Below are 72089 nucleotides of genomic sequence, written 5' to 3'. Positions count from 1 at the left end.
ACTCGAAGTCCACTAGCATGTTCTTCACCTCGCACAAAAAAAAGACTGATGACAAAGAGGATAATGGTAACTTGCAACATCGTCGATACGTTCGGTGTCTCGCGCGAGTGCTCACTAGATACTTCACTTTGAGGTAGTACTTCTTTAGGATCACTTCAAAACTCCTCCACTACGTGATGGGTAGGAAGAGCTGACTATCGCTGGGCTCAAAGTCGTGCGGGTACTACTTGCGATAGGTGGTACAATCGAACACCTTGACATTAATCTGTGACCAACCATCATACTGCAATACAAGAGAGAATTCATCTTAGAGGTCGAGGGCGTGGGTGAAGTGCTTCCATCCCTGGTGGAGATACAAGTGACTGCCATCGGGGAACACCTCCACCTTCCACCGGGCTAGGCTCTCCTCGTCATCCAGATAAAGCTCAAATTTTTGGTGACCTCCAACGGTCTAGGCCATTACAGACGGTAGTTTCTGCATGCACAACAATCAACATAGCCATATAAAGGGACAGGTTCATTGCCAAAGGAAAACCCCAGCAGATCAGATTTAGCACACAGAAAATGGGCACTTACCAATGTTTCTGCATACAATCCAGGAAGAAGGATCTTCATGCACTCTAGGTCACTCTGGATCGGTCCTGCCATGTCTTCTTGTAGCCCCACCATGCCAACTAGGGAACTTGACAATCTTGAGGAATCCTTGCTGGTATGTCTCAGTTCTCATTCTTCTCTCGTGGTGGTGGTGGGGGGCTTTCTTTTCTGTGTTTCTGGTGTTGTCACAAACACAATGAGTGCACACACTATTGGGCATTAGTGGAGGAGCTAACATGTAGTAAAAATCCACACCAAGACTAACGTTGTCCCATCGGCATAAATTGAGGAGATGTGCTCTATTTTCATCAGTGCACGCTTGGGAACATCAATACTCCTACATCTCTAGTTGAACACGCCTTCTATGGTACGACTGGTTGAGGTTCCCGAGGGAGTGCGATAGCACCTAAGGCGAAGCACACCGGTTGGGAAAAAATCCTTATCTTGCCTTGTCCTAGAGACCCTATGATGGTCCAAGCATTGTAAATCTGACCGAGCTGGACACGCCTTTAGTCTACCCCTCGACTGCTATGACTGCTTGGATTGGAATCAAATAAGTATAGAAAGGACCTATCCCAACTGCACCAGGCATTCAAGTCTCAAGCGTGTCAAAATCTTCTTTTCTTGAATCACTTCTTATGTCCAACTTTCCAGACACATTCGCTTCACTCCCATATTTTACTGCGCTTGCAAGAAAGTCCGAATACGGCACATTTGATCTCGTTGGGCACTATACAGTATAGAGTTGTGAGTAAAACTATTGCCTACAAAGTGCACTCGGTCACAACATTTGTATCAGTAGTAGTTGTAGTCATGAGTGGCTTTAAGCTGTGTTGAACCCAACTCATCTTATTTTTGTGTATTTGATAAGATTTGTTGAACTTGCAAGAACCATGCATCAATGGTTATATTTATTCATAAACTTTATACTTTATAGGATCACACAAGGTTTGGCCGTCTGAAATCTTGACTACCTAGATGACGTGCTCCTGCATTCCCATGCAGGTGCGCATGTGGGTGGCGTCCGCAGCTTGTTGCAGTAGGGGACATCGCCTCCTAGCCTGTCGCATTGACGTGATGGGGCGAAGCCCCTCCACCCACCCACACAAATGTCTCAGTCATGGGGTGATCGATGGCCCCCAAACTATAATAGCAGATACAAGGGGCGAGAGGGAAGGTTATATCTGCTGCCTTCTCTCTCTAGAGCTCCTGAGTCCATCCCAAAGCTTTTGCCTTTCACCCTACTACACCGTTGAGCCCATATGTCCCCACACAACCCTCTGGTTCTGAAGTGAGAGAATTGTCAAAAGAGCGTGAACACTCAGACGACATAGAGTACCATCAATTATTGAAGGATTACTGCAAGGTCCAAGCAGATTTGTCATTGACCAGGCTGAACTCTAAAACGCTATGCGGTGAGCTAGACATCGCGCGCGATGCACTTCAAGCTTCCAAGAATCTAGCCTACCAGGCATGAGCCAACTTGGCGATCACCCAATAGCAGGCCCAACACATGATGAACCTTGTTGTGGTACTAAGCACATGGGTCAACACCCTATAGATGTCCGTGCTAGCCACCTATAATGCGGCCTTCCCTGTTGGAAGAGTGGATAATCTGTTGGTCGCAAAGGAGCACCTCCGAGCCCTGCCAGCCTGAATTCAAGCCATGGTGACCGAAGCCATTTGTCAGGGGGCTGCCATGGCACTGGCTGCTACCCAGCTTCATATTGGCACAGTGGTGAACCTCAAAGTGGCCGAGCAAGGTTTTTCGCCGCGTTCGACAGACGATGATATCGCTGATCTGATCAAGAGTTTTGAGCTGGCTACCAACGCCATCTTACCAAAGGTGGATGTGGATGAGATCCTACATGCCAACCTTGACCCTTGATCTATGGGACATATCAGTAGTATTAGTAGTCATGAAAAAGTTTGGTCTGTGGGGCGTCCTTGCAAAATATGTGAACTCGTATTTGCATGTTGGTGTTACCTTTTGTTGAACTTTGTATTAGGCCTTGTTTGGATGCATGTGTATCCACATCAATCCACATGTGTTGGAGTGGAATAGAATGGAATTTAGTTTAGTTCCACTCCAAACCACTTCAATACATGTGGATCAAGATGAATATATGCGCATCAAAACAAGGCCTTTGGTGGGTTAAACTCTGTTGAGCGTGGTGTAGCTCAGGTCCTTTGGTTATTTTGTAGCTAGTTTGTAGCCCCTATTGGTTGCTTTTTGCTATAGATTTCTTTCTTGTTGTCTTTGATCTGATCTATAATATGCTAAACATTCATGAGTGCCTTTGATCTCTGTTGAAGCCAACACATGTCTTTGATAAAATTTGTTGAACTTGGAAGAACCATGCAGCGAGGAGTTCATCTATACAAGTCTAGAATATTGTTTTAGCTTTGCTTTTCTATTGTTTTGTTTCAATTTTAATTGTTTCCTTTAGGGATTCAACAAAAGTACTAGTACAAAATAGGTTTCCTTGTATAACGTGAGATGTTTCTAGCCCGGTTAGATTTACAATGCTGGGACTTTCTTGCATGTGCAGTAAATTTGAATATCTACGTGGCTCCCTAAAGGAAACAAATCTGAAGAAGGTACATGTGACAATCATTACAATTTCAGCACTAGGAGCAAGTCTCGCACTTACAATCTGTTGAGCGTGGTGTAGCTCAGGTCATTTGGTTTCTGTTTGTTTTTTGTTGCCTCGGTATCTTTATCAATCTTTGTTGAACTTGCAAGAACCTTGCAGTGAGGAGCAAGTCTCGCCTCAGTGTAATACAAAGCAGAGGAACCATTGGTGTTGAAATGTTATTACACATGTAAGAAAGTCTGACCGCAAGTCTCGCCTCAGTCTAATCCAGAGCAGAGGAGCCATTGGTGTTGAAATGTTATTGCACACATAAGAAAGTCCGATCTATGTACATTTGAACGTGTCTGACAGTATCCTCCATAGTTTTTCTCGTCTTCCTATGATGCTTGTTACTGTGTCATTTATGATTTTAAGTTTGGCTAACTTAATAGTAGCATAGCCTAGTAGTACAATATGGTGGGTGCATTGTAGTGCTTTTAAAGTGTCATTTTTTTGTATTTTGGAGTGCCCTCATCAGCATACCCCATGTACCCATGATATTAGAAATCAATATAAGTATTGTACTATAGCTAAATTAATGGATGAAATGGCAACGGGAGCTGTAACACCATCGTAACACATGTGTGCACCAAACAAATAATTCCATTTGCAAATAGAACAAAGATGGCACACTAGTTTAGCTAAAACAATAACAACATCCATCATTGAGGAAATTAACATGTCCAAAGACAAGCAAACAACATTGGTCCATTTAAAATGCATGACAGAGAGATACATCAAATGCATCTTTATTTACTACTCTGCTAATGAATCCAAGAACAAGGAAACATAAGGAAGATAGTATGGTCTGCAGATGAACTCTTTTTTAATGGTATGTCTACCATATCGAAAGACATGGACAGGGATGACATGAACTTTTTTGCGGTCCATGTTATATGCGATGATTGTTCCATCCTCCCTAGCAAAGAAAATTAAATTCCATTCTAGGTGAATTGTGATCACTATGTCCTCGTCATCAAAATCTGGGTAACCAAATCTAATATTAATCCTTCTAAATAGGATTCGTGTGGTGACCGTATGCTTCAATGTCCAATTATCAGTACCATAGTCTTCAAGGATCCAGATTAAAAGCTCGGAATCATTGGGACTATCAATAGTACATAAACACAAGTGACCCTAAGCTTGATGCATGGAGTAGTAAAGACCATTGTTGATGGTAGTTAACAACCATTATAAACCATCAATATAACATGTATAGCATAAATATAATCACCAACAAAGGACTAGGGGTTTAAACTAACAAATTCCATGAGTTTTGGTGAAACTATATTTTGGACAGGGTTTATTCATAAAACCATCAAGGTGGATCTATATGTCAGATTTAATAGCGCTTATCCACAGTGAAACGGACACCAGAAGACTCTAGAAGACTCGAGAGGACTACGCGCCGAGGCAGAGGGGCAAAGGCTGCCAGGTGGGGCCGGTCGGCCCCATATGCAGGCCACCCGACCCCCTAGGCCCACATGTCAGCCCCTCCTTCAAATGTTGGTTCTCCACCACCTCCTAGGTTGCATCTATGCCATCCATAAAGTTGGTTTGATCCAAGGGCTCACGTTGGATGCTCCGGACTATATATACCAGACCCTGCCATCCCTAGGAAGAATAATAACTCCAGTCATCAAGTCATTTGTGAAGACAAAAACCCTAATCATCCTCAAAGCTCCACCATATTCTAGGGCATAGCTAGTTAGGCTAGATCTAGAGGGAGGCAAGCAGGCTTCACTTGGATTCCTAATCTTGTCAAGAGCGTGGTTTGGTATAATCTTTGTACCCCCTCTCTTTTGTAGCTTCATTATTTTTATATGCTAGATACAATTGTTATGGCAATATTAGTATTCACTTTATTCATGTTCTTTGTTATAATGTTCATCGTCTCCTTTGATTATATGCTTAGTATAGTTAGATTATCATCATGTTCATGCATAAGTTCATATAGCGCTCACTCTAAGGTACCATGGGTGAGTGGTCGACATTGTGTAAGCGTGGTGCTTATACGTTGTTTACCTGCGGATACACCCTATATTCTAGGTCATGTGGTAGATCATGGATGTGACACTCCCATTGAGTCCTTTATAGTCCACTCCCCGAATATACGCGCATGTTGGATTTGGTTACGAAGGAAGAACAAGCTCTGTTCTTAATCTTCCTTAGTAATATCCCTTATGTGTAGATATGAAGATGATCTTAGCAATGACAACTAGGCATAATTGCACTAATCAATGTATGCTTTGACTTGTAATTAAGAATGACTTAGGAATTATTCCTCTAATATTCTACCTAACCATGCTAATGCCATAGAAAGGAGTACTCTGAGTGATTTATCATTATTATTGATCAATACTTATCATATATCTTATCATGACTTACCCCTGTTATGAGTAGAACATTGGTTATGGTTTATTTCTCCTTCAATAGTATAAGTTATCAATACATGTCCATGCTAGACCTTCCCTATGGTAAAAATATAAATAACGATACCTGGAATACTCTCGGGTAAAATACTACAATGGTATATTATCTATGCGCTTGCGGATCCTTTTCATTCATATATTTATTTATTCTTCCTAGTCATATAATTAATAAAGAACTTCTTAGTATTATTCTAATAGTAATGTTATGTAGTACAAACAAGTATCTCTGATATTATCACTAGGGATGACAACCTAGTAAAATTAGGAGATATAGGTTTATAATAGGTGGCTATTTAAAAACAAGTGACACCTTAATAAATACCAACAAGCATTTCTAGCGCTGTTGCTAGGGACTAGATTTAAAACTCTGTTCTTAGTAGCGACGCTAAGAAATGTCAACAACCATCTGGCCTATCAATTTTCCTCCATGTGTTTCCCTCCATATCGACAGCAAATATCATAGAGTACCTCCTAGAGTGTCCCATAATGTGCAGACAGCCGTTAAGAAACACACTTGGTTGTCTATAAAATATCACATTAGTATGCTCACCCCATTCAGATTCATTATAGATCCATGCTGCAGTTTGAGATGAGTAGATCTCCACACCTATGCACACAACATTGACATCCACATATTCAATCATATGGAAGTGCAAGGAGGCTATCAGATTGAATGCCAAGTGAGCCACACCAACAGCATGGCCAACATCATGGGTGCTAGGCAGTAGAATTTTAAACTTCTAGGTTATTGGATTGTAGATGACATAGAAGTATCCATCAACCCCAAGGCACCAGCATAGGGTGGGATTGTTGAAGCAATCTAAGAGAGCTACATTGTCAATGTTGAAGGGCAAGAATTCCAAGAAGCAGGGGCATACACCATGGACGATGTTGGTGAAGTTTCGATTGCCGTTCTCACTGTCATAGAAGAAGCCGGCCGTAGTCTAGGACAGCTTCTTATGGTTGTTGGGGTCTGAGATGAGGTCTTTCCAAGAGCGATAGACACATTTGTAACAGAACAAGGAGCGCCCGGGGAGGCGGCAGAGTAATGAGATCCTCCGTAAGGCTAGCCAGCACGTTCCTCTTGTTGAGGGCCTCCTCCATTTCGATAGTGTGAAGTACGATGAGAGCTTCCTCACTAATGAGACCACTAAAGAGAAAAATAATCCAACAAAGATTCATCAGTGAAGTCCACAACTCACACCAAAGTGCAACTATTAACAATTTTCATGGCACGGCCTCATGTAAATTTAGAGTAGCACTACATAGATATGTAACTCAAACTAGAGTAGCAGTTAATAGAGTTGTAACCATTGCAATTTTAGCAGTTAATTGAGCATCCTCAGTTTTCACAAGTAGAATATCAGTGAACAAGAGGTAGTGATCATCATTGGCATCAGTAGCCACATGTGCAGCTTAAACATTATTGGCCTCAGTGATGTGAATGATGGACACAAAGCATTGATTTGCTTTCGATGCCTTCCTCTTGTTTGGAACCAAATGGATAACTTGGTTGTCAACAAGGAGAAGACACAGAAAGGAAACATATGAGCTTCATCCTAATACATCCAATAGACATGTAGACATCATTGGCACAGAAATATGGCCTCAGATAAGTTACATGTTCAAAATACCATAAGCACTCACTGGTGGCACTGGAGCATATGAAATAGAAATATAGAATCAACCAAGTGCAGGACAGAAAAAATAGTTTAAGCCAGAAGCGAAGAGCCTATATGTCTGCCTAGACAGATAGGTAGAATCAAGCAAGCACTCAACAATTAACAGGCCTAGTTCCACACATGCATTTACAGTAAGAGCACTGAACATATGCAGAAAACCAAGACACCGACAGAAAATCAGCCAGTGCCACCTCCTAGTTCTTTTCATCAGCATTGGCCTAACTAGATCTACAATGCTACAATGTTTCTTGTATACCTCATGTTCAAGCAAGGACCAAAATAGTGAAGCGAATAGGAAAAGGCGAGAAAGGAGACCTGTAGATCGGATATGTTGCCTCTGTCGTGGCACACCATAGACATTGACGCCAATGCCACTCGCTCCACCAGGAAGACATGCTGCCTAGCCTCCAAAAGGATGCCTAAGCCACCACAGCACACCAAGGATCTGCTGCCACTGCAAGTCCAATGGGCATAGATTTGTTTCCACTTGAAGGGGATATACATTCAATATAGAAGTTAACATGTCCACATAGAGAACATATACTACTATTAGGACTACAAAGACATGTCAACATAACTAGGTGGCTAGCGCAATGGTGAAGGCGATCTATTCCTTGATCTGGGTATCGAGTTCGACTCCTAGGTCTCATGGTTTTTTTTAGTTTGAATTTATTAAATCCCAACGGCAATAAGTGACACGCAAGCCGTCGGGTCCCATAGGTCAGATGGAGATGGAGAAAGGTCCCAAGGGTACACATGATACATGAGCTGTCGAGTCCCACAGGTCAGATGGTCCCACATGTACATGTGACATGCAAGCCATCAGGTCCCATAGGTTAGGTGGAGATAGAGAATGGTCCCACAGGTACACATGACACGTAAGCCATCGGGTCCCATAGGTCGAATGCCGAAGGGTCCCGCAATTACACGTCGAACAGAGAAAGGACCGAGCGGAGACTTTTATGATGAATTGCAAGCGTCACAGATAAGTAACTGCAGGTCCCATAGGTACACATCGGATGGAGAAGGGTTCCATAGGTACACGTCACGTGGAGATATGATCGTGCAAAGACTTTTATGATGAATTGCAAGCGTCATGGATGAGTAACTGTAGGTCCCATAGGTCAGATGAAGAAAGTACTATGTGGAGATCTATGGCAAAGCTATTATTCATTATAGATCAAATATTGTTCGTTATAGATGTGTAATTAGTTCAATGATGAAGCCTTATTCATCATAGTTTTAAAGGAGATCATCATAGATGAGTTACGTGAGTGATCTGTGACGAGACCCTATGCTCTTCTATGACATTTTTTGTGACGATGCCTAATTTTGTCATAGAAAGGGAGGGTTGCAGGATCATCACCATTGATCTATGACAAAATGGAAATATTCATCATAAAAAGCAATCTTCTATGACGATTGTGGATTCATCATTAAGATTTTTATCATAGAAGTGGATATTTCTAGTAGTGCTAGTATCTGAGTAATTAAGATTTTAGTTGGGTCAGACCTTCTGTCATTCGTTGAACTATACAGTGCAGTCCTATCCAAGCAGTCATTGGCTCACAGTAGTCGAGGGGTAGTAGCTAGCAAGAGATGGTTACATTACATGGTTTCATAGGTTCTGATCGTCTGCACTCCCTCGGCTATGTTTGAAGCTACTGCTTCATGATTCATGCTTGCAAGGACAGACGGTGCAGCTCCTATTTGTAGCATAGCCAATCAGGCAAAAATTCTACTCATAGTTGTACGAGAGTTACATATCTGGCCTGTTCAAATTTATGTTGCTCAGATTATCAGGTGAGCATACGGTTTATAAGAAATAGGTAAATGTCATTTCATCTAATATACTAGAGTGACATGATCAAGGAAAAGTTATGGTCGATAGTTGTAGAGTACACATCCCTGGTATAGTAACTAGTTGTCATCTGTAAGCATGATTTTGGTTAGAATAAATGTCAATCAAGATCCTCAAACCAGCATGAAACACAACAATAAGTTCATATAAATAGTATGGTTTGATATGAAGCACGTTACCTTTATCCAGATCCTCAAACTAGCATGGAACGTGGTTGGGAAAATGCAAACAGGTGAGGAAAAGGGGGAGCCAGATGGTAGGCGATTGATGCAATGCATGCTATCAGATGAGGGAAGGGGGGACGCTCCTTTCATATAGACCTTACATGGCTGACGAGAGTGAAGCGAATGCGGTAGGAAAGTTGGACACAAGAAGTGAACAGAGAAAAGGAGCTTTTGACCACCATGACATGCTTGAATCTTGAATGCATGGTGCAGTTGTGATAGGTCTTTTCTATACTTATTTCACTACAATCTAAGTAGTCACAGCAGTCGAGGGGCAGACTGATTGCTATGACACTTTATACTATCCTACGAGATCAAATACATAGCGGGCGGACTTTCTTGCGTTCGTAGTAAAAGTCAACAGTTATGGCTCATCCGTTCTACATTAGATCGAGGCGAGATTTGTTCAGATGAACTCCTCGCTGCATGGTTCTTTCAAGTTCAACAAATTTATCAAAGAAAATTTCAACATCTATACACCCACGTCCTCTGATCAGAAAGGGCGAACAACATTAGTATATTATGGATCAAAAAGAGAACCTAAAAAAAATTTGCAAGCAAAACAAACCAACAGGGGCTAGAAACAAGTTACCAAATAACCAAAGGAATTGAGCTATACCATACTCAATAGAGTTTAACATACCTAATATGGACTTCAACAAAAGTTAACACAGACATGCATGCAAATAATTAAGACTTCACATACAGTAGTTCCATAGACCAAACCTAGTCATGACTTGTACTACTAATACGTCCCATAGATCAATGGTCAAGGCAGTCATGCAAGATCTCATCCACGTTCACCTTTGCTAAGATGGCATTGGTGCGGGCTCAATGCGCTTGACCAAATCTTCAATATAATCTTTGTCTTCCAATGCTCATGGAAAAGCCTGCTGCACCACCCGGACTTTCACCATTGCGCCAAACTCAAGCTAGGTAGCGACCAGTGCCGTGGCAGCCCCTTGATGGATGGCTTCGGATGCCATGGCCTGAATGTGGGCCGGTAGGGCTCAGAGGCGCTCCTCTGGTGCAGTGACCGGATCATCCGCTATCTACACCGGGAAGGCGGTGTCACAAGCGGCAGTAGCATCGACAAGCAGGTTCTGGACCTCTACCTCAGCGTTTGCCTTCTCATCTTGCGCTTGGGCGACTTCTTGTTGGGCGACGCCCAGTGTGGCACGCATGGCCTTCAGCTCATCACGCAGCTTATCGACGTCCAGACTAGCCGCTAAGTACAAGTCTGCGACCTTGAGGTAAGCCTCCTTTAACTTAAAGTATTCTTCATGGTCTGACGATGCATCACCAGAAGACTGTCCATGTCAAATGGGACTTCATGGTCTGATGATGCATCACTAGAAGACTATCTAGGGTTAGACAGGATCGGCGACGGCGTGCAGCAACAGGATGTCTCTCTACACAATGCAAACCAAGTTTAAGCCCTTAGGATAAGGGGGAGAGTGATCTAATTGAGAAGGCAAATGACTCACCTGACTGTCAGGAGCAGCATGGGACAAAATCGTTGCTGGTAGCTGCCCTCACTAGGGATAGTTCCTAAGGCCGCTTTTCGAGCGTGACCATGGATGAAGAACCCGGCTCCAGGGCTAATGATCCTCAAGACGTCATCACGCCCATGTCCACCTATTGAGAAAGTAGGTAATTTCCAAATAGTAGTCAAATTAAGCAACATGAACACAAATACTAGCATGAGCATTGCATGCATACTCTAGTTAATTTAACGAAGAGAAACAACATGAACAGAGGTACACAAAAAAATCACCTCGTCAGGAGGAACTGGCGGTAGGTGTGAGACCACACCGATGAGAGGTCCATCTGTCAATAGAGGATGGCCAACGCTGAAGGTCATCAGGGACTCTGCCCTACCATGATGCATCATGTACTCTCCCATAACCTTCATCACCCATTGCTCTAGGTCATCCTCATGGATGGTGACCCTCGACTCGACTATAGGGTCCGTTGGGCCTCGGAACTCCCTCTAGGGATGGTGCCTCATCTTCAAGGGGAGTACCTGACAGCCGATGAAGGTATGGATCACCCATGTCCCCATTAGGCCCCGGTCCTTCAGGTCCTTGATCGCATCTGACAAGTTGGGCACATGGTGCCTGTGGGCCTCCAGTGGCGGTACTTCCTCCCATGAGTCCGAGAGGTCACCACGCAGCCAGGTAGGAGAATAAGACGGCAATGGTGGGTTCTCATTAGGGATGTAGAGCCACTACTTTTGCCACCCCAAGTTCATGATAGGGTAGAGGTCAAGGCTCAGGTACCTATCGTCTAATCTAGGATGAAGTTGGATCAAGGTGCCCCCCATCCGAGGAAGATGGACCCCTCCTGGGCGCTGAGCGAACCACCTAGAATAAAGACCACCATAGCTCATAGTGGGCAGGGATTCCCACGAAACCCTCGCATAGCATGATGAAGATGGAGAGTTGGAGAATCCCATCTAGGGTCAAGTAATGGAGGTGGAGCCTATTGTAGTACAGCAACCACCGGAGTAAGGGGTGCGCCGGCACCCCGAACCCAAAAGAGTGGAAATGGGCAAAAGAGATGACCGCATTCTTCTCTGGCCACGGCTCCACTTTGGTTCTCAGCGGGACTCTCCACCCGATCATGTCAGTGGCCTCTGAGATCACCGCATTCAGTCATAGCTCATCGAACGCCTTGCGATCGATGGATGACTTCATCCACTACGTGGTCATGGTCCTCGTAGGAAGCATCGGCAGCGCAAAGGGCGCAGTAGGGTGGAGGGTAAAAGCTTTGGAATGGAAGGAGGAGATCTAGGGTGGGAAGGTAGATGATCACAAAAGGCAGCAGATAACCATGGAACCACCCCATGACCCAAGACCACTGACACATTTGCGTGGGTGGGTGGTTTGGCTTCACCTCATCACATCAATGCGACGGGCAGTGAGGCGACGTCCCTGCTAGAACTACCTGCTGATGCCACCCACACGCTCGCGCCTATGTGGGAATCTAGGAAACTACAAGACAAAAATGGACGCCGCACGTCGTTCATCAATACTATCTGAGTAGTCATGATTTCAAACCGTTGGACCTTTTGTGATAAACCATACCACTCCACTAGTGTCCGGCTAGTGAAAATTTTAGATGATCGTTCTATCTATAGGTTGCACAAATATTTCAACGGTTGTGCATCCATCCTTTGACGGTTGTGATCAGCCCAAATCTGAATTCAACTACTCCCTACATCCCCAATCGAGGAGTCAGAATTATCAAATGTGACCAAATAAAAAACCTCAATGTAATAAGAATCAACCGAAGTATATGAAGTATGAAAGAAATAAAGGAAGATAAATATAGTTGGACCAACATAAAAACTTCATTCCTTTATATACAAAAGTACATTACATAGTATTTCTCTAATCTCTAATGTCTAAAACATCTCATCTTTCCATGGGGACTCATGTCAGACGGTTAACAAATTGCATTTAGTCGATCAACATGAGTGAAGATGACAGAGTCTTCTCCCATAAATATAGTAACACTACTAAGTCTTTTCATTTGCTCGAAATTCCTAACATGGACAAAAATCTCGCCACTATCATTATCTTTGACAGTTGTAACAAAGCAATCTTTACCAAGCATATAACAAACTGCAGCTTCAACAACGATCCGTCGGGGCTGTTGATGAACATGACATCCCCAAGCAACATGCACCCCTTCTATGATACCTGGCAACAATCCTAGCGGCCAAAGCGCAAGCTTGCTAGTGGAGTAAATATAGGTGTTATGGTATGACAATATCTCTCTGTATACAGAACAAAAAACACAAGGAAAAAATCATTAGAAAAAATCACATATGAAAAAAATACTACACCTTGAACAAGCAAGAACCAGTACAAACCAACAGAACATTGCCTATGCCATATCTTAGCCTTGATTGAGATCTTGATCCTGACTAGAATAAAATGACAAATAAACCAAAACTCACCTCAACAAGGACGATCACGGTAGTTCTATAGTCAACAGCTGCTAACGAAGTTGTAACACTACCACCTTTCCTTGGCTAGCAACTTGCAAGTGAAAAGTAAAAGAGACTAGGAAGGATATTTATACTCGACGCAGACGCTAACAAATGTTAGAAGACGTGAGTCCCTATAGCATTACTAATTACTAATAAAATAGATTCAGAATATGAGCAGTCAGAGAAATAGTCGAGGGGTGGGCACGTTTTCTTGTTCTAATTACGAGAAAGTCTGACACGTTAAATACACAGAGCTACGGACTTTCTCATTGTTAGAGCAGGAAAACGCGTCAACCCCTCGACTACTACACTGGTGATTCAAATAGTAATGGCGACGAGCAATGGGGACGTACTTGAGCGATGATAAACTACAGCACCGACTGCGACTCCAGTGAGGAGAGGACGATCCGGAGCATCGTGACTCGTCTAGTGAATCGCTAGAGCACTGGTGAGGAGGAGGATGTTTTTTCTCTTTCTCTGAAAACTCAATCCCCCATAGAATCCATAACTTTTTCTATGTTGGGAAATTCATGGGGATATCAATAACCCATTTAGTTATTTATGGAGGGTTTTCCATCCCTGAGCCTGTCTTCCCCTTGCTTCCAAATTATAGGCCTTAGTTCAAATAGCCGCAGATGCAGTCACACAAATAAAAAATAATCGACGGATGCAGCGCAACAAGCTACAACAAGTAGGTTTATTTTTTATTTTTTGGTAATTTTTAGGTATCAAATTCATGCATCTTTTAATTATTTATTATCATCCCATTTTAGTTTTATGTTTATTTATATTATTATGAAAACCCCAAAAAGGCAACAACTAACTCAACGGATATATAAATAGGTGCACAGGAAAAAAATGATAACACGGATATTAGGTAAGTAATATTTTGTCATAATTATTTCCTATTAAAACACGAAATAAATTATAGTCTCTGCTAAGCACCGCACCGAGCAGTCCCGCCAACACACCCTGAAAATTTGATTTCACACCGCGCTAAGCAGTCCCACCAACATGCACCAAAAATTAGATGTCTCTCTTTTGCCCTCCACACGGAAAATAGGTTTACCACGCCATCGATTTCAAACAAGAGCATTTATGGTAATGTACTGGTCACATAAAAGCGCAAAGAGTCTCCGTCTCCACCACCATCTCCATTCTCCAGCCGCACCATCTCTCCTCCAGCTCCAAATCCTAGTCCCATGGCCTCTCTCTTCACTCTCCAAACGCCCCCTCTACCACCCTGCTCTGGACCCTAGGCGCCATCGGCACAGCAGCTCGACTCCCTCTCCACTCTCCAGCCGCACCCTCTCTCATATATTTTTGAACCCTAGCCTCGACGCAGTACAAGCTAGATCTAGATTCCCTACTTCGGCAACTACCACAACCGACCAAATCTAAACCCTACTCGGAGCTAGATCTGTTACCCCTTTGTCAATGCTGGCCGCACCAGCTCAACGACCACGATGACAAGACCAGATCTGAACATGAACACAGAGGAAGAGGTACCCAAATTCCTTTTATGATGTGTGCTCTACTGTAGAGGCTAAACCAAGGATATGTAGATAGCGATAGGGCTACATATTTCCTATAGTTGAGTGTAGCTGACATGTACTTTATTGGATTAATGACTTGAGTATAAACTATAGTTACTAGTTAGGCGCTTATTTGCATACTCTTGTTCTGTTGTGTTGACATTCCATAGAAAGCTTTAGTAAATAAATGCCTTTGTAATATAGAAAGATGGAAGAACTTGGAATACATGTGGGCCCAAAACCTGTGTCTCCAAAGGCAAAAAAAGTCAAGCACAAAGGGTAGATATGGTGAAGATTTGGAATATATCCCTGAACCAGGGGAGGTGGTTGAGGGATTTGATGTTACAGATGAAACAGATTTAGATTTAGAAGATGAACCTGTACCCCTAGCAATTGAGGTGCTTGTTCTATCTTGTATTTAGTTCTGAGGGGCGTGTAGGTAGCAATGCAATGCTTTACTATTTGGATAGCTATGCAATTTGTACATACTTGTTGCTTAAGTTTGTATCTCCAATTTCAGTGTCTAGGTCGAAGGAGCCATAGTGGAGGCTCTACCAGCAGGACAAAAGGCAGCGCTGCCATGAGTCCTAGGTGAAGGCACTCCAAGCGATTGAATTCAACATAACCAGGAGAGTTTGCTCTTGGAGTTCATACTCGGAGGGCTACCGCTGGCAAAAGGGTGGAGGTATCAGCAGTAGGTGAACACAATTCTCCATCATCATGGACACCTATACCTAGGGATCAATTCAAACTTCATGAATTGATTGGAGACATTTGTCAGGATGGCACCCTACCTAGCCCGATAAGAGACTGCCCACGGCCAGATGATGATAGCCATGCTGAAGAGGAGCCCTGTGAGAGACTGCCCATGGCTAGATGATGATAGCCATACCGAAGAGGAGCCCTCTGAGCTACCTAGCCCTATGAGAGACTGTCCATGGCCAGATAATGATAGCCATGCCGAAGAGCAACCCTCTAAGCAAACTCCCGTCTCCACCCACCCGTAGAACAATGAAAGTTGCCTAGGTTGGTATTACCTTACAGATGTCTATCAATCAATTCGTACTAGCTATTTGATATCCATGTTACTTTTCTAACAATCTGAATGTATAAAAACTTTTTAGTACCATTGCCAAGAAGTGCGAGGAAGCCAAGGCCTCAAACTCGTGGAATTTTACTTGACAAAATGAGCAAATCAATGGGAGAATTGAGGATGTCCATCTCTGTTGCCAAGGGAAACAGAAGGCCACATAATCCAGTGCAAGCTGCAAAGTTTGCCTCAAAGGCAGGTGTAGTAGTCAGGCATCAAATACCAATTTTGACATATTGGAAACATTAGAAGAAGCCCTCCAGTGTTGTCTGTTACAGGAATTTTATGGAGAGACTAACTATATGTATGGGTATCCTCTCTTGACATTCAACTCTGCTTTGAACAACTTTAATAGATTTACTTTTCATTCACACTACTGCATGCAGTCAAGGCTGGACATTGACAAGGCTCACCCACCAACACAAGAAACTTGCTGGAATGTATTGTAGTGTGGGGCACGGCAGGCACGCTACACGTTGAAGCAAACCTACTTCAATGGCGTCCTTGCTAATCAGATCCGTATGACCTCTCATGTCCCGTGTACGAGCGATGCATAGTGGTGTGAACTTGTTGAGACTTGGTCTAGTGCTAAGAACAAGGTGTGTGTGAACCCATCGATTTCCTATCTAGTCTTGCTATGGTCTAGTTGTGCTGTGGTCTAACACAAATGAAGCTATAGGAAACATCTGAGACAAACAAGCAAAACCATGCAAAAGTGAAGTACCACCAGTCTACAGGATCTCGCTCCTATGTTGTCTAGCTGCAAACATTTGTAAGTGATGGTTGTGTTTTATTGTTACTCTTGCTTTGTCTAAATCTAAATAGAAATTCATGTGCAATGTGAATAGAAGGAGAACAAGAGGAAGGCCGCAGAACACAGTCAAGGACTTGATGAATAACATGATGATTCAGAACTTGAACAACATGCTCGACTTGATGAAGATGTTAATGTTGTGGAAGTCTTGAAGGACTTCCATACCAGTACGGAAAAGGGCCTAAGTGATGCTGCAAGAGCAGCAGTTGTAAGTACCTTCATTTGTTTTCCTTGAAATCTTCTGAACCCATTGCCATAAAAGAAGAAAACGCAATAGGAGCCTAATGTGGCAACATCATTTAATTTTGTAGTTGCAATTTTACACCAATCAATATGGTACCTGTACATTGTGCTTATGTAATCTCTATCGGTAGTAGGCTGCAAAAGACCTATGCATTGTGCTTATGTAATCTCTATCAGCTGTCGTCTGAGGAAGTCCTATGCATTACTTGTTATGAATTAATCTCATGGGTTTTCAGTTGAAGTCCTCTTCCACTATCTATAACCTAATGTTTTATTGATTGAATTTCGTAGGAAGCTATGGAAGCTATGCAAGTAGAACCTATTGTTGATGGGCAGTAACCAATGACTAGTGCTGATGTTGTTTCCAAGGTCATCTGCCTCTACCAGGACAAGCGCCCCTCCCAAGCAAGCAGCAAAAATATTTTTTGAAGAATGCTGGTATCCTGAGAAGCTCCACCAGAGTAGAGACATCGACAGAGATGACACTTCGGGAGCAGCTTGCTAGTGGATATGAAAGTACATCTGAGCTCGTCAAACTAGTGGATGAACTGAAGGTGAGGATAGAAAAGGCTGAAAGGGAGCTTGAGGAATTCAAGCTACAGCAACAGGAGGAGTATAATAGGATCTATGAGCTAGTCTTGCGCTTAAGCTCATCTGGTAATTAACTCTCAGTCTTCAACTCCTGTGGCTTAATGCCGTGAACATTTGTGGTCTATTATGTGGACGCATGTGATGGTTTGATGTTGTGATACTCTGTCAGTGGTTTGCTGCTAACGTGTGAAATATTAATTGTGGTTATTTGATTGCTAGGCTGAATTGTTATGCAGTCAATCTGTGTAGTAGTGACGATCTCGAATTACTTCTATGACAAATTGATTGTACTCCACGCGGTAGAACCAGAACAGACCATATGATCAAATAAAAATGCAACACGTGCAGGAACTAGTGTATGACACGTGAAATAGCCAGAGCACGACACGTGGCTATTAAAAATTCAACACGTGGAAGGATGTCATCAAGTCACGTGGCTGAATAAAAATGCGAAACATGGACGGACAGTGCCATGATGCGTGGTCGAATAAGAAATGGCCACATGGACCAACAAAAATACACCACATGGTCCAATGAAGAAGTGACACATGATCCAACCGCAACACAACACGCGTGCCCGCAAAAAAACTAACGTGTGGAACAATAGGAACCCAACACATGGTCCAGTAACAACCTGAAACGTGTAAGAACCAGAGATGGCCACGTTGTGCAATAAGAAGGTGACACGTACCCAAACCATCTCTAATGCAACCGGCTATAGCATGTACATGTGGAAAGCATCTCTAATAGAAGCACCCACCAGCGTGGCAGCCCCCCTGCCACGCATGCTAAAACAGTTCTATGACGTTTTGTTTTCATCACAGATCAAGCCACTTCTATGATGATTTGCGAAAATCATCATAAAAGTTCAAGTATGACGTGACTTTTATGACGAACCATTTTTCATCATAAATTCATCATAGAACTAAAATTATGACAAATTTGGCTCCTTCAGTGATGAAAGCCATTCATCATAGAAGTGGATATTCCTAGTAGTGAAGGATACACAAGTAAAATTAGAGAGCACAAATTACTTAGCTATATAAACGAAGCAATATGAATAACAAGGCTACTCAAGCCAATTAGTCACGCAAAGGAGCTATTTCTATGCTACATAAGCAAGATGGTAACCAACAAGCTACACAAGCTAACTAATTGCAACTATGCTAAACAACTAGCAAGAAACTGGTTACAACTAGTTACCACTGGGAAGACTACCAAGAGAACTAGTTACAACTAGGCTATGCGACTAGCAAGAAAACAAGTTACAACTAGTTACAACTGGGAAGGCTACCAAGAGAACTAGTTACAACTACTTACAATATATGAAAGAATAAATACAAGCTTATGTATGGGGAATACAAACCAACGGGAAGAACAATGTTAACACGGTAATTTTTCTCCTGAGGTTCACATGTTTTGTCAATACGTTAGTCCCCGTTGTGTCTACCGCTCACTCGATGGTTCGGCGGCTAATAGGTATTTCACAAACCTAGCCCACACGTTGGGCGCCGCAAGAACCTACCCCAAAAAATGAGGGTAGCTCAATGACACGCTCTACTAGAGTTGTTCTTCACGGCTCCCATGGGGCAAGCACAATACCCCTCACAATCTCTTCTCTAGAACACCGCACAATCTTCCTTGCATGCTTCACGATGGAGACCGCAGTCCACCAAGCCATCTAGGTGATAGCAATCATCAAGAGTAACAAGAAATCCCTAATCACAAAGATTTCCTAGTGCCACCAAATGCAAATCCCGAATGCACACACTACGCTCTCAATCCCTCACTCGAATTAGCACCAAGCTTGAGAGGGAGAGGAAGGGGAGGAGGTGGATCTTCAATCTCTCATCCACACCCACAAAGGGCACACAATCTCCTCTCAAGATTTGGCACATAGCAAAAGGGAGAATAGAGAGGAGAGGAACCCTAGCTCACCAAGAGCAACAATGGGGAATGAAAGTGGTGAGGAAGAAGGAGGGGAGAAGCCAGCCTTATCCCCTCATGCATAGGCTCTCCAACACTCAGACCCGCACTGGAATTTCTTGTTTGCGTGGCCTAGAAATTCTAGTGCAGGAGCGAAACCAAATGCCCTCAACAACTCTTTCTCCAACGGTTAGAACAGGAGGACTTCCGCACTAGAAATTCCAGTGACGGCCTAGAATATAGCGGGCATGGACGGTCCACACACCAGGTGTGCCTTCCACACTGGAAATTCCAGCTCGGGCAGGGTATAATTCTAGTTAATTCCGGCCATCCAACAGAGGACCCCTGCCTGGAATAATAAGCCCAGTGAGCAAGAAATTCTTGTTCACATTCCATAACTTGCCCAAAACAATTGCTATCTCATCCCAAAAGCACCAAACCAATTTTAACACTTGAGATAGCTTTCACAATGAATTTTCTCGGGCTTTCTCATGCACCTCACCACGTCACTAAGCGCAATGCATATACAAATAAAACTCACACTTGGTGGCACTAGATAATTGTTACAACTAAAAGATTTCCCCTCTTTATAGTACGTTTATCTATCCTAAATCCGGTCAAGCACTTCTCTACTCAACTTAGACCGGTGAAATAAAATGTCCTACAAATATACCTTTGTCTTGCACATTCCATTCCATCTCCTCCATCGTTGATGCAACACATGCACCAACCATATCACAAATGATATGATCCACTTCATATCATTATGTGACTTTATTGGTTCATCGATCTTGACCTCACTTGCTTTTCATCGTTGCCTTCGTTCATCGGCGCCAAGTCTTGCTCAAGCTTCACCGCCACGCGGTCCATCGCGCTAAAGCCTCTAACTTACCCTTCATGTTTACAACTGGTCCATCAAGCCAAGTCTTATCTTGATCTTCTCCACCTAGTCACATGACTCCATGTCATGTATCACATACGTTAAGCTCCTCCATCACATGTGTGAGCTTTGCAACATATCGAAGTCATTTTCACCTCCATGGCATAGGTTGCTCACACAAGTGTATCTGTGGACTAATCACATATATATCTAACATAAACACATATTAGTCCACTTAAATTGTCACTTAATTACCAAAACCAAAACCTTTCAGTGGGCCTGTCGTTCCAGGCCCTTTTGGCCAACTGTATTCACGAACGTTGTGCACACAGAGAGGGCGACAACTGAGACGATGTGCTAGCCATGCACTCGGCCTAGGGCCGCATCTGCTTTAATGCAAAGTGGAGAAATGAAGAGGTAGATGACTGAGGAAGATGGGTATAACGACGGTTGTGTGGTGGGTAAGGCCTAGTACACTCACCGAGAGCTTTGTACTAGTTACCACTTACCAGAGTGGCTAGGTTTGCCAACCGACTCTTCTAGTTTCTCGAAATTTCTAGGAGCTTTCGGCTAGCATATAGAAACACATCCGATGGTGCTCAAGAGTGAGGGCACCAATATAGCGATACACGCGTCGTTAGGGCTAAATAGAGTGGGCTCAGTGCGTTGCGTGTGTGAGCACGCGAGGCAAGGTCTCTATCATGCGTGGGTCATGTAGATGGCTTTCTCGTGTTAGGTATCCGAGAAAGAACGGTGAGAGGGTATGCCTTATAATTTTATGGGGGTGTCATCTTATTGACAAAGTGAGCACTATTAATCCTTATTCGCATTATTGCCATTGTTATGACGAGTCACCCACACCGGTACACCCTTGGCTTTTAGATGTAGGAACCCAGATGCGTTTGATCCACATGTACAAAACATGCTTGGTTAGACATTGATCCCAGTCTCAGGCCATCAAAATCAAACGATTGACGCGTCGCAACTTTTTACATCTCTCTGAACCAGACCGCCCCGCAATGCACAGCCTGAATAGCGGCGGCTGACCATAAGTTCGTGATGGCCTATGCCATTGCTAGACGTGGGGCACGATATATGATGGTGTCAGGAAGGATTGTTCTCTACTTCTCCCAGGTGGAAGGCACGGTGACGGATCTAGGATTTAGCTATGGGGCTACCTGCCCCGCAACTTTTGCCAAAATAGGTTTATACCCCTTATTTAAATTTTGCAATTATATTTGTTGATGATGTTAATTAATTGATCTAAAATCAATAAGATTGGGTCCCACAGGCGTGGACATTTGTGTGCACTGGCGCACGTGCACCTAGCATGCCCGCACGCCGCACGCTCTGCGTGCCTCGTCAGTGGACCCAGTGAGCCTTTGCTTGCGCAGGATTACTGGATTAGAGGGCGCAGATCCATGCTTACGTGCCGTGACGGAGCCAAGCATGAGCGGGACAACCTGGCTGGCTGCATGCGAACACGGGAGATCCATCTTTCCGATACGTGTCAGTCTGGTCTCTGGTAGCGAGAGCCGAGAGGCGTTGCGATCTCTCCGCGTCGACCAAGCCATCGAGGTCAAGTCGCCGTTCGGGGGACATTGCCGGGCAGAAAAAGTTGGCGACAAACCGTGTGGCCGGAACGGAGCAGCAGCCGGGTGCCGTCGCGCGACGCGGCCCGGAAGGCACGGCGGCGGTATGGATACCGAATACTATAGACCGGCTGCCAGCTTCGGTTCGGTGCCCGTGCACGAGCTGTGTGTTTGCCTGAGTTTTTTACTATTTAGCCATTTTTCGAAAGTTTCTCACAAATAGACCCCTGATGAAAAGAATTTTGGAAATGGATCCTTGGCTCGGCGCCAGAGTGACTGGCACCGAGCTCGGCGCCACGGTCATTGACGCCGAGCTCCTGGGCACGGGGAAATGGCCTGCTAGGGGGCTCGGCACCAGAGTAACTGGCGCCGAGCTCGGCGCCGTAGATCATGGCGCCGAGATCGGAAATATCTACCAGCCCGCGCCTCTTCCTCTTCCTTAATCGCCCAAGCCTCCCCTGCCCGCGCCGTCGCCGCCGCCCTTGCCTGCTCCACCGCCGCGCCCGCGCACGCTACCACACCCGCGCCGCACCACCGCGCCGTGCCCACGCCGCGCCCGCGCCGCGCCGCGCCGCCACTGCTGCTCCAGCGACCGAGCCCGTGCCCTCGCCGTGCCGCGCCGTCGCTGCTGCTCCAGCGGCCGAGCCCGCGCCCTCGCCATGCCACACCGCCGCTGCTGCTCCCTCGCCCGAGCCTGCACCGCGCCACCGTGCCCTCGCGTCGTTGCCCGTGGTTGGCGGCAGCGCTGTGCCACCACGCCCTCCACCACCGTCCTCGTCCTAGCCTTGCCTTGGTTTCATCGGCGGCCTCGGCCTCGCCCCGCCTTGCCTCCCTCCACCGCCGGCCTCGCCACGCCTTGCCGTCATCCACCGCCGGCGTGCCTCCCGTGCCCGTCGAGCCGGACTCGCCGCGCGGAGCGCTGGGCACCCCGCGCCCGCTGCGCGCCACCTCTGTCGTCGACCGCGCCACCGCGGGCCTGGATCTTCGCCTTGACCTACGTCCGTCGTCCACCGACCGGGAAAGGTAAAAATTATGAATATGCAATGTACCTATTTAGTTCGTGTTTGTTATTTACTAGTTATTGTGATGACTCAGTTAGTTGATTTAGTGAGATATATATATAGATAGATACAAACATAGATACATTGGTAAATAGATATAGTTAGATAGCTACTTAGATATGTAGTTATATTTGTAGTTAACTACATATGATCTAGCTATTTAGTGAGTACACTATAAATATATACGTAGTTATTATCTTGATTACTTAGTTTGTAGTTAGAAAGTACTTGTTAAGTACTATCTATCGTCTAATTTGGACTAAAGGACATGTGTTTCGTTACGTTTTTGAAATAGATGGACAACCTAGTGACCATATATCATGGAGGCATGGTTGAAAGCGATCGCTATGGATATGTTGAGTTTCTTGACATGCAAAGCGTGCCTGTGCTATTCAATGATAGGCCTTCATTTAGTGAGATGGTTGCAAGGGCTCGGGAGGAGCTACATTGCTTTGGAGATGATGACATTGCAGTTGATGGTGTACTGCACCTAGGTTGTCCTCCGAACATCTTCAGGCGAATGATCTCAATTGGTTGTGTGGATCAGTGGGAGAACTATGTGAGATCGGCTATGAAGAGCCAGCTGCAATATTTGGACGTGGTTGTGCATCGGGTGTTAGTTGATCCAATCCCTCATGGGTTTACCCCAGCAATGGATCATTAGGCACACATCGACCCTCCCGTTCTAGAACCTTACCTGCATGTGCAGATTGCGCCTACGGTTCTTGATGCTCAATCTGCCCCCAATGCGGTATTTGGAGATGGTTGTCATACTCATGTTTTCGTGGAAGATCCTCCTTATGAGATCCCTTTGATACAGAATTATCCGAGTAAGTGTCTTAACCGCATGGTTTTTGAGAGCTTACCCCGTTCTTTACATCTATTTCTTTCATTCTTTTCTCATTTCTGTAATGATGTTGCAGGAGACATTCCTGAGAATATGGATGTGCCCCATGTTGCTGCGCAAGTGCACTTTGGAGATGGATTCCGTGGCTCCAATAGTGTTGAAATTATGCATGATTCAGAGCCATATGAGATGGCTAGGGCTCTTGATTCTGATGATGATCGTCCTGTTGGAGAGCTGACGGAGAGTGATGTTTAGATGATGAGGCGTATCTTTCCCGACCGCCGTGATCCTAGAGTTCATGAGTTCAGTGATCTTGCTCATTCCGATTAGACGTTTGCAGCAGGACATGATGATGAGCTCCTAGAAGCTCCTGAGGCTGGTCCTAACATGGTAATTGAGGAGGGGAGGGTGTTCAATGACCTCCCTGCTTTGAAGAGGTGGTTGCAGGCTTTTACAGTGATACGAAAGAGGCCTTACAGGGTATTGCATTTATATGTGGAGCGTCGTTACACAGTTGTGTGTGACAAGGAACGCTGCCCATGGAGGGTTTGTGCAAGGAAGCAACAGGTGACCGGAAAATGGAAGATCACAAAAGTTGTTGGGCCACACAATTGTGTTGACCATGAGCTGACACTGAGGCATCGACAGTTGACATCTACCCTCATTGCCAAGCGGTTGATGGGAATTTTGCAGGGAGAACCCAACATGAAGGTGAGAATAATTATCAGGACCGTTGAGGCGTTGTATGGAGGATATGTGATAACTTATGGTAAAGCATGGAGGGCTAAGCAGCGAGCGTGGAAGATGATATATGGGGACTGGGAGTATGGGTATGAGCAGTTGCGAGTTCTTTTCAATGCAATCAAAGCGGTGAATTCAGGCATGCATTATGAGTACATCCCAAAACCTAATGCATGGAAGGATGGGAGGCAGATATTTTTTTCGTGCCTTCTGGTGCTTCCCTCAGTGTGTCGAGGCCTTTAGGCACTATCGTCCCGTCTTCTCCATTGATGGTACATTCTTGATTGGCAAATACCAGGGCACACTTCTTATAGCCATATCCTGTGATACGAACAACAAGTTGGTTCCTTTGGCATTTGCTTTGGTTGAGAAGGAGAATAATGACAGTTGGGGATGGTTCTTGAGGGTAGTCCGGATACACGTGGTTGGGCCTGGCAGGGAGGTTGGCGTCATATCTGATAGGCATCAGGGCATACTTAATACCGTGCGAGAGCAGTTAGAGTGGTATGTGTAACACCTCTAGTGTTTTGACCTAGCACTAAAACTTGACATGTCATAATATGCATTGCAAAGCATTCATAAAGTAGGAAATTTTGAATGCATTCACTAAATAAGCTTTATTCCATAGTTGTTATTTTATGTGATGTAATGTGATTCAAAACTCTAAATAAAGATCATGACCACAAGGGTCAAATTTCATGTGATCATGTGAGACCATGTGTCAATTGACTCAAATAACCCTAATGGGTCATGTAACTGGTCAAAAATCATATTTAAGTAAAAAGGTAAACAAATCAGATTTGAATTCAAATTCAAACCATGAAAGTCCTTTTTGCCCCTTTTGTCTAATTCAAAATCCATTTGGAATTTGGGGTTGTGACAAAAAGCAAAGTTGAAGCTTATTTTATAAGGATCAACTTTGGCATTCAAAGTTTTTAAAGTTTACATATAAAATTTGGAGTAATTTTGAAATGATTCAAATGCTCTAATGCACCCCAAATTCAAATTTCAAAATGGAGGTAGAATTTGAAAATGTTCATTAAAGAAAAGTTGTAGAGTTTGAAAAGTTGAGCAACTTTCATTTTTGGACATTTTCAACTTCTTTAGAAAATTTGGGAGTAATTTGTAAAATGAACTCAGTGGCAATTCTATAATTTTGGGTGAACAGTACACGACCACCGCCCCACCGCCGGCGTCCTTTCTCCGGCCTTCCAGACGCGCCCATGGCCGCCCTCGGCTTTGCGCTGGCACGGGGTGCACACTGCATGTCGTTCTCGCACGCTCCTGGCCGCTCTATAAAGCCCCGACGCCGTCGTCCACTTTTCTTTCTCTTCTCTGTTTCCCGACACCGCCGCCTCAACTCCGGCGAGCTCCCCTCGCTTCCTCAGCCCAAACCAGCCTCGGCAAAGCAGTGTTCCAACTCTGTCTCCTCCTTGCGAACCCATCCCATCAACTGTGGTTGTCTGAGTCCACCGAGAATCGCCGCTAACGACTCTTCTTCCTCGCGGCCAGCATCATCCGGTGAGCTGTTGCCCTTGCTTGTTGTCTGTACAGCTTTGTCTCGATGCTGTAGTGCTTAATCCACTCTTGCTTGGTTGTTTTGCCCACTGCAGTCGCCAGAACGCCGTCGTCAACGAGGTCTGCTCTGTCGTGATCACTGTCACCGTCGAAACGCGTCACCATAGCTTCTCCGGTCTCGCTCATTGCTTCAACACATTCGGTGTGAGCCACTAATGCTTTCTGGACCCTTTGTTTCACCGTTACCGGCCTTGTTTTGTCGGCGTAACACTGCCATGCCACCGCGTCCACCATGGCCGGCGTCAGCCTTGTTCTGTGTCGTAATCAACCTCCGTAATGCCACAGATCGATGCATCTAGTTCTTGTGAACGTTTTGTTACTTTAGCCGTCGCCATTGGGCTCATCGTCGGCGAGTTAGCACCGGTCAGCGCTGTCGTCGCCACGGTCAAAGCCGGAGGTTAGGGATGACATGCGGGGGCCGGCTGTCAGTGAGAGAGAGAGAATAGTGAGATTTTGTTATTTCTGAATTTTGAATAGTGCAATAACTTTGGAAATTTATAAGAAAATAATTATAGCTCCAAAAATTCTGAAAATTTGTGTGTAGCTTCTGTACATGTTCTAGTATGGTTTAAAAATATGAAACTTGAAATTTAAATAAATTTTTAATGTTCAAAAATTCAGTTAATTAATTGATAAATGTGATTTCCATGATTTTTGTAGGCCACTGTATAACTTCAAAAATTATGAAATTATTTTGGTACACTAATTTGTCATGAGGAAGCTTACATAAAATTTTGAGGTCATTTGAAGCAAGTTCATTTTTGGGCTTATTTCCAAATTAATTCAAAAATGGATGAAAGCAAACCGTAAGTGTTAGTTTAGGGTTTGATCTTGTTTTGGTCATGTTTTATGACCAGTAGGGTTTCAAGATCAATTTGGTCAAGTCACTTGTGTGGTCCTTGATGGTAGAATTGCAAGTTGATTTTGTTGGCTTGCAACTGTACCGTGAAGGACAGTTGTACTCAAGGTGTTATTATATTTCATGTACCAAGAAAGCATCATGTTTACATTATCATCATGTTGAAGCATATGTTATTATTTCATGTAGAAACCAAGAGTGAACCAATCCTAGTTGAGCAAGTTGTGGAAGAATCCTCGGTTGTCACGGGATTCGATAATTGTGGTACTAATCCAAAACCCGAGATTGTCAATGAAGGCAAGCCCCGGTTTATGCATTAAACCATTACCTTGTTTACTTTGAAAAGTTTATCACTTATGTTACCTATTGCATTAAGTTGATTAATTCAAATGTTACCTACTTGATGCATTGCCTACCTTGTTAATTGTTTATCATCCTTGAAGATGATTTCATTTACAAAGGCGTAGAATGCTTAGTATGCTTTATGGTAGGTTTTCAAAGTAAAAGTTTCGATACAATCAAAGATGACATACTAGCCAAAGAAAGAAAGAAGATAGAATGAACTAGAGACTAGTCGGGTAACTTATCTTGAATGTTGGGTAACGTTGCTGACTATGTCGCTTAAAGGCCACTCATTGTGAATCTTCTGAACGAGACCCTTTGTAGTACTGGTCATATACTCCGGTAAGCCTACTTCGGCTAATCTGATACTAAGATGAATGCCCATGCACTAGGAGTGGAGAGATGGTGGGAGTAGCGTGTACCCTCGTGGCTGGAATGTGGCCGGATTTGAGGTGTGCTGTGCTCTCGGGTGACGTGGAGATGGCTTAATATAGGAGGATTTGGTAGCAAGGTTGATATATGCAAGATTAAGTTCTACATATGTCATGTGATAAGGAATCCCCAGCTAGGACTTGAATCAATTCGAATTGCCTGTGCTCCACGGATATGGAGACTCGATTCATTACAGAAGCAATGCAGGACTGGTGAATTATTAAAACATGAGAAAAAGAATGGAATGAGAAGGATTGGAATATGGGAAATGTACATTTAGTTTGAGATAATGAACTAAAAGGACTTAGGGGTAAAACTTGAAAATAGGATGAAGAATAGTAAGCTTTTGGCAAAGAACTTTTGAATCTTGCTACATCCTTACCTTGCCCCAACACCTGCATCTTTAAAGTCTTTCACCCCCTATTACGTCGGGTTAGTCTTGTTGAGTACTTTTGTAATCAGGGTTTGTTAACCCTTGTTGCACGTGAGTTGCATGCGCAGGCTTGTTTTGGTCCCTGCTGCATGTCTGTGTTCGAAGTCAATGATGATGAGGAATGATGAATGGCCTTTGGACAAGGCACTAGTTTGTATGATAAATAATGTTAATGTAATATTATCCCACTACTATGGTTGTATGACACTTATGGTTTTGTAAGTTTAAAACAACTGGTTTGTAAACTATGTTATCTTAAGACTTCCGCTATATTTCACTCTGATGTATATATTCGAATAAAATGTTGTAATCTGCAATGTCTATGATTGGGATCCTGTTCGGAAAAGATTCATGGATGATTCGGGTTTCCCGAGGACACCCGACAGACCTGTTAAGTTGTTGGGAACTCGTGTACGCTATCAGAGGTCTGTTGAGACAATGATAGGTGCACGTGGACCCGATTTCTTAGGAGGTTCTGCCACAGTATGCACCTTTGCACCATCGTTGGTGTACTTGACACCTTGCCGAGAATCTACTCCGGAAGGACGGTGTCAAGAAAAACTTTGATCTGTTCCAGGAGGCTGCTCAACAGCTTGAGGACAAGTACTTTAGGGAAAAGTTGGAGCAGGTCAGACCTGCATCAAATGCAGAAGGTAGACAATGGCTCACAGGTTTAATGAGGGATTTGGAGAAATGGACAAGAGCTCACGACACTGGTGGCTGGAGGTACAAGTTTTAGTGCAGCAACATGGTAGAGTCATTCAATAAGTTGCTATTGGGGATACGTGGTATGCCCGTGAATGCAATTGTTCAATTCACCTTCTATAAGCTTATTGCCTGGTTCAACGATAGACACGCCCATACATTGCAGTTGAGGAGTGATGGAGAGATATGGGCTCCGAAACCAAAGGCACGCCTAGAGAAGGCAAGAGAAAGGGCTGGCACACATGAGGTTGCATGCTTTGACCACACCATAGGGACTTATCAGGTCGAGCATAGGGATGGTACAATGTCCGATAGCGAGGTCCGAGAGTCGAGGATACATGTGGTTGTCCTCCAAGATTTCAAGTGCACTTGTGGTAAACCAAGGCAATACCACTTTGTATGGTCTCATTTAGTGGCAACAGCTAGGCATCACAACTATAATATCGAGAGGAGGATACCTCATGAGTTCAGTGTCAACACGCTTGTGAACACATGGAGCCCCCGCTTCGTGCCTTTCCGGGACCCTAGAGAGTGGCCTCCATATGATGGGCCGAAGTAAATTGCGGATCAAGCTTACCGTTGGAATAAGCGTGGATCAAGGCGGAGGACGAGGCATAGGATGGTTATGGATCAGATACCCGAAAGAACTAGGCGTGGGAGAGGAACTCCATTTGTTACTGATCCCGAGCAGTACGAGTGCGGCAAGTGCGGTAGACTTGGCCACAACTCACAAAGTTGTCATTGGCAGATTAGTGAGGTAGGACTATTGGTTTATAGTATTATTTTATATTTGTCTTCTTCATATATTTAATTATGCATGTCTCAATTTATGCTTGTATTTTTGTCAATTACTTATACATTTATAAGTTCATGTTTCATTGTACATTGCAATTCTAATTCATTCACTTTTTTTGTAGGATGGAGCAATTCCACCTGCTCGACCCGATGTACGAGGAGACCCACCAAGGACATCTCGTTGCGCTGGGGCAGGTAATAATCTATAAGTTTTATTCGTACATGTGTTCGTGAAGTAACATGTGACTATGTTTTATTCGATGCAGGACCTTCCGTACCTTCGTTCTAGGACCCACAGTGGGTTCTTAGACATTCGGTACGACAATAGGTACACTCCTTTCCTGCAAAGAGCTGGCCTGGATGTCATCTCCTTTCAGGTTCGTCGTGGGTTGCCCAAGTTCAACTCAGCGGCAATAACTGCATTGGTAGACAGGTATTAAAGTGAATCATTGCCTCCATTCATGGCCATTTGTTCATGCGATTAACTTTTTGATAAGTAATCTTGCTTGGTCTTAAATATAGGTGGCGGCCGGAAACTCACAACTTCCACCTACCTTTTGGGGAGATGACAGTCTTGCTTCAGGACTGTCAGAAGATGCTAGGCCTAAGGATTCATGGGAACCCAGTCACCGGGCAGTGCAGGTCAGAGGGCTAGAGAGCACGAGTGGAGGCCTTCCTTGGGTGTGAGCTTGGCGAGCAAGGGTCTCGCACTTCTAGAGTTCCCATCTCATGGCTACGTGTAGAGTTTGTACAGTGCCCCGAGGAGGCAGATGAGGAGATGGTTGGGTACTACTGCCGGGCGTGGATCCTACACCTTTTTGCTTGCATTCTCTTTCCCGATGCCACGGGTGACAATGCGTCATAGATGTGGATCCACTGCCTCAGTGACTGGGACCAGGTGGGTCAGTACAGCTGGGGCTTCTACAGTCTTGTGTTTTCTATACCGGCAGCTGTGCGAGGGGTGTCATCGGTCTACGGTGAACCCGTCACTTGGTGGATGCGTGTACCTATTACAGCTATGGATGTGGGCTTGTTTTCCAGTTGGTCGTCCAGAGGTTCTGACTCGTCGTGAGTGGTTCCAAGGTCAGCCTCCAAGTCGCCAGCCGACGTGGGCGTACCTTTGGGACCTAGTCAGGGTTCCGCACACGAGGATAGACCGGGCGTACATTGAGTACACGAACGAGCTAGATTCGCTAACGGCGTCTAGTGTAAGTAAATTTTATTTTCCATGCTGCTTTGAAAAGGATTAGTATACCATCTAACATCTTATTTGGAGATGTTGCAGGTGGAGTAGGAGCCATATGGTGGAGAGGACGCACTTCCTTTTCAGCTGAGCAACATCTGTGGGGCTGACGACTACTTCTATAGGATGAGGTGCCCTCTAATCTACTTCTATGCTGTCGAGTACCACCTGCCAGATAGGGTTGCACACCAATTTGGAGTGAGACAGCTTTGGCCTATGCCTCTGTTCTCGACTGGCGTTGACTTACACAAGTAAGTGGTTTGATATTTCAAATGTCTCATGATGATGGTCCATTTCTTATAATATGGTGCAACATACGTGGATTAATGTAACGATGACATACGTGCAGGTTGGATCATCAAAGGAACAAGAAGATTTTTGACTGGGAGAGGCACCACCAGTCCTACATTGAGGAATGGGAGGAGATGCATGACAACGTGGACGACAACAACGAGCCACACACGAACCGTGAGTTCAGGCGGTACCAAGCTTGGTACCAGCGTTCGACACAGTGCAGGCTTAGGCTACAGTGGACCGAAACTGACTACGCCGACATCGAGTCCTCCGATGATGAAGACACGGCGTACGACCAGTCAACTCGTGCAGGAAGGCAGGTGGAGGCAGGACCAATCTTGGATAGAGTGGTAAGCCAATCGTCTTATTTTGTTATGTTGAGTTACATAACAATACATTAGGCGTTCTTGGACCGACATTAGGAGTTATCTATTGTAGTTATTGCAACCTTCGAGCCGTATAACCCTTATAATAAGTTACATTCTTGTACAAAAGAAAACAAAACTAAATGTTATCTGTTCAGAAGTCTTATTATTGAAAACTTTGTTGCAGGGCAATACACTAAAATGCTCAGTTGAAGAGATCGAGCGCATTCGGCCGAGAGTCAATGACGACTACATACTTGGCTTCCTAGATGTAAGATTTAAAATATTCTTTCAAACAAATCATTAATACGTTATATTCTTTCAGTTAACATAGTTTTGTACAACAGAGGCTGTCACGTCATCTACGTCGTGCGGCTGGTCGTTGTGGTTGCAGGACAAACACGATGCATGACGTGTACGATCCTTCTGCAGGAAGAGGAGCCTTGGGTTCCTCTAGTCAAGCAGCTATAGGGGACGGGGACGAGGACGAGGAGGACGACGACAATGATGACATGGACAAGAGGCACGATGAGCTTGGGCCCTCTTAGCTCCATGACGCTCCATCGACTCATCCTACACCACCTCTAGGCACTAGGCGACGCCGTCCACGTGACCCTTACACTCCAAGCACCAGCGCTCTGGGTCACAAGGGTAGGGGCAAGAATAGGAGACAGTGAGGGACGTGGTAGGTGTTACTATGAACTATTGTGAATTTTGTATTTACTTTTCTATAACTATTCGGGACTATATGGACATTGTGGACTATTTGGACTTTGCATGACATATTATGTTGGTTGTGATATTCGTTGTGGTTGCATTATGCTCATTGGATGATTAAATGTTTCGAATATATATTGATGTCTCTGTTTGTAACTGTGGATGCTCCTAATACAAGACCGTATCTTACAAATTTTTTGCATGAACCTTTAATCATACTACACTTGTACAAAGGCACAAATGTAGTACACAGATTAACTATAAATTTATTACGTGTATAATCCAGGAAATATTGTACATACGCTTTGTAGAAGAATCTAGGATTACCAAGCAACAGTGAACGAATCTATGCTTTTCAGACAATAAACATAGACTTTTTAGATACACGGACAACATCGAATTATCACATCACTGATATAGACTTTTTAGATACACGGACAATATGCAAGGAAGTACAACTCTACTCTATCTCCACCATCCATCTTATGACTGTTTGATCCAAGGGCTGAGGTGAAGAGGCACACGGATCGCTGACATGGCACATTGAGAGGTCTCCATTCCTCCTCTCAACTTATAAATAACCACTCACTCCCTCTCATTCACACAAACAACAAGGAAGAAGAACACTCCTCAGCATTTGCTTCTGTTGCAGTACCAATGTCTGGAGGGTCGTCCAGAGGGAGAGGAAAGGGGAAGGAAACTACCTGGGGGTGGGAGGGTCTTCTTGGTCCCGATTTCTTTGAGGAAGCTCTTTATGAGAGGTTCTCAGTTGAGAGCAAAACTGATTTCACCAAAGAGGCACCACTAAGAGGATACGATGAAAGGAAAGAAGAGTGGTCAAAATGCATGCATGGTGAGGACTGCCTAGTGCAAATGTTCACCGAGGGAATAGATGGAGGTCGTCGTTTCTTCAAATGCCCGTGAGCATAGGTAATTGTTATTACTATTTGTTTTTTCAATATGTTTGTCTTGTATATCACTTACACGACATACTTATTGTAGTCTTCCTTGGCCAAAGAAAACTATGGGTTCAGTAGGTGGGTCGATCCTCGACCTATTTATCCGCATACGGAGTACATCTACTACCTACAGGACCGTATCTTTGATCTAGAAAGGGGAGTTAGCAGCGGTTACAAGGACGACAACAACAATGGTGCCGATTCATAGGAGGCACTCTGTAATGATCCATATTGCACCTACCCTAACCACAAGAAGAAGGGGCCTCCCCCGTCACCCCCGCCACCACCACCAACAACAACGGGAGGCTACTATGGAGAAGGTGCAACACAATTTGCTATGTGGCTATACTACTAGGATGACTTTATCTTTTTTTACATGTACCCAGGTTTAATTACCTAAGGCATGTTAGGTTTAATTACCTAAGGCATAGTTTAATTACCTAAGGCATGTTAGGTTTAGTCAAAGAAAACTCTGTACTCAGGTTCGGTACATGTAGTCACATGCCATTTAATGTGTGTCGTGTGTTGATTTCTATAATGTCGTACGTCGTTAAGTGTTTTTGCAGCACGTGTTCAAATTTAAATACGTCCGTATCATTAAGCAGAATATTAAGACCATTGATAATGAAAACAACCACATAATGAAAAGTTCAATACTATGCCACATTACACAACATATTAATACTACAACTACGTGCCGATAGTAGACATAGGGGCAAATGCACTTCCAAATCCTCAGTCTGAAACCGACTGAGTAAGCAACTCATCATCCGAGTATCATTCCTCTACTACAACCCTGTTGTTGTGGCTAGGCTCAACTGCCTTGCTCTGACCTGCCTGTCGCTTGTAGTAAGCGGCCTCCGCTTCATCTGTGGCCGCTACGGCCTGAGTGAAGAACGCGTCGTCATCCTCCTCTGCCTGTAAGCCCGCCTCTGCTAGAGCGATGAGCTCGCTCAGTCTGCCAATGTCGTCGTTAGCCTCCTGTGCTTGAATGCCCACCTCTGCTAGAGTGATGAGCTCGCTCAGTCTGCCAGTGTCGTCCTCATCCTCGTCTCCGTCATCACATAACACAATCGGTGATTAAACGGTGCGACTAGCTCGTGATCTATGGCCATCTAACTTCTTCTCCTCATACCATGCACGAGCCACCTCTGCAGCATGTTCCCCGCTACAACCAATTCCTTCATGTATAAAATGCAATCAGTTAGCAACGCAATTATATTACATTTAAAACCAGGCAACGAAAAAAAGGTTTTCAAGCACTCACTCCACATAATGTAGCAACATGCTCGTTCAAGACCTGCATCTGTACTCTTGTCTCCTCCCTTGCCTCATTCCTTGCCCTCTACTCCTCTAACGTCATCCGCCTCTCCAATCCCCATTTGTTAAGCCCAACATCGATCGGGTTACAAATACCGCGTTGTCTAGCAAACTCACGCATCTTTTCTTTGTGATGTTTAACGAATAGGTTGACGTAGTCAGGTCCATATCTCCTCTTCCGTGCAATTAGTTGCCTCTTCTTTAGTTCATCCAAGAACTTAGCTTGATCATCATAACATTCCCAACTGCATTTCCTAGTGCTTTGTTCAAAAGAATTATTATATCATATATGTCTTAGCAAAACAAACAAAATACGATTTCATGTTTACCAGAAAAATAGCGAACCTCATCATACTCAATCATATGGCCGTAATAATGGCATATTCCAAGCTTCGAAGGGACTAGGCTATAGTTGGATTTTACATCACATTCGCACATGACAGGAGGTGCTTTGTAGATTACCCATTCTTTCTTCTTTTCCTTAACTCTCCGCGGTTCTTCCGGCCATTGGTTCTTAGGACCATACAACCACTCCTTGAAACGACACTTCACCATTGAATACACCTAAATAATGAGACATTAGTACATGAACACATATAGCTTAAGATTTTAACACATACACTTTGCACTTACTTCATGCTTGTTTGAACACACAAACTTCAACGTATTCTCAGGGTTTATCACAACTCTATCTCCGCAATCGCACAGAGGAGGTTCCTCGAGTCGTCTAACTACGGCTAGGTGCTTCTCCTTAGCCGTCATTGCCGGAGGGTTAGGGGGTGGAACCCACCGCTTGAAGTGCTCACGTGGATCTCTCCCTCTAAACAAATCATCGAAAAAGAGGTACCTAGGATCAAACTTGTCTGCACCATCGATCCATTGAAAGAAAAAACACCTCTCATGGTCCTACACAACGAGATTCCAACAAAATATTAGTACCATACTTAAACAAATAAAGAAAAAGGATAGTACAAATAATTCCTTACATTAAACCGACTACATGTGTAGAAATAACGCGCGGCTGTGTTCGAATGTTTCGATTGAAAAACATGAGCCGGGAAATCACAGTCACAGTTATGGACAGGAAGGTCAGGAGGGACGGGGGCATCTTTGCTAGACGCGTCGGGGTATAATTCTCGAGGACGACCCCGTTTTCGCCAAAACTCCTCCCGAAACATTTCTTGCATCTAACAAAACGGATGTAATTTAACAAACATAAATAAAAACATCACAAAAAATATCAATGAGAACCATAACTACAATACAACCAATTTCGTTCTAAGAACCAAAAGCAGTTAACATTATACCATAAACCTAGAGTTTCTCATTTCATCCACAACAATGAACCCATAACATAACTACATACGGCTTGGTTTGCTAGCTTTTTTCACGTCATGGAATCAACCTTCGGTTGTATAATACATATATTGAGGGATACAATGAAACCCTAAGTGATGACGATTCTTTGGTTCAAAAATCCGACTAATATGTACAGAATCGATGCGAAAATAACAAGGAGGTGAGCGAGTATACCTTGCTCTCGAAGATCTACGGATCAAATCAAGGTTTTCAAGGTCCAATATGTCGATTCGTGAGGTAGGATGAAGTGGGGAGAGAAAAACCCAAGAGGGAGAAGAAAGAAGAGGAAGAACGCTCGGGAAAAAGGTTAGGCTGAGGTTAAATGTAAGGAGCTCGGTGCCAGTCACTCTGACGCCATGCCCCCTGGCAGGCTATTACCCCATGCCCAAGAGCTCGGCGCCAGTGGCGGTGGCGCCGAGCTCGGCGCCAGTCTCTGGCGTCGAGCGAATGGTCCATTTCATGAATTTTTTTTTTTTTTTTGCCAAGAGTCTATTTGTAAGAAACTTAAAAAAAAAGGATAAATAGTAAAAAAATTCGGTCTGTTTGCATCAATCTTCTTCGTCGGCGAGTCGGGGGAGAACGCCCAACGCCGCGCGCGGGCGTCAACCTCACGTGGACGGACGCAGGTGCGGCGCAGCTGGAGCGCACATGATGGACGAGAGACCGCGTGACGACCTTGCGGAAACGTACAAACCCATAAATTGTCATGCCGACGAGGTGAACGAACTCTGGCCGTGGTTATCTGATCAAAAACCTGGACAGTACCGGGGTCGAGACGTGGATCGATCAAATACCAACCAAAGAGTGGTCTCCTCTGGCTGACTGACTACGTACCTCGCTCGCTCTATCCGCTCGCGCTGCTTGTCCTCATGGAAGTGGAACAATAATCGTTGGGACCGGTGTCATTATTGGCAATCCCATCCCTGCATGTACGATAAAATCTTAAGGCTACACGTTGCAAGTTGACTAGGCAATAACAGGCTAGCAACGGGCTGGCAGTGGCAGATGCACTGAACAACACACCACACCCACATGCCTCATTGCCGTCTCATCAGAAGGCCGTCAAGGAAACAGGGCTCCTGACCACCGTAGCCGAAGGGTACGGTCCTTTTACCATTCCCTCTCGCAGCCTCTCTCGTCCCTGCGGCCACCCCGCGGATATATATGTATATATAAGCGCGAGCGCGCACGGCACTGAATGGTCACACCAGCACCACCTTGAGCTCCCAGAAAGACACGCAATAGCACTGGTGCTGCAGATTTCTTCGTATCTGGCCTTAGCTCACCCAGCTTTGGATCCCCACCAGGCCACTACCGCACCTGCATCGATCGATCATTCGATCTCATCTGTAGTAGCCGAGGCCCTCGTCACCATGGACCTGCACCACGTCGAGGACGTGAGGCCGCGGGACCACCACCAACAACAACAACAACACCAGCTCGTGTTGCGCGAGCGCGGCCGGCGAATCAAGGCTGCCGCGGAGCTGGGGCTGGCGCGCTCATCGGCATCGCGCGGCAGGCAGTGGAGCCGTGCGCTGGGCCTGGGCCGCCGCGCCCTCGTTGTGCCCCCGGAGGAGGAGACCTCGACGGGCAAGCGGCAGCAGGCGCCGAAGGAGGCGACGCCGCCGCTGCAGGGGCGAGGGGATCATGAAGACGACGACGACGAAGAAGATGAGGTGGTGGTGGAGGAGAAGGTGGCGCTGCTGCGGCAGCTGGTGCCGGGCGGCGAGGGCATCGCCGTGGAGGGTCTGCTGGAGGAGACGGCCGACTACATCGCTGCGCTCAAGGCGCAGGTCGGCGTCATGCGCGCGCTCACCTGCCTGCTGCTGTCCGGTTCCGACCTCGACGACGCGCTGCGGCCGGAGTTGTCGGCTGCTGGCGTCCTCACGCGGGAGAAGCCCATGTGAGATTCACAGCAACGAACGTCACTCCTGGCCTTTCTCGCATTCCCGTAGTGAGACCGCCAGCCCCAACGGCAACGGCCTTGGGTTCATTGCGGAAAAAGGTTCAGTTTTGTCCGAGGGCATGGAGAGGAAGGAGATGCTTATCGGAGCACATGGGACCATAGCTCGTGTAAAAAGAGAAAAGAAAAAATTCACGAAAAAAAGGTAGTTGCAGCGAGCCGGCGATGACCTCAATCACCTCTTTTTCTATACGGGAAAAATCCAAAAAAAAAGAGAAGCAAATCTAATGGTTTGCATGGACTGACTGTCGAATCCAACGGAAGAAAAAAAAAATCATGTGTTCAGAAGTCTTGAAACACTCGAGTATCGTTTAGCTTTTTCGAAAACACGAGAAAAACATATCTAAACAAGTATTTTGAAAACTTACTCGAAGGCGTTTTCCTAAAAATTGTGTGGAGTTCACAGCTGGGATAGGATTGTGCAGCATGACGATGCCATGCTCCATCATGGCTCCGGACCTGTACTTTTTGTTCATGATTGTACGGTGGACACGGCAGGAATCACCTTTTGCCGAGCAGCGTCTCTAGAACGCAGCGCACCTCTGCGCCGCGTGTTCGTGCCCGTGCCACTACTGCGGTACTGTCAACGGTCGTCGCTGCCTTCACATGTCCTACGGGCAGTCCCGCCTCCAACTCATTTGTTTGTCCGCATACTCATGCACAAATCCAATCATCTATACTTATATAAAAAATAAATTGTTATATCTGCAAATCTGTGATCAACATCTTATACTTCAAAAATTTGTGCAACGATAATAATTTGTTGGTTCTACATCCCCTACAAAGAGAAAACCAAAACACAAAAAGCTATGACTAAACAGTCTAAACTTCTGTAACATGCATCAGGACAGTATACAGGCGCTGGTTGTCACAGGACAGGGCAGACACTGTCAGGGCCCAAATTCACCCCTCTCGCCGTGGGGCACGATGCCAGCGGGCAGTGCTCCCCGTCCGCGCGCCCGGCCACCAGCTGATGCAATGTTTCGGTTCTCCATCGACAGCGTGAAGTAGAGGAGCACCCCCATGAACGCCACGCCGGCGTCCAGCGCCGCCGAGAGGATGTAGTTGTACCGCTGCCACCACCGCTCCCTGTACCGGAAGACGAAGAAGTTGAAGGCGACGCCGATTAGCAGCTACGCGTTGTAGTTCACGGCCGTCGCGACGATGAGCACCAGCAGGTTGACCATCCGTATCCAGCGCTGCGCCGGGAACGCCCTGTGGAGCGCGTACACGACGGCGGGGCCCGCGGCGCCGGCGAGGAAGAACGACGACACGGCCGTCCAGTCAAGGGTGAAGGCGCCGAGGCCGAGGCCCCTCATGCCGGAGCCCAGCTGCTGTGCCGTGACCGACTTGGAGAAGATCCAGCAGAGCCAAGACACCGCGTACCACAGGAAGCTGCAGGCGAGCGCCACCAGGAAGAACTTGGCCCGCGACATCCTCCTACGTGAGCCATCGGCGGTGGGCTCGTCCTCTTTCTCGTGCAGTGCGCGGAAGAGGGACACCTGTACGAGCGTACCGGGCCACAACATGTGCGCGGGCTCCACCACGTTTTTGCGCATGAGCCCCGCCCAGCCGTACCCGAGCACCTGCGTGGTGATGATGAGCAGCCACGCCGGGAAGAAGGAGATGGACCGGCGGTAGAAGGCGCGGATGATGTCCACGATCATGACGGCGTAGGCGGAGCCATTGCCGAAGGCGCAGCCGGCGTTGGCGAAGATGGAGATGAGCACGTGCTCCTTCATGTTGAAGGGGCCCGGGTTGAGGCTCCACTCCCCGCCGCCGACGCCGAGGAGCGCGGGGGCCTTGAACTTGCGCGCCGGCAGCACGCGCTCGAGGAAGTGGCCCAGAGAGAGCGAGGCCACCTTCACGGTGATCTGCGTCACGATGATGGGCTCGGTGCGGTACGAGAAGAACTGGTTGAGGAAGCTCAGGAGCACGCAGGAAGGACACAAAGCCCGAGCGCCCACATCCGGAACGTCCACACCGGCAGCGTCGTGTCGTCGCCGGTCGGCAACGTCATCTGGACCTCCTCTATCGGCGAGGCATCCTCGTCCTGCTCCCCGTCCCCGGGGCCACGCTCGATGTCGACTATCTGGACCATCGTGGATCGTGGATCGTGGACGTGTGCTTGTTTGGTTGCGGCGGTCTGCAGAGACGTGAGACGTGAGACATGGACATATATATAGTTGTGCGCGCGGTGCAGGGTTTGGGTGTGCGAGAGCGAGACGGACTCGGGAGGCTGAGTCCGAGGTGGCAAGAGCAACCGGACACAGCGTGAGAGGCTGAGGGCCTGTTTGGTTGGAGACTGCGTGACTTGCCTGGTAAAATGTATTGCATGAAAGTTGTCTGGAGTTTCAATGAAATTTGCCTCACGAGGCAAGTAGAGAGACGATGTGTTTGGTTAAAAATCTGTGCCTGACAAGTTTAGTAAAGAGAGAGAATATATTTTCTTATATATACAACTAATATTGTTAGAGTAATATACACTATAATAATATATTAGAATATAAATCAATGATTTTTATGTATATAAATAATATACATAAAAATATAATTATTTTTAATATTTTATTTATAACAATTCGTGCAGATAATTATGGAACAAATAGAAATTAAACATAGCAATAATGACACCGTGATAAGCGATGTTGAGTGATAGAATAGAAAACAGAAAAAAAAAAAGAACAAAACGTAGATGACATCATTTCACCGAGAAGCTAAAGAAAAAAAAAAAGGAAAGAAAGATGGAAGAGGCGTCATACAGTATTAATTATCACCAGGCAACCTGCTCCTATACCCAGGCGCTCATTTTTTTATGGCCTGGCTGTGGCCGCCCTTGCCTGGTCCAGGCGTGTATCCAGGGTTCAAAGCAAACGCAGTACAGGCAACCTTCAAGCAGGTGTTTGCTCAGACACGATCGATCCAGGGTGCAATCCAAACAAGCCCTGAGAGCGTGCAGTGTCCGAGACGATTTGAACCGGGACCTCAAATTCATTTGTATAGTTTACAAAATTTTGAAACCAAACACATCCAGAGGTCATCCAAAGATGTATTTTTCATAAAAATTTGAGATGCAAACACATGAAAAATCAAATGTACTCCTAATTTGAGTTTACACATATGGTTGTTTTCTACTCCCTCCTTCCCAAATTACAAGTCATTTTAATTTTCTTGAGAGTCAAAGCATCTTAAGTTTAACCAAATTTATATAATAAAATAATAACATTTATGATACAAATAAATATTATTAGATTCTTCAATAATTATATTTTCATAGTATACCTATTTAATGTCATAAACCTTTGTAATCCTCTCTATAATTTTAGTCAAATTTGAAATGCTTTGACTCTTCAAGAAAGTTGAAACGGCTTATAGTTTGGGACAGAGGGAGTAGATAAGATTTGATGAGCCTGATTTTTTTTTTGTTTGAGGCACTACCACATAAAGCATTTGCGAAGGCGGTGAAAAAGCATTTTCAGAGACAGGGGCAAATAATCACTATTAATTAATCATCCGTTTTCAAAGGCGTGCTTAAATGCTCAAACAAGATAAATCTTTGTGACTTGAGTGCTAAACCAATGAAGTCCCACACATCGACCCATCGATCGACCCACTAATCACTGTTGTGGTTACGAACCCACGACACCACCTAAGGAGCAAAATCAGATAGTTCAAAAGTCAGAGGAGGCTAAAACTAGTTTCCTTATTGTGGAGACAACTCGGACTTTAAAACTAACTCCAAGTGTCTCTTTTATATCATTCCGTATTGATAGGAATAGAGATTTTGATGAAAAAAATCCACCATTCTTCAACTAGATCTCCAATTATTGTTATCCCTTATTTTGGGTTTCTAGTTAGCTAAAGATAGAAAGCAAATATGACTCTCCAAAGCATGCACAAAATATTAAGAAGGTGTTAGAAGGTGAAACATATATAGAGAACGATTTTTCTTTAAGTGGCTCTCCAGATGAGGCTCTAAAAGAGTAAGTTTAAAAAAGACTCTTGACGCACTCTAACAAAAATTTAGGGATATTAAATGGACTTTTCCCCCAAATTCCACATGTGCTTCTCTTCTTTCTCGTCTCACATCCGTCGTAAAACTTACCCAATCCAACAAGCATATGCACGGGCCATCGATGTTGGTTTGCTCTAGTAGAACTCCTATATATTAGCCTTTTATTTAAAATAAGTTATGAGATGGCCCGGGCCGGTTGAAACAACGTTGTTCCTTCTCCTTTCTGTGGCTCCACGACATTTAATCCTCTGTCTCTCTGTGCGTGCGTCTTCTTTTTCAAAAATCCTCGAGTTCTGAAACTACCACTTGTCCATATATATCCTTCTTACCGTTGTAAGCCCTTATTTAGTTGGATCCCAAAATCCAAAAAGTTGCTACAGTACCTATTACATTGAATGTTTACGGCCCGTGCATGGAGCACTAAATGTAGACGAAAAGAAAAACTAATTGCACAGTTTAGTGGGAAATTGCGAGACGAACGTTTTAAGCCTAATTAGTCAATGTTTGGATACTATTTGCCAAATAAACACAAAGGTGCTACAGTAATCCTAAAATTCAAATTTTGCGAACTAAACAAGGGCTAACTTGTAAGGTAAATTAGCATTTGCATTGACCTTAACACCCCCGGCACCGGCAGTGTTGTGACGAACGCACGACGCTGCCAGAGCTTTCTGGTAATATATAATCTGGTCTGCCTGATCCACATCCAGATCTCACTCGCGTCCTTCCGCTTCTCCACTTCAGCCATGATGGACTCTTCGCCTAGCTGGACCCCTCTAGTACGGTATGGACACGCCACCAATACGAAGACGAACACAAGGCCTCGATTCGTGAAGCGCTACAGATTCACATCTAGATCCACATCCAGATCTGCGTTGCGCTGCATCCTAAGAGAAAAATACTATTCTACCTTATAATTCACGGTCTTATACGAGCGAACAGGCTCCATACGGCTACACTGCACTACACACGTGACTAGTGCAGCAGCAACGAGGCAACCGACGAGTTGACCGGATTATTCTACGCTGCTAGCGCGCGGCGCGATCCACATGACGTAGGGAGAGCAGGAGACGTTCTCTGGCCCAACTCGAACCGCACCGATAACTGTTTCTCACAAGGCGCGTATATGTTCGTAATTTATGAATCAAACAAAACTAGGGCCCTCTTTGTGCCTGACCTGAGGTAGTGCCAGGCAGTACACATGATGACTTTTAAATCGTAATGCATTGACTTTGTTTGGAGCTTGCTTCACGCCATTCGTTAGGCTGAGCGATACTCCATCCGTCTATAAAAGCACGTAAGTAAAATTTAGTCTCTATCAATATTGCATCGGACGTTGGATAATAATTAGAAGTATTAAATATAAACTAATTACATAAATAAAGACTAATTCACGAAGATAAACCTATTAAGCCTAAGTAGTCTATGATTAGCGAATGTGATGCTACAGTAACCAAATACTAATCATGGATTGATTAGACTTAATAAATTTGCCTCGTAATTTAGTCACGATTTATGAAATTAGTTTTATTATTACCTCATGTTTAGTCATTCTAATTGATATCAAAACATTCGATGTGACTGGAGATCCAAACACCGCCTAAATTTAAACTCTATCCCTTATTTAGGAAAAAAAATCGAATTCTACATTTTTTTTCTAGGCAGGCAGAGGCTAGCTGTCAGGTGTCTCAAAGGGGATTTTGGCTCGTGGGATGCACCGGCGTGGGGTGGCTGGCTACTGCATTGGAGAGAAGAAAGTATAATTTTGCGTGGCTGCTAAGTTTATGTCGAAAAGATAGACTTGTATCTTTTTTTCCCACAGAGGTAGTATTTCTAATGGGCTAAACATGCATACGAATCAATATATACCCGATTACACAAGGAAAAGAACGTGTAGCCTGCTTCCTGCAATATACAGAAGGTTCGATTTGCCCTCCAAACTTGTCTTTAAATTTGGCAAAAGGGCAGATCCAGTGCCGAAGGCTCCTACATAAGTGAGGTCTGGGGAAGAAAAAAACCGAGGCAAGCATTCATCTCTAAATCTACGGAGAGGCTGCTTCGAACTCTCGCAACTTGTCACTAAATTTAAAGAGAAAAATTTTGTTGCAGGACACTATTCAAACATGTAATATGCTGTTGGACACCACCAAAAGCATAATATGCTTAGTATAATTACAAAAACATGTACAATTGTCGTAACACACTGTACCAATTATTTTATTTAGTTTTTTGTATTAAGGAAAGAGAAAGCGGGAGAAATAACTTTTTTCTTACTCATCTTCGACTTCCGACTGTTCACCAATTTTTGCCGTAACACAATAGCGCCGCCTTCTCACGTCCTCAACTAGCGCCGGTATGGACCAAATAAAGCTGCAAAAGGCATGCCTCTGTGGACACACAGAACAAGTCTCTTTTATGGTTTTGGAAAGGCTTCGGAGCAAAATTGAGAAAGTTTGGTCAGTACACATAGGCACTCTTAAGAATTTAGGCATTTTATGTTAAAATTAATCCACAAAAATAATAGCAAATTTGTGACGACAGATATGTGAACGTGTGTGATTTTACTATTACTCAGATTAACAGCAAATATGTTCACGAACATCATACTGATCATAGCAAAAAAGAGATTGAATTTAACCAATTTCAGAATGGAGATGTACCCTGCGGAGGGACCCATGCTCAAGGCACTGGTGGCTCCAGTCTCACTCATGGTGAGTTGCTCGAAGTCGTGGGCCACAGTCGGTGCAAGAAGATGTACGTAGTGCCGTTACTCGAACGTCCAACGGGAAGTAGACGAAGCCAAACCGAGGAATACTATGGGCCAAGAATTAATTGATTTATTAAATAAAATATGGACCTAAACCCATATAATATTCAACAATCCTACTAAATTCTAGGGTACATAAGAAATGCTCTCAATTCTTTCTATCGTTTGATATAGCAGTGTTTCGATGGAGACTGTTGGAAATATGTGCCTAATATACATTCCAGATTTTGTTTGGAGGAAAAACTCATAGATAAAAAATGATGCAAGCATATAACACAAGTAAACAGGCAACATACTGACTAGAACAGGATTGCGCGAGGAAATTACTCAATGATCCCGCGCAAAACGTAGTCGAACGTGTTGAAGTAGATGTTGCAGATCACCAAGCGGTCGCGTGTAGACGCTGCCCAAAAACCTGATTGCCGCCCCGTGCAGGAGTCTCGCGGCAGTGGTTTCGGAGATCCCGCTCTCTTCAAGTCCGGTGCACGCCGAACTCAAAGGTCGACGAGGCGCAGCAGCGAGAAGCTCAGCACAGCGAGTGGGAAGGTGAGCGTGTGAATCCGTGCCCTTCAACCAGAACGTCTCCTAGTTTTATAGGCCTTCATAGTGCATCAATTCTCTTCATCAAGCAGTAAAACTGCCCAATTTAATGACAGAAAATGCTGCAATCAAACAGCAGAAATTGACACACCTTATTACTGTTTAAAACGGCAGTTTCAATCACATTGAAGCGCCATTACGCTCAGCATAAAAAAATAGAAACTGCACAAATAATAGCCTGCTGTACACGTACGCGTCGCGCTCGTCGCAAGTCACAAGTCACGCGATTTTTCACGCGAAAAATGCGCGCGAGCTGCGCGTGCGTGTAGCAACAGTCTCCTTCTCTCTCATTTTCACCTATTTTGCATAGAGAGGAGACTCCCATATTTAAGCAAGGCAACCTCTCCTTGAATTAGCAATATGGGACTATAGGTTGTGCATGCTTTGGAATTTTTAGATTAGGCCAAACATGGGCCTAAATCCAACAATCCCCCACCAATTCCAAAGCTGCTGTACTGAACATTCTTTATATATACCAGATTTTCAGTATAAGTCTCGTACGGGTTGAACTTACGTCTAGATCAACCAGGTCCATCTTCCAGCAGCTTGTGAATGGACTAAGCCTTGAATTCATAGCTTTTTGCTGTCAGATTTCTCTTGAAGATTCAACTGGTACTAGGCTGCAAGAACGCCAAGTCCAAACGGAGTTTTTAAAGGTCTTGCTCCTCGATCTTCTCATGAGCTTTCCAAAGAGTACCCCACTCTCATGAACTGCGGCCTAACAGTTTAGCTCATATAGGTGTATTTATTTTAGGTATCCTGTAGGACGATACCTTTTCCCTCGGTGGACACTAGAATACATTAAGGCATAATAGCCAGCCTTCCATATAGAAGAGAGTACATTTCATGGAACATGGGTAATTTTATTTTTTTTAAACAGTCTGTACTCCCTGTTACAACAGTAACTTATTTTTCTCATTTTCCAAATCAGGGATCTCCTATCAAAGGAAATGAGTTGCCATTACTTTGCAACTAAATGGGTCTCAACCCCATGTCCATGTTTGCAACAGAAATCGCTGTCCGTGCAAGCCCTTTTGTAAAGGGATCTGCGAGATTTTTCTCACTGCGAATATAATTCACAGCAATTACTCCGGAGTTTTTCAGCTTTCTAACAGTTTTAAGCCTCTGCTTCACATGTCTCGAGGACTTTAAATTATCCTTAGTACTTATAACTTTGATCAATACCGTTTGGTTGTCACAGTACATAAGGATTGTCGGAACTGTTTTCTCTACCAGTGGCAAGTCTATGAGTACCTCTCTTAGCCACTCGGCCTCAACAGTAGCCGTGTCAAGTGCTACAAGCTCAGCTTCCATGGTCGACCGCATCAAAATGGTCTGTTTACATGACCTCCATGTAATTGCAGCACCTGCTAGTGTAAACACATAGCCACTCGTGGCTTTAATTGCATCCGCATCAGAAATCCAGTTGGAATCACTATATCCTTCCAATACAGATGGATAACCAGTATAGTGAATTCCATATTCAATTGTACCTCTCAGGTAACGTAGCACTCTCTCCAGTGCATCCCAATGATCCTTCCCTGGATTAGAAGTAAAACGACTTAATTTGCTCACAGCAAAAGATATATTAGGACATGTTGCACCAGCGAGATACAAGAGGGACCCAATTATTTGTGAATATCTCAAATGGTCCAACCCTTCGCCTTTATTTATCCTTAGCTTTACACTAGCATCGTAGGGCATAGGGGATACTTTGGCATTCTCAAAGCCAAAGCGACACAGTATTTTTTTCCACATAATGAGATTGATTTAGAATAATCCCATTCTCATTTTTGATATACTTAATATTCAGGATAACACTTGCTTCACCCAGATCCTTCATGTCGAAGCATGAAGATAAGAATGATTTGACCTCGTCAATCACAGCAGTGTTAGTCCCAAATATGAGTATATCATCCACATACAAGCACAAGATCACTGTTTGACCCCCACCATGGCGATAGTATACACACTTATCTGCTTCGTTTACAACAAAACCAGCAGAGGTTAAGGTTTGATCAAATTTTTCATGCCATTGTTTGGGTGCTTGTTTTAGGCCATATAATGATTTTAACAATCTATAAACTTTACCCTCCTGTCCCTTAGCCACAAAACCATCAGGTTGCTCCATATAGATTTCTTCCTCCAACTCTCCATTAAAAAAAGTTGTCTTTACATCCATTTGATGAATGTGTAGACCATAGGAAGCAGCTAACGCAATGAGCACCCTAATGGTGGTTAACCTAGCCACAGATGAATAGGTGTCAAAATAATCTTCACCTTCTTTCTGGGTAAAGCCTTTGGCCACAAGCCTCGCTTTATATTTTTCAATCGTGCCATCTGGTCTCATCTTTTTCTTAAAAATCCACTTACATCCAATAGGTTTGCACCCAACAGGACGTTCAGTGATTTCCCAAGTCTCATTTGTCATGATGGAGTCCATCTCGCTATGGACTGCCTCTTTCCAATAGTTAGCATCCGAAGACGCACAAGCATCAGCCAGAGTCGTAGGCACGTCATGCACAAGGTATACAATAAAGTCATCTCCAAAAGATTTCTGAACCTTTTGTCTCTTACTCCTGCGCGGAGTGATGTCTGAATTGTTATCCTCCTCATTATTCTCTCGCAGAGGTATGTTCTCAACTTGTTCAGAGTTAGGAATGATTGCATCCAGATTTTCTAAAGTACTGCTACTTGGTCTCATAGGAAAGATATCCTCAAAGAAAGTAACATCCTTAGACTCCATTATTGTATCTACTATAATCTCTAGAGTATCGGATTTAACTACCAAAAATCTATGGGTAGGACTATTCTGAGCGTATCCTATAAAAATGCAATCGACTGTTTTTGGCCCAAGTTTCCTTTTCTTCGGCTCTAGAATGTTGACCTTCACCAAACATCCCCACGTTCACAGAAAGTTGACATTGGGTTTTCTGCCCCTCCATGCCTCGTATGGAGTTATGTCACTTCTCTTGGTGATAACTCTATTGAGCACAAAATTTACAGTCAAGATTGCTTCCCCCCACCACATCTTTGGCATACCGACACTCTCTAATAAGGCGTTCACCAAATCTGTAAGTGACCAGTTTTTCCTCTCAGCTACACCATTTGATTGTGGTGAATAGGGTGGTCTAAATTCATGGATAATCCCATGCTCAGAACAGAAATTAGAAAAATCATTAGAGATATACTCTCCTCCCTGATCATCTCTAAGTCTCATAATCTTCTTTTCTAACTGGTTCTCAACCTCTACCTTATATATTCTAAAATAGTTCAGCGCTTCATCCTTAGACTTCAGCAAGTAAACATAACAGTAACGTGTTGCATCATCAATAAAAGTAAGAAAATACTTTTTCCTCCTTTAGTCAAAACACCATTCATCTCACATCAATCAGAATGGATCAAATCTAGTGGTGCCAGATTCTTCTCAGACTCTAATGCCTTAAAAGGTTTTCGAGGTTGTTTTGCTTGCACACAAGTTTGGCACTTAGAATTCTTGACTATGTCACATTTAGGAATTAACTCAGATCTGGACATTCTAGCAATTGTATCAAAACCAACATGATAGAACCTCGAATGCCATACATCAGCAGAATTTTTATTCAAACCAGTAGTAATATTCAAACTATAACAAGAATCCATAGTACTTAGGTAGAACAAGCCTCTGCTGTCATAGCCTTTTCCTATAAAAGCCCCAAATTTAGACTCTACAACTTTATTCGACTCGAATACTAGCTTATAACCACTCCTACACAGGAGAGACCCACTCAGCAGGTTCTTGTTTATCGCAGGTGCGTGCTGGACATTCTTCAATTGGATGGTTTTCCCTGAAGTGAGCTTCAGATCTACCGTACCAACACCAAGAACAGAAGCATGCGTTTCGTTTCCCATTAGGACGCTGGAAGTCCCTGCTGCCTGATATGAAGAAAATAATGAAGCATCAGAACACATGTGAACATTTGCACCAGTATCAACCCACCAGTCGATAGACTGAAATGCAGAATAAACAACAGGAGATTTACCGTACCCTCCTGAAGTCGAGGCCTCGCCAATGGTCACATTAGTGAACTTTTTGCTCAGTTCAGTGGTCCTGTCCTTGCGGTCAGGACAATCCTTGGCAAAGTGACCAGGATTACTGCACACAAAACAGGTGAGATTCTTCAGATCCTTCTTCTCTGTTTTCTTCTCTATTTTCTTCTTTTTAAAGCTAGTAACCTTATTCGCCTTAGGACCCTTCTTCTTGTTAAATTGTTTCTTGTTTTGAACAAAATTGGCACTGTTCTACACGTTCTTCACCTGCACATCTTTTGCCCTTGCCTTCTCTTCCACATCAAGAGCTACAATGAGATCTTCAATAGAAATCTCTTCTCTTTTGTGCTTCAGAGCTGTAGCAAAATCACGCCACTCTGCAGGAAGTTTAGCAACAATCGTTGCTGCAACAAACTTTGGAGGTAAAGCACATCCCAAATGTGCAATCTCGCCAATCAGAAGTTGGAGGTCGTGTGCTTGAGTTACAATTGATTTAGCACTGTCCATGCTGAAATCAAAGAACTTTTCACATACATACAGCCAGCGACCGGCTTCGGCTTCTGCATATTTTTGCTCCAAATCCTCCCATAGCATGGTGGCCGATGAGTAATTCATATACACATCATAGAGTTGATCCGCCAAAATGGTGAGGATGCAGCCCAATGCGGTGTTATTCGCATTCTCAAACTGCATGGTCTGTTCCTCTGTGATGGGAACACAGGGTATATCACCCACCACAGCCCCAATGACATGAGCCAAAACTTGGCCCTTGTCTACCATCTGCGGAAGTTCTCACCTCCAAACCTCTCAGGTTTCATGGCATCAGATGCATTATTTGCCATTGCTAGATCACAGAAATAGGCACAATTAGGTTTTTGGAATGTTGGAAATATGTGCCTAATATACATTCCAGATTTTATTTGGAGGAAAAACTCATAGATAAAAAATAATGCAAGCATATAACACAAGTAAACAGGCAACATACTAACTAGAACAGGATTGCACGAGGAAATTACTCAATGATCCCGCGCAAAACGTAGTCGAACGTGTTGAAGTAGATGTTGCAGATCACCAAGCGGTCGCGTGTAGACGCTGCCCAAAAACCTGATTGCCGCCCCGTGCAGGAGTCTCACGGCAGTGGTTTCGGAGATCCCGCTCTCTTCAAGTCCGGTGCACACCGAACTCAAAGGTCGACGAGGCGCAGCAGTGAGAAGCTCAGCACAGCGAGTGGGAAGGTGAGCGTGTGAATCTGTGCCCTTCAATCAGGACGTCTCCTGGTTTTATAGGCCTTCATAGTGCATCAATTCCCTTCATCAAGCAGTAAAAACTGCCCAATTTAATGACAGAAAATGCTACAATCAAACAGCAGAAACTGACACACCTTATTACTGTTTAAAATGGCAGTTTCAATCACATTGAAGCGCCGTTACGCTCAGCATAAAAAATAGAAACTGCACAAATAATAGCCTGTTGTACACGTATGCATCGCGCTCGTTGCAAGTCACAAGTCACGCGATTTTTCACGCGAAAAATGTGCACGAGCTACACGTGCGTGTAGCAACAGTCTCCTCTCTCATTTTCACCTATTTTGCATAGAGAGGAGACTCCTATATTTAAGCAAGGCAGCCTCTCTTTGAATTAGCAATATGGAACTATAGGTTGTGCATGCTTTGGAATTTTCAGATTAGGCCAAACATGGGCCTAAATCCAACAACTGAAAGGTCCTAATATGGCTAGAGGGAGAGTGAATAGCCTATTTGAAAATATACAAGATCACTAGAATAATTTGATTAGTATGACAAATAGCGAAATACAAACTTGATCTATCTCTACAAGGGTTGCAAGCCACCTATCCAACAATTCTAGTCACTATAATCACTAGGCATACAAATGGCTAAGTCACTACTCACTAAGAGCTCTCATACTGGCTACACTAAAGAGCTCCACTAGATGATCTTAAGCTATAAAGCAAGCTCTCAATTCTAGCTATACTAAAGAGTTTGTTACAACTACTTTGCGAAAATGTAAAAGAGTGAGTAGGGTGATTATACCGCCGCATAGAGGAGTGAACCAATCACAAGATGGATATCGATTCAATCATCGGGAGAATACCAAGGGCAAGAGACAACTAATTTTTCTCCCAAGGTTCACGTGCTTGCCGGCACGCTAGTCCCCATTGTGTCGACCAAAACTTGGTGGTTCAACGGCTAAGAGGTGTTGCATGAACCTCATCCACACACTTGGACACCGCAAGAACCTACCCTCAAGTGAGATAACTCAATGACACGAGCAATTTACTGGAGCTACCTTGTGGCTCTCCGCCGGGGGAAGGTGCAAGACCCCTCACAATCACTGGAGCTGGCCACGGACAATCATCAACTCGTGTCGAAGCTCCTCCACTGCTCCAAGCCATCTAGGTGGCGGCAACCACCAAGAGAAACAAGAAATCCACAGCCATAACGATCCCCAAGTGCCACTAGATGCAATCACTCAAGCAAATGCACTAGCAATCACTCACAATCTCACTATGATGATGAATCAATGATGGAGAGGAGTGGGAGGTGTTTTCTTAGGCTCATAAGGATGTCAAGTATGTCAAAATGCCAAGAGAGTCATCCCCAAGCCGGCCAAACACTATATATAGACATCCCCAAAGGAATAGAGCCGTTAGACTCTCACTGCTACTTTTCACGGGGTGACTAGATGCGCAGATGGATGTGACTGGGCGCACACGCCCAGCGTCTAGATGTGTCTCCTCCATTCAACCTCCACCGCACGATCTCAATGGCTAGAATCTAATCCCCAGCAGTTAAGTCATGACCGGACGCTCCGTATACGCCAGTTGACGCTCGAGCCCTCAGCGTTCGGTCGTTTACAGAGAGTAACCAGGGCACGAAAATACTAACCGGACATGTCAAGTCAACGTTGACCTAATGGCCCCTAGTGTCCGGTCAGCTCACAGTGTTTACATGCGCGCCTACCGAGCTGACGTCACCGTACATCACACTTTACCTGACGCTGCACCGTTGCGTTCGATCGCCACTCGCGTCACCTGTGTAGAAGATGACCGAATATGCAGGTGCGTGAAAACATATGTCCGGTCGCTCTCAGCCAGCCACACTGCTTTGCCTAAAAATGATGGGATGCGGCGCTAGAGTCAGGTCCAACATCCGGTCAGGTGTGAATGGGGTTTTTTATCATCTTCACCTGAAAAGGGTTTATCATAAACCATGTTAATTAAATATGGGCGTAGCTCATAGCCAAGTGTTAGGATAGGTTTGAAGACTCTTTTGTCTGTAGGCTTGCACTCATGGGTCCAACATATTGGTAGATAGGGGTGGATTCTAGATCCATGGTAAAAAGGAAAAGATAAAAGAATAATGACACAAGAATAAGCTAGGTTTGAAGTTAACACAACAACCGTTTCCCCGGCAACGGCGCTAGAAATGCTTATTGGTATAAATTAATGTACACAGAATAATCTGCAAGTGTACGCATATTATACTAATGTAGCACTACACCGAGAGTACCCAGTTTTATATCAAACTCGAGAAAACATGTGGAAGAATAACTAAATCTAACTTATCCCAACTTCACAATCAAGGTTAGATAATATGAGCGTAGAGGAGATTTCTAAGGTCTTCTAGTTCTAACTTCGGTAAGCTTTGTCTTCTATTGTTCAATTCTAGGGATATTACTAGAGAAAACACAGGCAGAGTACATTTCCTATAGTAGCAATGTCCTGCTAGGCCTACTAATGAGAGGTGGACTACAGAGGATTCAACAAGGCTATAAAAGTCACCCTCACGAGTTACCACCGATCCAGAAAATAGGGTACATTCATGAGTAACCGAGTCTAAGCACCACGCTTACACTGTGAATACTACTTTAACCTAGGAGCTACAAGGATTAAAGTACTCAAAAGAGAGTCACAAACCTAAAGAACAATATGAACAAGATGCTTACTTGAATTAGAAGTTGATTACTAGAGAAATCTCAGAAGCAAGCTCAAGAAGAACTTGATTCTGCTAGGGTATAAGCCATAGAGAGAGCACAGACAGGCTGGGACTCATCTAAACTCTTCCCTCTCACTCTATCTCTCTATCTCTAATACAAGACTAGATCCTATTGAGGACTAATCTTCTCTTGATTGCTACCATTGATCCTGTTGGACATATGAATTAGGGTTTCTTGCTTCTTACCTCTTAGAATCAAATGAGGCTTCTCTCCCTGGAGGGGGGTGTAGGCTGGTATATATATCCTAGAGTGTCCAACATGAGCCCTTGGATCAAACCAACTTAAAGAATGGTGGAGATGCAATCCTTAGGGAACCGACATAACAATGAGACTGATAGGTGGGGCCCATAGGGGTCAGGCGATGGAACACCCTCGATGTTACACCCTAACAAACTACTGAACCATGTCATCAGCATCATGTTTATGTGATAAAGTGTGTAGATAAATTTCTTGTAACCTAAAATGACTAATAAAAATGCTAAATGAAAGTTGATTCAATAGCTCATGTATATCAAGTAGGGTTGAAAACCTATTTTTATGGAGCAAAAATACTATAGAACATATATGTGGCACCTAAATAAAGCTTGAAGTATAAACTTTGTAGATGGCAATGCAACTTTGCTGTAGAAAAATAATATTGCTAGCTAGTGTTTCCAATAGCTTAAAAGGGGTACTTGAAATCAAAACTAGATTAAAGACTTAGAAAATTCTTAAGTTTAAAAATAGTTTGACAGTATCAGGTTTGTGAATTTATTCTGAGAAATCTAGTTAAAGATTAGTACTATATTTTAGTTCTTATGGGTAGCCTAATATGCTCTCTTAAGCAAGGTGAAGGTGGCTTGGTTCCTAGATCAATCGTTTAGTTCTTATGGGTGCTTTAAAATTCATGCACACACTCAGGCTCGGGCCATCAGGCCTGGGCACGTGGCCGCATGCCAGTCGGCCAAGGCTGCCCTCGGTCTGGCCATGGCTTGGCCTTGGCTTGGCCATTCTTGGCCACAGCGCCTGCTGTTGGCCACTGGCCCAGCCAGCCACTAGCCACTAAGCCCGGCGACCACCCAGCCCCACCCATTGTTGCACTGCTGCCGTTGCAGCCCTACGTCCTAGTGGTACTGCTGCCTTCCCTGCTTCACACTATGGTGCAGCTGCTGCCGGTGTCATTGCCTCACCATCGCGTCTACACCCCCTTCCTTGCACTTCTACGCCGCTACTAGCCCAGTCCGATTCCCACCACAAACCTGAAGAACAATGTCAACAAGATGCTTACTTGAATTAGAAGTCGATTACTAGAGAAATCTCAAAAGCAAGCTCAAGAAGAACTTGATTCTGCTAGGGTACAAGCCATAAAGAGAGCACTGATAGGCCGGGACTCATCTAAACTCTTCCCTCTCACTCTATCTCACTATCTCTAATATAAGACTAGATCCTATTGAGGACTAATCTTCTCTTGATTACTAGCCTTGATCCTGGTGGACATATGAATTAAGATTTCTGGCTTCTCAGCTCTCAGGATCAAATGAGGCTTCTCTCCCTGGAGGGGGTGCAGGCTGGTATATATAGCCCGGAGCATCCAACATGAGCCCTTGGATCAAACCGACTTAAAGAACGACAGAGATGCAATCCTTAAGGCGGTGGAGAACCAACATAACAATGAGGCTGACAGGTGGGGCCCATAGGGCCTAGGTGGCCTCCTGGTGGGGCCAAGTGGCCCCATGTGTCAGAGACATATCCCGCTTTGGTGATTCACCTTCTAGAGTCTTCCTACGTTGATTATGCAGTGGAATTCCATGATTTCTTTTGACGAATAGGTCCTCATTGATGGTTTTCTGATTAAATCCTGCTGAAAACACAGATTTACCAAAACTTATGGAATTTTTCAATTTAAACCCCTAAGTCTACATTGGTGACCCATTTTAACCATTTATACAAGTTATATTGATGGTCTATGATGAATGTTAATTACCGTCAATAAACTCCCCCACACTTAGGCTTTTACTTGTACTCGATAAAAGGATGGATTACTTAGGACATAGCCTTAGGACAAGTCATCAACATAAAACTATTCCTAGTCATGCATGTACTGTAGGATTCAAAGTGTCTACCTTGAAACTTTGTGTGGTTGATGAATGGAATAACTTGAAACAGATCACCATCTTCCTTTAGTCAAGTCAATTGGAGAAACATTTTAAGATTTTTGAAAACAAAACATAGCTTACCTTCTTCATTTGTATTACTCTCAAATCACTATGTATATGTGGTATTTTTGGATCCTCACCAAGGCATTGATGACTTTACCTTCTTTTTACCTACTTCTAAAAGCTTATGTGGAGCTCAGCTATGGATAAATATGAAAACATTCTTGCATTGCATATATTGTAAAGTTGAAACAAGGATCCAAGGAGAAAGATGTCATACTCTTAGATCAAGATGTGCATATATATATATATATGATGGCTAAACTAATTCTACTATGCTCCTTGAAACATCTCTCTCTTGATTGAAACTTGGAAAACTTTTTACAAGAAAACATGGACTATCTTATTCATCTCTTTTTTTTCTTTTCATGTGGGCATCTAAGTACCAATTGTTTTCAATATCTCAGACACTTGTTCATATTTTCAATACCTTTTCTTTTTATTTCTTTTATGAATAACTTTTGCATAACTCATGTCTCTTTTTCTGCAATTGAAACTTTTCAAGAGAGACATTTACAATAACTTGGAGCATTTATCCAATCAAGCATTTTTTGTGTCTATTCCTAGTGTAGGAGTAGAACATTTTTGGGTGAATGGAAAACATTTTGTTGCGTACTCCCAGTGTAGGAGTAGCAGATATATATGGAGTGTACATGATCTTGATCTTGAGAGCATGATAAGTTTCTCAACAAGGATCACAAGGTTTGACCAAACTCAATACAAATGACAAGTAGTATATGTAGAAGGTTTCTCTAGTCTATATTTGGCTCTAGTAGGACATTGCTTACCACAAAGGAGAGGTGTAGCTATTCTTTTTACTTTTTGAAATAAAATTCTCCAATAATGAGACATCAAGAATCAAGTTCTCATTATTCTACTATATCTCATTCCACAATAACTTAAGTAACATGGGGTCCCTAATAATAAGTTTCCAATAGTAGCATGACTTTTAGGAAAAGTATTATGTGAGTCTATCCTTAAGTCATAACTGAAATAATCTTTCCTCATGTTTTAAAGTTGTTTATCAATGGATTCTTAATTCAGTTCGAAACGGAAAGCAAAACATTTAAAAATAGAGTGTATTGGGCTCAAACCTGACCGTGGACAAAGCGCGAGGCAAGGCGGTGTTATGATGGGTCGGCTGGCCCATAGAGGAGGTCGGGTGGTCCACTCTTGGGCCTGTTTCGGTCCAACTTTGGTGAGCGTGGTTTTTATTCTGTTGCTTTCTGAATTTCATGATTTTCGCGATCGAATCTCGTCTTGTTGTTGCGGTGTGCTTCCCCCACACTTATTTTCCTATATACCTTTATGCACAACATATGGAGACAAAACACATATCCAAAAGAAATAGAAAGCAGATAATAATAAGACTCTATTAATATATAAGGCACTTTATTACACAAGCACAAACTAAAAACAAACTTTTGATTACCTAACATGAACTTCAATATTCTAACAATCTGAGCTAAGCGAGTAACCTACACATAATATCTTTAAACACTTGACATAAACACACGCGCCTTATTATCGACTATCTTAATTCTCACTTCTTCATCTTAACAACAAAGTGATTTAAAGCATTAAGATCTCACTGTAGGCTCTTGCGATAAACGTGTTCCTCATCGATCCTTTGCTCTAGGATATACATGACATCGGAGAGGTCTTCAATCTTCTTCTCTAGGAGAGCCATAGTCATACTTGGACACTTCTCAGCCTCTAGGATAGGTGGAGATGGCGCCTTCCTCTTCTTCTCCTTCGGTGGAACAACCTTGATCTGATCTGGTATAGCGCGAACTCCATCAATGGTGGTACGAGGGGTGACCGACTTGTATTTTGCACATGCAACATCTCCAAATTTGTTGTTCTTCACTCCGACCAGCACCTCGTGTCCCTTCGAAGGAGGGAGGTTGATCTCCTTCGTCACCTTGATTGGCTTCTAGAGGTCTAGACGAGGCTCTTGTTGACATGGCTTGTCTTCAAGAAGTGGACGTGGCGGTGGGGAACAAGGACCAGATGACGGATGACTTGGGTGAAGTAAGATTGACTTGAATGAACAGGGGTAACTTTAGGAGGAACGATGGTCAGCGTAAGCATGTCGGGCTTCACGCTAGGATCAAAACCATAGGGGACGATCTCTTTATTGGCCATGGGATCTAGAGAGGAGGAGAGCTTTGCTACTGTTGGAGAGAGAAGGCTTTGATGGGATGGCTATGGAGGAGGCAGAGGCTCATTTATAATGGGGGGAAACTTACAATAGGGGTCAAGATCTATCCATACGAGGTCTCATAATGAAGAAAAACTGAATGCCTCAAAAAACTATGGGACTTTAACAAGGAAGGATCTAGAAGACACGAGAGAGTTGACCGAGCACGAGAGAGGCTAATAGTGGACCAGGCGGCCTCTAGGTGGGGCCAAGCGGCCCCACACATTATCATCTCGTGTGGGTTTTTCTCATGGTTGTTTCTTATCCCTATCTAATACCAAAAAGTATATTTTCATGTTACAAAACATAAGGGGGATGGCAGAGGTGTAAATCTATGGTAAAATCAAGAAATTTACCTCATCCAAATCCTCAGGTCGTTTTTTAGGTTCTAGAAAGATCTTAAGACGGTGGCCATTTACCTTGAATAACGTACCTTCATCATTTTGAAGTGTTACCGCTCCATGCGACGAAGTGCTTATCACCTTGAATGGTCCTTCATATTTGCTCTGAAGTTTTCCATGTCCGAATAATTTAACCTTTGAATTAAAAAGTAATACCTTATCTCCTAGGGTGAACTCCTTCTTCTTGATCCACTTGTCATGCCATCTTTTCATTCTCTCCATGTAAATCTTGGAGTTGTGATATGCTTTTTCACACCATTCATCAAGCTCAGAGAGGTGCATCTTTCTCTTAATTCTTGCGGCTTGAAAGTCTATGTTCCATCGCTTAATGGCCTAGTGAGCTTTGAATTCTAGCTCAACAGGTAGATGACAGGTCTTCCCATAGACAAGCTAATATGGTGACATTCCAAGTGGTGTTTTATAGGCCATTCTTTAAGCCCATAGTGCATTGGGTAGTCTATGCTTCCATGCAGTTCCCATCTCATTGATCGTCTTTTGTAGAATGTTCTTGATTTGTTTATTTGATGTTTCTACTTGGCCACTTGTCTGAGGGTGGTATGGAGTAGCGACATTGTGATGGATCCCATGCTTCAACAAGTAATTATGAAAATTCTTATTAGTGAAGTGAGTTCCTCCATCACTAATGACCATCCTTGGAATTCCGAATCTTAGAAATATTGTCTCTTCAAACATCTTCTTAGAGTTCTTTGCATCAGCAGCTCTGCATGGCATGGCTTCAACCCACTTAGAGACATAGTCAACTGCCACCAAGATGTATTCATAGTTCTTTGACTTCAGAAAAGGTCCCATGTGGTCGATTCCCCAAGCATCGAAGAGCTTAATCTGGAGGTTGTTGGTGAGTGGCATGGTATCTCTTAAATTAATGTTCTCATGCCTCTGACACGCTCCACACCTCCTAATGAAGTCTTTCATGTCTTCATACAAGGTTGGCCAAAACAATCCACTTTGCCAGATTTTTGAATGAGTGTGGAATGCACCATAATGTCCTCCATATGGTGATGAGTGGCATCGCTCAATGATCTTGATGCCTTCTTCCACTGGTACACATCTTCTAAGTAGGTCATCAGAGCAGACTCTGAAGAGGTATGGTTCATCCTTTTATTTTCCCTCGGTGGTACATAACCTACAACCATAAAGTTAACAATATTTGCGTACCAGGGGTCAGATTTCATGACCTTGAAGAGCATGTCGTCCCTCAGCGAATCATTGATGGGCAGTTCCTGCAAATTCTAAAACTGCATTCTAGACAAGTGATCAGCAACAAAATTTTCTACTCCCTTTTTATCTTTTATTTCTAAGTCAAATTCTTGGAGTAATAAAATCCATCTTATTAATCTAGGTTTAACATCTTTTTAGTGAGCAGGTATTTTAAAGCGGCATGATCAGTATAAACAATCACCTTAGCTCCTACTAAGTAAGATCTAAACTTATCAATAGCAACAACAATAGCCAGGAGTTCTTTTTTAGTTGTTGCATAATTAAGTTGAGGTCCTATCAGAGTTTTGCTAGCATAAACAATTACATGATGCTTTTTATCTTTTGTTTGTCCTAAAACTGCCCCCATAGCATGATCACTAGCATCACACATAATTTCAAAATGTAGCGACCAATCAAGGGGTTGAATGATTGGTACAGAGATGAGTGCTTTCTTCAGAATGTTAAAAGATTTCAAGCATGCATCATCAAACTCAAAGGGAACATCCTTAGCCAAAAGATTTGTAAGTGGCCTAGCAATATGTGAAAAATCTTTTATAAAGCGGTAATAAAAACCAGCATGACCAAGGAACCTATGGATCTCTCTGATATTTATGGCAGGAGGTAACTGTTCAATTACTTCAATTTTAGCTCTATCTACCTCAATCCCTCTTTCGGACACCAAGTGTCCAAGCACTATTCTATCTCTAACCATGAAATGACATTTTTCCCAATTAAGGACTAAGTGCTTTTCTTCACATCTTTACAAAACCTTGTCTAAATTTTTAAGGCAATCATCAAAAGTTTTTTCATAAATAGAAAAGTCATCCATGAAAACTTCCATGATTTCTTCAATCATATGAGAAAATATAGACATCATGCATCTTTGAAAAGAAGCTGGAGCATTACATAGTCCAAAAGACATTCTATGGTAAGCATAAGTTCCATATGGACATGTAAAGGTGGTTTTGCTTTGGTCATCTGGATGGATCGGTATCTGATGATAACCTGAATACCCATCAAGGAAATAGAAGAAAGAGTGGTTCGCCAATCTCTCCAACATTTCATCAATGAAGGGCAACAAAAAGTGATCTTTCTTTGTTGCCTTGTTAAGTTTTTAGTAATTTATGCACATCTGCCATCCAGTGATAGTTCTTTGGGGGATTAATTCATTCTTTTTATTTTTAACAACAGTCATGCCTCTCATTTTAGGCACAACTTGAACAGGGCTAACCCACTCACTATGCGACACAGGATAGATAATCCCAGCGTGCAAGAGTTTTAAAACCTCTTTCTTAACAACCTCTCTCATTACATTATTAAACCTACGCTGGAGCTCCCTAAAAGGTATAGAATTAGGATCTATAGGGATGTGATGGGTGTAAAGAGCAGGGCTAATACCCTTGAGGTCTTAGAGTAAATAGCTAAAGGCAGAACAATGTTTTTCTAAGATAGTTAGCAGGCGAAGGGATTCTTCCTGAGAAAGTTTATCACTTATGATCATAGGAGAATCCTGATCATTATTGAGAAAAGCATATCTAAGACCAAAAGGCAGGGGTTTAAGCTCAATGTTGGGCTTAGGTGGTTCTAGCAATTCATCTAGAGGCTCAAACTCCATGGGATTTTCATCTTCCTCCTCGATGAAGAATTGGGCATCATCTTCAAGGTTGGGTTTGATCAAATAGTCAAGAGATGCAACCTTAACCTCTTCCATTAGGTCTTCCTCAAGAATTAGCTCACTCTTAGCATTTAGAAAATGAGTAATAGGTATAGAAAGTTGAAAGTTTTTCTTGAGTCTTATATTCAACTTCCCCATTTATCCTTCTTGGATAAGTCTTTTAATTGATTGTCCTATCAACAAGTCGAACTCCACAATATCAAAGATATAAAAGCTCAAATGAACTTTGATTCCTTTTACCTGGATAAGGAGGACATACAAAATTTCCAAACTTGGGAGAATGTGTCCTAAAAGACTTTCAACAACTTTGTTGTTGGGGTTAATGGCATGTGTTTCAATAAATCAAGAGCAAAAGATACAGACATGATATTAATACCCACAACAGGATTGTAAAGAGCATCAAAAGGAGCTTTATTAATTTTGTAACGAATGTATATAGATGGTGAATCTAAATGAATCACATCAGAGGAAAGCTTTTATTCTTCTAACCATTAATTGCTTATAATAGACACTAGTTCTTTCATAGTCTTTTTAAGAAAAGCTTCTTCAGAAGGTCTAAAGGTTCTTCAGTGGATGATGATTTCCTAGACTTCTAGGGTCTCCTCATGGTATAGTAATTCGAGGTATTTTTATATTCATCAAAAAGTTCATCCTCGAATTCAAGCATAAAGTCCAAAATTGGAGTTTCCTCCTTTTTTGATGGTTCAGGATTTGTGATAGCTAAAATTGGTGATAGATCTGGTAAAGATTCAGGTTTAGCTATTTGGAATTCTTCCTCTAATGGTTTCTTTATTTGGAATTCTTCCTCTAATGGTTTCTTTTCTACTTCCTTAGGGATGTTCTCTAATATTTTTGTAAGAATGCTTCTCCCCGTATTGGCGAAGACATGCAAGAACGAGTCTCTTGAGGCCGTATTAAAAAGCTTCAAGGTTTTCCTATCAAGACCCATATAGAAGTGTTGAAGAAAAATAGGGTCTTGAATGGCAAGGTCAGGTCCAGTATTAATAAGAGTATTAAAGCGTTCCCATACTGTGTCTAGAGATTCTTTTTCTTTTGTTTAAAAGATAGAACATCTAAATGAAGTCTGACTACCCTAGAGATAGGAAAGAATTGTAAGGAAAAGCTAGAGCACAGGGCTCCCCATTCTCCTTGTCTACTCTGTATGGTGAGATTATACCAATGTTTAGCTTTTCTCATCAAAGAGAAAGGAAAAAGCTTCCATCATAAGGTTTCATCTGACATGCCCATAATGTGCAAGCATGCACAGGTTTGCTCAAACTCATTTAGGTGGGAATAGGGGTTTTCATCATCTTCACCCAAAAAGGGTTGATCCTAAACCATGTTAATTAAATATGGGCGCACCTCATAGCAAGGTGTTAGGATAGGCTTTGAAGACTCTTTTGGCTGTAGGCTTGCGCTCGTGGGTGCAACATATTGGTAGATAGGGGTGGATTCTAGATTCATGGTAAAAAGGAAATGATAAAAGATAAATGAATAATGATACAAGGATAAGCTAGGTTAGAAGTTAACTTAGCAACTGTTTCCCCAGCAACGGCGCCAGAAATGCTTGTTGGTATAAATTACTACACACAAAATAATCCGCAAGCGCACGGATATTATACTAATGTAGCACTTCATCGAGAGTACCCAATTTTATATTAAACTCGAGGAAACATGTGTGAGAATAACTAAATCTAAATTATCCCAACTTCACAATCAAGGTTAGATAATAGGAGCGTAGAGGAGACTGCTAAGGTCTTCTAGTTCTAACTTCGATAAGCTTTGTCTTCTATTGTTCAATTCTGGGGATATTACTAGAGAAAACACAGGCATGGTATGTTTCCTATAGTAGCAATGTCCTACTAGGACTACTAACGAGAGGTGGAATATAGAGGATTCAATGAGGCTATAAAAGTCACCCTTGCGAGCTACCACCGATCTAGAAAATATGGTACATTCATGAGTAACCGAGTCTAAGCACCACGCTTACACTATGAATACTACTTTAACCCAGGAGCTACAAGGATTAAAGTACTCAAAAGAGAGTCACAAACCTAAAGAACAATATCAACAAGATGCTTACTTGAATTAGAAGTTGATTACTAGAGAAATCTCAGAAGCAAGCTCAAGAAGAACTTGATTCCGTCAGGGTACAAGCCATAGAGAGAGCATAGATAGGCTGGGACTCATCTAAAATCTTCTCTCTCACTCTATCTCTCTATCTCTAATACAAGACTAGATCCTATTAAGGACTAATCTTCTCTTGATTACTAGCCTTGATCCTGGTGGACATATGAATTAGGGTTTCTGGCTTCTCAGCTCTTAGAATCAAATGAGGCTTCTCTCCCTGGAGGGGGGATGTAGGCTGGTATATATATCCTAGAGTGTCCAATGTGAGCCCTTGGATCAAACCAACTTAAAGAATGGCAGAGATGCAATCCTTAAGGTGGTGGGAAACTAACATAACAACGAGACTAATAGGTGGGGCCCATAGGGGCCAAGCGATGGAACACCCTCGGTGTTACACCCTAACAAACTACTAAACCATGTCATAAGTATCATGTTTATGTGATAAAGTGTGTAGATAAATTTCTTGTAACCTAAAATGACTAATAAAAATGCTAAATGAAAGTTGATTCAATAGCTCATGTATATCAAGTAGGGTTGAAAACCTATTTTTATGGAGCAAAAATACTATAGAACATATATGTGGCACCTAAATAAAGCTTGAAGTACAAACTTTGTAGATGGCAATGCAACCTTTGCTGTAGAAAAATAATATTGCTAGCTAGTGTTTCAATAGCTTAAATGTGGAACTTGAAATCAAAACTAGATTAAAGACTTAGAAAATTCTTAAGTTTAAAAATAGTTTGACAGCATCGGGTTTGCGAATTTATTCTGAGAAATCTAGTTAAAGATTAGTACTATGTTTTAGTTCTTATGGGTAGCCTAATATGCTCTATTGAGCATGGTGAAGATGGCTTGGTTCCAAGATTAATCATTTAGTTTTTATGGGTGCTTTAAAATTCATGCATGCACTCAGGCTCGGGCCATTAGGCCTGGGCGCATGGCCGCACGCCAATCGGTGAAGGCTGCACTCGGTCTAGCCGTGGCTTGGCCACCCTTGGCCGTAGCGCCTACTGCTAGCCACTGGCCTAGCTAGCCACTAGCGACCGAGCCCAGTGACCACCCTGCCCCACCCGCTGCTGCACTGCTACCACTGTGGCCTTATGTCCTAGCGGTGCTGCTGCCTTCCCTACTTCACACCGTGGCATAGCTGCTATCGGTGTCATCGCCTCGCCATCGCGTCTGTACCCCTTCCTTGAACTTATGTGCCGCTGCTAGCCTGGTCCGATTCCTACCACTACTTTGCACAGATGGCTGTGCTCGCCGGTGTCTTGCCATTTATGGCACTATGGTCGTGCGGGCCATGCCCGGTCGTGGACGCACATGTTTTGTCTATAGCATCTATGTGCATGTCTCACCGATCACGTTGACTGCCTCCCGCTAGGACAAGGCCGAGCTGAGTCCACCTACCTCTCTCTCCCCCTCTCTTCTACCATGGCTGAGCTGTGCCATTAAGTTCATTAGGGAGAGATCACCTCGAGGCAATTTGTCATGTCGCTGGCTCCATCATCAAGCTGCCTAGCTACCCATCCCCACCCTACCTTGAATGGCACCTGATCGAGCTCCAATTTTGGAGTTTCCCCGCCGCCGAGCCATTAAGGCCATGTTTAGCCGCGGTGGGTGGCAACCCACTCCAGTTGTCATTCAGGCTCAACCAGCCTCACCAATAGCTTTACCTTGACTCCCTCTCCACCCTATGTGCGCCAGTAGAACCTCTACAACCACCCTGACACCGCTGACATGGCCGTGTCTGCCTCTGACGTGGCTGTGTCCGCCGCGGTGTGCCACCGTACCACCCGGTTACGCGTGGCCTTCCCGGCTCGGGTAGTCTCTGGCCAAACCATCACCTCAGCCAGGTTCATGGTGAGTCTTGGATGCTTACCTGCTACCCTACTGCTTCTTTAGCGCTGACCAGTTGCACATTGGCCCATAAGTGAGCATTGATCCTCTAGATGGGTCGAGGGGGTCCCCAGTTGGCCGGCGTAGCAGCCTAGCACCGACCAATGCCGCGTCGACAAGCGTGGAGGCATCACAGACCTCTTTGATGCGAAGATGGGTTAATACTAGGGCCTTATTACATAAACATTGTCTATAGAAATAGTGCACATAGTCGTTGTGTTAATAGAGGATAGCACAGGGGCATTTCTGCAAAAGTGCCAACGCGTGCGGGCTTGGAGTCCAAGTTTGGACAGTGTAACACCCTCGGTGTTACACCCTAACAAACTATGGAACCATGTCACGAGCATCATGTTTATGTGATAATGTATGTGATAAAGTGTGTAGATAAATTTCTTGTAACCTAAAATAACTAATAAAAATGTTAAATAAAAATTGATTCAATAGCTCATGTTATGTCAAGTAGGGTTGAAAACAATTTTTATTGAGCAAAAATATTGTAGAATATGTGTGCGACACCTAAATAAAGTTTGAAGTACAAACTTTATAGATGATAATGCAACTCTTGTTGTAGAAAAATAACATTGCTAGCTAGTATTTCTAATAGCTTAGAAATGGAACTGGAAATTGAATTCAGCTCAAGACTAAAGATTCTTTAAGTTTATTGACAGCAAGACAATGACATGGTTGGGAATTTATTTTGTGAAATTGAGTTAAGAGGTGGTATCATGTTTTAGCTTGGATTGGTAGCCTAATTGACCCTCTTAAGCATAGTGAAGGCGGTTCAGTGTCGACCTCAACAGTTTAGTTGCTATCGACGCTTTAAAATTCATGCACGACACAGTCTCGGGCTGGTTGGCCGCTGAAGATAGACCGTGACTCCTATGAGGGGATGAATTAGGGCAACTTAAAAATCTAACTCTAAACTATGGTCTCTTTTTCTAAACCTAGCAAAACCTATGCAAAAGATAAACTATCTAAACGTGCGACTATGGTTTTGCTAGTGTGTTGCTATCTATACCACAAAAGGAGTAATACAATCAATGTAAATGCGAAAGCTAAAGAGCAAGGTGGAGATATGCAAACTCCCGTCGATGACTTTGGTATTTTTACCGAGGTATCGAGAAGCGCTCAAGCTTCCCCCTAGTCCTCGTTGGAGCCCCTCACAAGGGCCAAGCTCCCTATCGGGTAACTCCATGGATAGCCTCGGGCCTTCCCCACGCGCAAGTGGGTCTCCAATGTGCCTTCCGGCAAGCCTCTCCCGGATGCTCCCCACCATCTTCATTATCAAGCTTCCAGCCAAAACGTCGTGGGCCTTGTTCCCTCCGGTACACAGTGGCGGCCACACCACAAACGCGGTTGGTGTGATCTCGCAAGACTACAAGCCCCTCCAATGTACAACGATGGTGTGCGTAAGCACCGAGTGGTAAGAGGTATGCAAACCTCACTAAACACTAGGCCTAAACCTAGAGCAAGTGCATAAGCAGTGGTCTAATCAACCTAAGCTAATCACCTAATAAAACACTAAGCACTATGTGAGTGGAGATCACTAAAATGGTGTATCAACACCCTTGGTATGTTTCCTTAGCTCCACACTTCTCATTTGGCTAGTTGGGGGTTGTATTTATAAGCCCCACTGAGCAAGTAGCTGTTGGGGACGAAATCCCACTTTTCTGCTACTGACCGGATGCTAGAGTCGTCCTGATCGGACACGTCCGGTCGTCCTGACCGTTGGAGCCATGAACAACTGATCGAACGCTGCCAGCATCTGGTCACTTGCCATCGGACGCGTCTGATCATAAGTTTGCCTCTCTGAAACCTCTCTGTACTTGATTAGACGCTGTTGTCCTACATCCGGTCAGTTTGCCGCCAGCGTCCAGTCCAATGTCTGATCACTGCTATTGTTGCCGAGCCTTTGATCGGAGCGTCCGATCGCTTTTTGTCCAGTGTTCGGTCTAGCATCTGGTCGCTTCTGTGAGCTCATTTCTTTGCGATCTTGCATACGACTTGGTTTCTATCTTCATGCTTGGACTTTGCTTGATATCTTGAGTCTTCTCTTGTGCTTCTAAGGTCTTGCTTGAGGTGTTGATCATCGGATCATCACATCGCCTTTGTCCAAGTCACATCTTGCATCCTATTGAACTACAAAACAATCACTTGCAAATTCATTAGTCCAATTTGGTTGTGTTGGTCATCAAACACCAAAATCCAAAGTAAATGGGCCAAGAGTCCATTTTCCTTACAACCACGTGGGTGTGGTAACCATGCTAGGGCATGCGGCGTCGCCATGTTGGCTGCCCCGCACACACACGCACTATCACGTGTGGCCGGCCGAGGTAGCTTCTGGCCTAGCCATGGCTTGGCTGTGGCCTGGTGCTGCAGGCCGCTGCATTGCCGCTCCCCTCGCTGCCACACTACTGTCACCGCCGCTACCGCCTTGTTGAGTTACTAGGGCACAGCCACTGTCGCCCATGGCTATTGTCGTGCGGTGCTGCTGTCACTGTGCTGCGCTGCTACTGCTTGCCTCGCATCATCGCCTCACCTTAATGGCGCTGTGGCCGTGCATGCCACACCCATACCTGCCTCCATGAGCGCACGTGGTCTGGCCATGTTGTCACGTAGCGAGTGCACAGACGCTGCCTCAAATCTGGCCAACTGCTTACCACCAAGGCAAGGATGGCTAGAGCTTGGACCCATCCCCTTTCCCTATTGCCTCTGTCACCAAAGCCGTGCCCTTGCAATCAGCCAGGGAGAGTTCACCTCAATCTAATTCAACGCGTCCACGGTCTCGTCATTAAGTCCTCTAGCTACCCGACCCCACCTAGCCTTGAAGCGGGAACGACCAAGCTCCAATTTGGGGTTTTCCTACCGCCGTGTTGATAAGGCTGCACTCGGCCATTATCGAGGGTAGCCCTCCATCGGTCCACCCCGAACCAACTAGAGTGCACCGCTAGCTTCGCTTACATCCCCTCTTCGCCCTACGTGCCTTAGCCGAACCTCTATCACTTCCCCAGTGCCGCTGATGTGACTGTGCCATCATGGTGCGCCACCACACGGCTCAACCGCACATGGCCAACCCTCCTCCATCATCCTCCACTCCAACCGTCACCTCGGTCGGGTCCATAGTGAGCCATGTTGCTCACACGTTAGCGGTTAGGCTACTAGCCGCCCGAGCTCACCGAAACAGGTGTGTCATAGTCGCGGATGGCCACACGCTACTGTAGCCCTCCCTAGTGAGTCTCGCCACCCCTCACCGCCGCTTAGCATAGCCACCAAGATTAGAGATGGTGATTGACCCATTGGTGGGCCTGCGTAGATCCTAGGTGGCCGGCATAGACGCCTAGTGCCGCCGCTCGCCATGCTGCCGTGCACTGAGTTGCCAAGGGTGTGCGCGGGTGAATTAGGGAAATGTCGAGGGGTTAAGTGAGATGGTCTGAGAGAGGGGGAAATAGTATTAGGACTTCATTGTAGTTCGAAAGAAGTTCGAGGTCTATTTTGCAAAAGCGCCATCGCGTGCGGGATTCCCCGTCGCGGGCCGACTCGTGCACTGGTCGGCGTTGTGTGGGCCGCTTTAGTGGGCCACTACGCATGCGCTGCGTAGCGTGGGCCACGCGTTGTGGGCCGCGCGGAGAATCCATTTTGTTTTTCCAGGGACTAAGTAAATAGTTTTCTAATTTAATTTCTGAGCTGATCTTTGATAATTAATATAAAATCATGTAGGTATCCAAAAATTATGAAACAAATTTTATTAGGTTTCTAAAATTGTTATCTATCTGTTAGTGCATTTAGTTCATATATATATATATGTTGATACCAGGAGCTATTAAATCATTTGAAAGTGCTTCATATTATTAAAATTAATCATTGTAGGGATTTTTGTGGTAAATTGGTGATAGCTTTAGTCCTAAAATTTTTATGGTAGCTTCATTGTATTATTATGTGCTCACTGTAATTTTTGCAGCCTTAGAATTGACTAAGCATTAGGGTAGTTAAATGCCCTTTGTTTCAATATACATTAAATCTTTAGTAGAACTAAAGATATACCCTTAAATTATAAAGCTAGGTGTTTGTCAGTTGAAACCAACACTTTGCTTGATGAAGATGATAGTTAGCTTAGTATCTTAGTCATTAGAGCTAGCTTAGTAGCTTAGTACGTGTATCCTTATTTTAAAAGTTGTTATTGCCTAAATGCCAAGTGTTGCATCATTATCGCATGCATGTGGAGAACGAGTTGGCGGAGATCGTGACCACCGGTGATCATGAGTTCGAGAAGATCATCGAGGAGTACGAGGAGGATATTCTCATCTAGGAGGAGGTCTTAGAGCCGCCATTGATAGACTCAGCTAACATCGCGCCTGCCTAAAGCAAGCCTCGGTGCATAACCCCTTATTTTTTGTAATCACTGTATATATATGTTATGTGCATTTACATTATAGGAATTTTATGAAAACCACATGCATAGATATATCTACCTATGAGTCCTACTAGTATAGGTTTGAGTAGCTTCTATGCTTAGGTTTTCGGTAGCGTGAGTAACCTGCCGTTACTCACAATGGGTGATTATTATAATTACTCATGATAAAAATGATGAAAGTAAAATGGAGACCGAGCAGGGATGTGGTACGGGTATTGGTGGGTGTAACAAGTTGTGTCCCACGGCCATAGGGCTTAGCTTGGTTACATTGTTTTCCCTGTTCATATCGATTAAGGACCGTCCATTGATGTGGATGGTAGTCAGGTCACAGACTTATTATCCTGAGCACATACTTGCTTATGGGAGTGGGAAGGCTTGTTATGCTCTTGTCATGGGTTTTGGCTCTTTCTAGACTGACTGATTGAAAGCGGGGAAAGGTGGAGGTCTAAGCACCACGTTGAGACCAGGTCTTGAGAGTAAGGGCTTGGAGTCCAAGTTTAGATGGGGACCTAGACCCCGTGATAGGAGTGGAATGGGTTGGTCTTGTTTGTGCCTGGGGTATAAACAGGGCATGTGTTTTGAGGTACCCAGCTAGGACACATTAGTTCACAAATCACCATTTTCATGAGATGGTACGACTTGGCTATGGTCTAGCACCGTAGTAAGAACTGGAATATGGAAGATGGTAAATTAGTTCTGATTTCTCAACCCTTGCTTGAAAGTAGAATAGGTGCTTACCTAGAATGGTTAGCTAATGAAGTAATCATGACTGCTAATAAAACTTGACTTAAGGACTTACTATTAGTAATGCTTTTCGCAAACAAAAAGAAAACAACAAACCATACTGCCTATCGTATCCTTGAGAGTCAAGAAGATATTCCCACTAGTCGGGTAAGTCTTGTGAGTACATTGTGTACTTAGGGTTTATTTTACCCTATTGCAGGTGCAGCTTGAGAAATTAGCTCTCGTGTGGATGAATCTTCTAGTAGGCACAAATGGATCCTTGTATCATTTTCGCTCGATGTTCATTTTAATTCCGCTATTTAATTATCGCACTCTGAACTCTGGTATTGTAATAAATAATTTCCAAGACTCTATGTTGTAAGAAATGGATTAAGTTGTCGCAGAACTGACCAATTTATAAGAATACAAGTACAATGGCAATCCGCAAGCGGTCGCACTATCATACTTGAACCATATAAACCCGGTAGTCCGTCGAGTACCACGACGGGTCTCGATAAACGATTTACAACAACCAAGATCATACAGGATTCAACATACATGCCACATATTACATAAAGTTCACAGATACTTTTCATCATCAGAGTACGAATAAAAAGTTATTACAAACTGAGTTTGATAAACAAAGCGGAAGCAAATAAGTTCGAAGATAAAGTTTCCAACATAGTTTGATACAGTGCCAAGCCAGATCACGGTCCACAAAAGCAAAGATAGGAATTACTAAAGAAGCCTGCCCAAGGCTTACTCCTCATCCACAGCGGGATAGAAGCAACTCTTGCAATAACCATGATACACAGTGCCATCTGCAACAATGGGAAAATAAACCCTGAGTACGAGAAGGTACTCAGCTAGACTTACCCGTCATGAACCAGAAATAAAATGACTCCAAGGATTATGCAAGGCTGTATAAGTGGACGTAACTTGACAACATTTTGCGTAAAAGGCAATTAACCGTTGTACAATTGTGATTCCTTTATCAAGTTAATTATAACTATCCATTTCTAGATTAGCAACTATCCTGTGCCAAACATGTGGTATATTATTTAGAATCATACAATAGTAACCATAGCAGGTATCGTAATTCCATATTCATCTGAACCATCATGTTTCATAATATAGTTACTACGATGTTGGGACTAGCCAAGTTTCTCACTATCCGGGAGAGACGGCGATTCGAATCGATTTCAACCAGCTGGGAATTTATTCCTAACACAAACCCAGATCTATCAGCCACGATAGTCTTAGGTCACCTTTGGTACAACTCAGGTACACATTTCGCGGGTCCGTACCGCGCCGCACAATCTGGAACACCAGATGCCAGGATGCTCAGGCCAAGCCTGCCCTTGGGCTCAGTCTGATCGTTCCCCGGAAGGAGCGCACAACAGAACGGTTCCCGGCCTGAGTTGAATTACTCGGCTTCGCGGTCGGAACGAGTTATCCGGCCAGCTAAGTGAGAGGCATGCGTTCAATCTTGTTAGAAGCGCCAACAACGGTACGGTCCTTAATCGACACAGACGGGGATAAGTCCACACCCAAGACCTCCATGTCTTGTTGCTTCTCTATCGACCTCCCGTCCGGTCTCGATTTACTTTTACCACATGGTTCTGTTCCACGATAGCAGATATAGCCAACCGTGCTCCGGTATCCACCTATATCTCGCAGGTGACAGGACATCACC

General features: G+C 43.9%; 1 protein-coding gene and 1 pseudogene across 1 annotated transcript; one reads left to right on the top strand and one right to left on the bottom strand.

The window, feature by feature from the left end:
- The first annotated feature begins 37253 nt into the window (after positions 1 to 37253).
- LOC136452544 (transcription factor IBH1-like) lies at positions 37254 to 38446 on the top strand. Its single transcript, XM_066453153.1, has one exon. It carries the CDS (start codon positions 37524 to 37526, stop codon positions 38055 to 38057), a length of 534 nt encoding a protein of 177 aa, XP_066309250.1. The 5' UTR covers positions 37254 to 37523; the 3' UTR covers positions 38058 to 38446.
- A 654-nt stretch (positions 38447 to 39100) lies between these two features.
- Positions 39101 to 40238, bottom strand: LOC136452542 (oligopeptide transporter 4-like; annotated as a pseudogene).
- Between the last annotated feature and the right edge of the window lie 31851 nt (positions 40239 to 72089).

This window comes from Miscanthus floridulus, chromosome 5, assembly GCF_019320115.1.
Source record: "Miscanthus floridulus cultivar M001 chromosome 5, ASM1932011v1, whole genome shotgun sequence".
Lineage (NCBI taxonomy): Eukaryota > Viridiplantae > Streptophyta > Magnoliopsida > Poales > Poaceae > Miscanthus > Miscanthus floridulus.
This window is presented reverse-complemented; position numbering and strand designations above follow the sequence as displayed.

What these genes read in the sequence shown, in the direction of transcription:
- LOC136452544 (XM_066453153.1), top strand. Translation starts at nt 37,524, where the DNA reads ATGGACCTGCACCACGTCGAGGACGTGAGGCCGCGGGACCACCACCAA.